Source organism: Capra hircus, chromosome 17, assembly GCF_001704415.2.
Source record: "Capra hircus breed San Clemente chromosome 17, ASM170441v1, whole genome shotgun sequence".
Lineage (NCBI taxonomy): Eukaryota > Metazoa > Chordata > Mammalia > Artiodactyla > Bovidae > Capra > Capra hircus.
The window spans coordinates 68,292,203-68,364,291 of NC_030824.1; the positions used below are offsets into that span (position 1 = coordinate 68,292,203).

At 37.0% G+C, this 72,089-nt stretch overlaps 1 protein-coding gene across 1 annotated transcript; it reads left to right on the forward strand.

Moving 5' to 3' along the window:
- RBM46 (RNA binding motif protein 46) lies at window positions 6,688–49,785 on the forward strand. The gene is made up of 4 exons (XM_018061628.1): window positions 6,688–6,843; window positions 7,740–8,207; window positions 8,696–9,478; window positions 48,854–49,785. The coding sequence occupies exons 1-4, from the start codon at window positions 6,693–6,695 to the stop codon at window positions 49,051–49,053; spliced, it is 1,602 nt and encodes a 533-aa protein (XP_017917117.1). The 5' UTR covers window positions 6,688–6,692; the 3' UTR covers window positions 49,054–49,785.

The window sequence follows — 72,089 nt, forward strand, 5'->3', positions numbered from 1 at the left end:
AAGCACACAGAATAAATGATGGAAGAGAGCCAGAGTTTATAAATCTCTTAAAGAGTTTGAAGGTTTGGGTCTCGGGTCTTTTCAAGTACTAGTTTTATGACCTTAAGCAAGTTTATTTACTCTTAATTTTCCAGTGTATAAAATTTGAGGGATTTAAGGTCCACTTGCAATTCTGATATTTTCTTACTGCAAAGTCAGCAGTGATGGTATAATGGCAAAACCTAGAATAAAACAGTCTTAAATTGAGAAATGTAGTTATATCATTTAAAATGCTCTTAATTTTAAAGAAATGATAGTAGAAAAAATTGTGTTTATTCAAAGATGAAAGGCTGGTTAGCTAATCTTTAATGATTCTGATTGTCAAAGAGTAGCATCTTTTTTATAATAATCTATTAATAATAATTTATTGGATTTATATGACACTAATAAAATATATTCCCAAAGTATAGTGTAAGATACACAGCTGGATGTACAGACTTAAGACTTTTCCTTGGATAAGGCTTTTTTCCTACTTCTGCCAGTTAATAAATATATGAGGCCAGTAAATTAGAAGAATCTGAAAAACATATAAAGAGAAATGAGACATTACCAGCCATGGTGAAATGAACATGGAAGGAGAAATTGAAGAAAAGCTGAACAGCTTTTTACTTTTTCTGGAAATGGGCCTTTACATAGTAGCTGTGTTATTTAAAACAAGAGTTCTTTAGGATATCAGTTATACCTGTTCTTCAAGTGTAAATACATTTTTAAAATGAATTGTCAGTACCCAAATAATATTGAGTAGATACTCTTATTATAAAGATGACAGAATGTTTTATTCTGAATCAAAGGTGAATAAGGATGACTGTTTAAACCAGTATTGAATTCTGTTACTATCACTAGTCAGACTTGGGAAGATTTAAGTTGTTTTTTGATTATATTTGGAAAGATAGCTGTTAATGAAACTTGAAAACATGTGAAGGTTGTGTCCTGGAAGAGGAGAGTGAGTGAGGTCATTTCGTGGATGGGGCACGAGTTGATAAAAGGTGAGAGAGGAGGGTTGGAGGAACTGGTGAGTTGAACCTAAGAAGATGAAGTTCAGTATGAGCCTAAAATCTGGTTACTTGTTACAGGCTAAGGCAGATGTAAGTTTGTTTTTTTGACAGTTTGCTTAATTTGAGCTGTCAGTGTCATGTAGCTGTGTCAGACACTAATGTCTTTCTTTGCACTGATGGCCTTTTCAGTTGCAAAGGAAAGAGGTTAGTGAGGAAGTTGAAACTATCATAGAAGAGGCAGTTAATACACTCATTTTCCAAATGGCTCTATAGAAAGCTAATTACCAAGGAAAGCTAGAATATAATATTGAGATGTTTGGGAAACACAGGGTTAAAGTGGAAAGATTTGTTTTCATTAAAATTTTTGTGGCCTTTGTTCATTGTGATGCTCCTAAGAGGGAAGTATAGTGATTCCCAGGTGTATTTAGGCATAAAACACGTTTTTGAGGCCTGCTAATAGTTCCTGGAATAATCATTTTAGGAATATCATTTTAGAAAATGTTGGATTAAAGAAACAGAATCCTCCTGTGATGTAGAAGATGTGGGTTCGATCCCTGGGTCGGGAAGATCCCCTGGAGAAGGGAATGGGAGCCCACTTCAGCATTCTTATCTGGAGAAGCCCATGGACAGAGTAGCCTGGCGGGCTACAGTCCATGGGGTCGCAAAGAGTAGCTCATTACTGAAGCAGGTTAGCACACATGCACAATGATATTTAGCCTGGAGAAGGAGAGAATTGTTTTTCAAAAGCAGTTATATGAGAGGGGCATGTTCAGTTTGGCCAGAAGGATAAAGTCAGAACCTGTAGGTGAAAGTTACAAGGAAAAATACAATGATTCGTTAAAAAGACCTTTATTAAAGAATTAGCCGAAGTTGTAAGGATTCAAAAATAAGATGGGTGACTGCTTTGCAGCAAAGTTGGTTGAATTAAATGATTTTAAGATCTCTAATTAAAGTTTGAAGTTATTTTATTAGGAGTTTTCCAAAACGTCCATTGATGGATTCCCCCCGCCCAAGTTTATACAGTATTTTTAAAAAATCATGCTGTAGTTTTAATTGATTGTTATTTTAAACATTTTTTAAAAACTTATTGTGAAAAAAAATCTGGATTCAGGTTATATGATCTCAGGTAAATTACGTTACTTTCTGGACATCTCAGATTTTCAAATAAGTAAAATGAGAGTAATATAAAGTAGGGGTTTAGGAATCCCATATTTAGGCAGATCGGTCTCTAATTTGCACGTCTACCATACCAAACACTATCAATTTATAGGCACTATGACTTTTACCTCTCTTATTCTCAGCTTATTTATTTTTAAAATGGAAAATAATATCTTAGAGGGGAAGTACTAAATGAGATACTGTGTGTAATGTGCTTGTCATCATGCAGAGTATAAATGTGCTAAATAAATGAATGCAGAAATTAGTAAAGGTAAAAGTGTAAAGTGATTTGTCAAAGATCTGTGGACTGAGAGCTAGAACCCTCGCCCCTTACGTTTAGTTAAACCACAATGTATCTTCCTTCCTGTCTCTTTCTTTGAGTAGCAAGCTAGTGACTGTGCCAGGGAATGTACTCTGTGGTAGGGATTTGGGAATAAAAGACCAGACTCTGCTTAAGATCTGTCAGGGGTTGGGGGATGAGGGGACAGCAGGGACTTACAGTCCCGCACTCTGAGGTGGTAGCAGTACAGAAGGATATAGCATCTAATTTAGCATGGAGAAGGGAGGGTAAACAATGGTTTGTTTTGTTTGTTGGTTTTTTTTGGGGGGGGATATTAAGTGTGGGAAAGGCAAAGAGAGCAAGAGAGGACTGGGGAGCAGCCTGTGCAGAGGCTGGTGTGTGAGAACATGGTGCGTTTGCAAAAGTGCAACTACATGAGCTTTGTTGTTGACAGACAAGAAGCAAAGTTTGAGAGAGAGAGGCTGGGGCAGGTTAGGAAAGGACCTTTATGATGCTTTTAAAAGAGAGTTTAGGTTTTATCTTTAAAGAACAGTGGAAAATCCCTGAAATGACCTTTTGCATTTGCTCTTGATATTCACAGAAAAGCGACAGGTTAAGCTCCTTTAACTCTTAGTTCCTACTTACAAATGATAACTACTGTTAAAGTTCCCTGTAAATTTTTCCAAATCATGTGTCTTTAATTTTTGTATTCACAAGCATCTGTGAGTGTATACATATATATCTTTAAACAAAACACGTGGTTGATACATAGTCAATGTGTTGTTTTCCAACTTATTCTCATGTGCTATTTCTTAAATATTTTTCCACATCAGCACACACAAATCTATGACATTCTTTAATAGCTGCATAACATTCCATTATGTAGTTACACCATAATTTTAAAATCAGTCCTTTTTTGGTAGACTAGAAATTTTTTAAACTTTTTATTTTGAATACAGTGTTTCAGTGAACATGCTTGTGTTTAAATCTTTATATACTTGTACAACTATATCTGTGGGTTAATTTCTTAGTAATTACTGAGTATATATACATTTTAGAATTTAATAAGATTACCCAATTTTCCTTTGAAAAATCATTCTAATTTAATGCCCAGAGTGTATGAAATCATGTTAAGGATGTTTTTTTTAAAATTTTCTGTTAGCATCTTCATCCAGCAAATAATTACTAAGTACCTACTGTGTGCTGAGCACTGTGTTGTTAATAGGAAAAGTGTTCAAGGCAGATAGGAGACTCTGCTTTTATGCATCTCAGAGTTTAAGCCCCAGAATGTCTGCAGGTATTTTGTTTGGTTTCTACAGTTTTTGTTATTTTTATAATTTAATTAATTTCCAAGGTTTTCTTTTCTTTTTTCTTTTTTAAACCCTGCAACATTTTGTTTTCAAGAAACCATGAACCTCTTGTAGAGATCAGTTCAGTTCAGTCACGCAGTCGTGTCTGACTCTGTGACCCCATGAATCGCAGCACGCCAGGCTCAGAATCTCCAGTGGCTCCACATTTACTCAGAATCAACGCTGAGGACCTTTAGCACTGGACTTAGAAGATTTGTGTGGTGTGGCAGCTTGTTACCTTGCTGACTTCGTCTCCTACTATTCTCTTCTTGGCTTTACCATACTGGTCCCCTTGCTCACCTCAGATGTGCCATGCACGCTTCTGTTCTTGGGCTTCTGTCCTCATTTTCCCATTTGTGGTGTTCTTCCCAAATAACTGCAATGACCAGGTTCCTCAGTTCTTTGCTCAAATGTTACCTTCTCAGGAACCTCTGAGTATTAGTTATCTGATTAAAATTGTACACTGTCTTTGGCACCTCTTCTCAATCATGTACCCTATTCATTTTCCTCCTCCTGTTATCTTTTAACATATTATTTACATATTACTTATATTATCATTTGTTTCTCTTCTTGGAGTATAAGCTGTGCAAGGGAGCAATTTTGATTTTTACCTTACTGATGTATCCCAGACTTAATGAATAGTGTCTGGCACACAGTTTGTCCTTAATAAACATTCATTGAGTAAATGAATACATGAAATCATGTTTGCAGTCCCTGGTCAGCAGTTTTGTTTTTTTTTTTTAAATTGTTTTATTGTTTATTATACAATAGTATTATTTTCCTAAAAGTTAACATTAAGTATATATATTATTGTATTAATTAGATAATAAATTTATAGTGCTTATATGCAAACTACTATTTTAAGCCCTTTATGCTTAATCCTGTCAGCAACTTCATGAAATAGATAGAAACTGTTATTTTCTAGTTTTAGAGACAAACTGAGGCCAAACTTGCCCAAAGCCATAGCTGATAAGGGGAGGAACCAGAGATCACATTTAAGTAGTCATTTAGGTACCTGAGTTTGCTCTTAATTATGATACCATGCTGCTTTTTCTACTGTAAGAAAATTAGGGTTTTATTATGTTGTGCTGCAGATCATTTCCCCCCTTTTGTAATTTTCTGCCTTCAAAACAGTTACTACTTATGTAGTAAAAATGAAGTGCAAGTCACTTAGTCGTGTCCAGCTCTGCAACCTCATGGACGCTTCAGGCCAGAATATGGGAGTGGGTAGCCTTTCCCTTCTGCAGGAGATTTTCCCAACCCAGGGTTCAAACCCAGGTCTCCCACGTTGCAAGCAGATTCTTTACCATTGGAACCAGCAGGGTAGTAAAAGTAATTTAGTACTATTTTTCTTTCAGACTTTTTTGTTCATTTCTTAGAAGAGCCTTCTTGATTCTAAGATAAAGTAAATTCACTCATTTCCCCTTTAGTTTTGATCTGTTTCAAAGTAGTCAGGTACATATTTTTATATCATCTTGACAGCACTGAGATTTTGTCTGAAAGGGACAAAATTTCTGAAACAATGGTTAGGAACCTAGCATAGTCAGCTTTCTGTATCCATGGTTCCACAACTGCAAATTCAACCAACGATTGATCAAAAATATTTGAAAAATAGTTCCAGAAAGTTCCTCAGACTTGAATTTGCCACACATACTGGCATATATAGCATTTGCATTGTATTTATAGCTCTTCAGATTATGTTTATATTGTATTGTAAGTAATCTATAGAGATGGTTTAAGTATATGGGAAGATTGGCATAGGTTAGCAGCAGCAGCAGCATAGGTTATAGGCAAATAGCTATGCCTGTGTGAGGTTTGAGCATATGTGGGTTTTGGTGTCCTTGGGAGTTCTAGAATCATCCCCTATGGATCCTGAGTGATGAAAAATGACTGTGCTGATTCAAGTAAGATATAACTGAGAACAGGCTGTGGGGATATACAGGAAAAGATTGATTTCAAGAAATATTTAGAAGGAATCTATGCAGGTTTTTGTGGCTGATTAGCTGAGTCAAAGGAAGGCCTCAGGATTAAGTCCCCGAGTTTCTGGCTGTGACAGTTTGGAGAAGGAGTAATAAGTAATCCTTGTGGTGCCATTATCGGTTGGCCAGATTAATTGATGGAGATAAGGTAAAATAGGAAGGAACAGATTTGGAGGATAAAATGACATTCCGTTTTAAATCTGTTGACTTCAAGATGCCAGTTAAAAATCTCATTCTTAGTGCTTGCTAGGCAAACTCAGTAGGCAGTTTGATAACGACCGGTAGCTTAATAGAGAGCCTTGGACTGCTACATTTAGCTGTGTGGGTGCATGAGCTGCTTTCCTTCTATGTTCTTTTCAGAAGTGTATCATTGATGCAGCTGGATAGCTTGGGAGGAACTGTAAAGAGACTCTGTGGATGTGGTATATACGATAATGGATGTTTGTAGCGATATTTCTCATCACTCAGAAGAAAACTCAGATATTTTAAAACTAAGAAGGACTTTCTCAGGTCACCTAATTTTAGCTAGATCATTTTAGAATTTCTGGATGCTTCGTCACTGTTTCTGCTGGCTGTTTTCTCCTCTGACTCCTTTCACTTGCTCCTGTTTCCCCACATTTGTTTTTGTTGTTTCTTTGTCTTTTTCACTTTTGCATCCCTTTCTTTGTAGCTCATGCCTTATAAAGGTACTGCTTAACTGATTAGAGACATTAAAGGAGGTTTCCAGCTTCCCTGTAGGGAAGAACTTCGGGGCCAAGGCTTCAGTGATCTCTGAATATAGCAGCCACAACTGTTCTTGGTTTTTTGCGTCTCAGAGAAATGCTTCATAGGTTCCTCCTGGAGCTCCATGTCATAAACACTTCTCTTAAACTTTGCTTTAGGAGCTGCAGCCATGAGTGAAGAAACTGTAGATGGGACAAACGGGTGCAACAAAGTGCGGACTGGTACTCAGAATGAAGCGGCGCTGCTTGCTTTGATGGAAAAGACCGGATACAACATGGTTCAAGAGAATGGGCAAAGAAAGTTTGGTGGTCCACCTCCAGGTGTGGATTTTTTTTATGTTCAAAAGATTGGATGTTTAATGCAGTCATTTACATTAGATATATATCTCCACAAGTGTCCCAGACAAATAGCTCTTTCCTTGAAACCGCTTTAAGACTTCAGCAGTCATTTTTACTGTTGTGAAGGAGAGGAGGTAGATTATGTTTGTTATGTGTGTCTTTCCCTGAAAAGACACACTTTCTACTGTTGGTTTAAGTAGCAGTTAAGAAATAAATCAGGATTAGGGGAAAGTGGGCTCTAGCTATGAAAGGGGAGGGCATTTGGGGAGGAATCAGAAAGAGTAACAAGTGGAGGAGTGGTGTTTATGCTAGATGCAAGCAGATTATTAGATATAATGTTTTGCCTTTCTACCAATAGCCAGTACAGTTTCCTTGCTCAAAACCCTCCGGTTCACTTTGTGTGAGACTTAAACGAGAATCGTGGCCTCTCACGGCAGCGATGGCTGCTTTGCCTGTCATTTACTCCTCCCTCAAGTATGCGCTTCCCATACAGACCTTCTTGCTGTGTGCTCTTCTAATTATAACTAATACAAAAAGCACTTGCTTTTCTCTTTTCTGATAGGTTCTCAAGGCTCACTCCTTCATTTGATTCAGGTCTCTGCTTAAACCTCATGTGCTTAGAAAAGATGTGCCTGATTACCAAAAATATCAACCCTCTGTGGCCTTATTCTGCTTCATAGCACTCACTACTCGCTGTCTTCTTTTTCTGTTGAATATAAGCTTCATGAAGGAAGGAGGCTTCTAGCTTGTTCATTGTTGTATCCCCAATATGTATAATAGTGCATGGCATATAGAAGGCTCACAGTAAATCTGTGGAATGAATTATTGAATAGTAAACATAAATACCTTATTAGAATTTGTCTATTTTTGTCTTTCAGGTTGGGAAGGTCCACCTCCGCCTCGAGGCTGTGAAGTTTTTGTAGGAAAAATACCTCGTGATATGTATGAAGATGAGTTAGTTCCTGTATTTGAAAGAGCTGGGAAAATATATGAATTTCGACTTATGATGGAATTTAGTGGTGAAAATCGAGGTTATGCTTTTGTGATGTATACCACAAAAGAAGAAGCCCAGTTAGCCATTAGAATTCTTAATAATTATGAAATTAGACCAGGAAAATTTATTGGTGTGTGTGTAAGCTTGGATAATTGCAGATTATTTATTGGAGCTATTCCGAAAGAAAAGAAGAAAGAAGAAATCTTGGATGAAATGAAGAAAGTCACAGAAGGAGTTGTAGATGTCATTGTGTACCCAAGTGCAACTGATAAGACCAAGAACCGTGGTTTTGCATTTGTGGAATATGAATCTCACAGAGCTGCTGCTATGGCTAGGAGAAAACTAATTCCAGGTAAATTCATCCTTTTTCAAAGGTTATTTTTCTATGTTAACCTTACTATACATTTGAAAAAATAGCAGTACCTCATAGATCAATTTATAAAAATATGTAGTGCCCTTGAAGAGGAATAGAAATTAAGAAAGTAAAACAAATGATTCTAAAAGAATATGATCCTATATAATGAGTCATTTGTTAACACTTAACTGATTTACTGAATGTATACAGTTTTGTTTAGCTCTTAGTTGTTGTTTGATAAAAAGGACAGTACCTAATCCTTCTAATAAAGGTCTTGAATTGTATTTGTTCTTTTGACTCTCAAAATTAATTTCATTGTAAGTCTGTCTCAGTTCACCTTAGTAAAAACTTGTGTGAATAGGAAACTAATACTTTACCAAATGCATTATATGTATTTGAGTTTCTGTTCCTTTGGAGAAACAGTTTTACTTATTTTTGATTTAGATTTATTTTAGTTGTCTTCAAATTAATTTATTTTTTTACAGGAACCTTCCAACTCTGGGGCCATACCATTCAGGTGGATTGGGCTGACCCAGAGAAAGAGGTTGATGAGGAAACCATGCAGAGAGTTAAAGTTCTCTATGTACGAAATTTAATGATCTCAACTACTGAGGAAACAATTAAAGCAGAATTCAATAAATTCAAACCTGGTACAGTTGAGCGAGTAAAGAAACTTAGAGATTATGCTTTTGTTCACTTTTTCAACCGAGAAGATGCAGTGGCTGCCATGTCGGTGATGAATGGAAAATGCATTGATGGAGCAAGCATTGAGGTAACGCTGGCAAAACCCGTAAATAAAGAAAGCACCTGGAGACAGCATCTTAATGGTCAGATTAGCCCCAGTTCTGAGAGCCTGATTGTGTTTGCTAACAAAGAAGAGAGTCACCCCAAAATTCTAGGCAAGCCGCCAACTCTTCCAGCTCGTCTCAATGGCCAGCATAGCCCAAGCCCCCCTGAAATTGAAAGATGCACTTACCCGTTTTTTCCTGGAACAAAGCTTACTCCAATTAGTATGTATTCTTTAAAATCCAATCATTTCAATTCTGCAGTAATGCATTTGGATTATTACTGCAACAAAAATAATTGGGCACCACCAGAATATTATTTATATTCAACAACAAGTCAAGATGGGAAAGTACTCTTGGTATATAAAATTGTTATTCCTGCTATTGCAAATGGATCCCAGAGTTACTTCATGCCAGACAAACTCTGTACTACGTTAGAAGATGCAAAGGAACTGGCAGCCCAGTTTACATTACTTCATTTGGGTAAGTTTATAAGTACTTTAAACAACATAGTGTAATATGAAATTAGAAAGTCTTATTATAGATTATTTATGAATTTATTTTGTTTGAACTCAACATTAGTGGTGAGTATTTAACATAAATTTTACCTCAGTTTTGTGAACTCATGCTAAATTTTATTGAGACTTTTGTTTGATCTTCCTATATTTAGTTTTTTACTTATTATTTATTGGGGGAAACATTTGGTTTTGATTTACTGAGAGTTCACTATCTTAATTTATCAATTTACTGTTTTTGTAGTGACTAATCCTCATTTGAAATAATTTCTGTGTAAGTGGCAGTATTTATTACTTAAACCAGTTTATAAGAATGTTTTACATCCTTGGTGAAGTCTGCATGATAATCTTTTTTTGAGAGCAGGCTTAGGCTTAAAATCAGAAGCATTTCAGATGGGTCACGTGTAGACACACCTTATGCTCGCCAATCTGGAAATCTGTCGTTATTACTCATGAAAAACAAGAAGCATCATTAAGAGATGTTTATGACCATTCTCTTTAATTTCATGCTTTTAAAAAAGTTTCTCTAAAGCATTTGAGGGATAATTAAGACACACTTTGGGCCATATGCTAACTAAATATTTGGCCTGTGAAGAAAGAGATGTAATATCACTCTGGGGTCTTCCTTCTGCTATTTTTTTTTCTGATCTGTGTTAGTCTCTCCTGACTGTCCTCCCCTTGCACTAGTCTGTTTCATTTTTTAATGCAGCTGTAGGTTTCAGTTGGTTATTACTTTGTGTTTGAAATAATATTTATTAGAAGAATACTGGCTTATTGAAAGTTACAGTAGAATGGAAAGGTCTCCTACTAAGGATTAAATTGTCCTTGATTATAATTGTCAGTCATAGCTTAAAATTTATTTGTTATATAGTTGTATATTACTGAAGATTGCATCTGTTATATGTTCTTAAATTTGTTAAGGAGAGGAAATCAAAAAGGAAAATCATTGTTAAAGGGAGAGTAATTTTTGCACCTCATTGTAGACTTGCTTATGTATCATGGCCACTCCCATGGTATTACAAATATTTTTAGGAGATTCTGATTTGGAAGTGGAGTCAGAATTTTAGGGCTGAAGGGAGGTTCCCTACAAGAAACTTGTCAGCAGTGTTCTCAATTATTAGTTTGGAATTTGGAAATTTTACAATCATCTAAGTTAATTAAGTCTTAGATGTGATTTCAGTTAATGTACAAAACATTGGGTTGGCCAGAAAGTTTGAGTTTTTCTGTACGATGATATGTGTATGCGTGCTGAAATCACTGCAGTCATGTCAGCTCTTTGCAACCCCGTGGGCTGTAGCCCACCAGGCTCCTCTGTGCATGGGATTCTCCAGGCGAGAGTGCTGGAGTGGGCTGCCGTGGCCTCCTCCGGGGGAGCTTCCCCGCCCAGGGGTATGTTTCCTGCACTGGCAGACGGGTTCTTTACCACTAGTGCCCCCGGGAAGCCTGTATGATGATAGAGAAAACTGAAACGGACGTTTTGGCCAACTCAATAGAATCCTCCAGTTTTTCTTTTAATAAAGACAGTCTGAGTTAAAGATAAAATTAGGTGGATAGCAAATGATTAACAGTGTTCTTAGAGAAAATGGATCCAGTTATTCTTTCAAAGTGGAATGTTTGGCATTCAGTTGCTGAGCAAGATCCTTGTGTTTGAAACATATTTTATTTCTATATCCATTTTCTTTACAAATTTAGATTTGCAAGATTCTTAAAACTTTTTTTAGTTTGTCAGATTTTCTGTTTAGACATAGTTTACCCATCTACTTGTAAATTCCATTATTAAGATGTTTTTCACTTGAGTCCTAGGGCCATAGTTAACTCCTATTCATCTGTAGTTCCCAAAGACAACCCCTGTTCAATTATAGTATTTCCAACTTGATTATGTTCACTAGGGATGCAGTTAATGTCAAGGAATGAAGTGCTTAGGGGACCCAGACAGTTCGCTTTAGTCTTCTAGTACAGATTTTATCAGTGTATATCAAAACTGCTTATAATAATAAATTGAACAGTTTCTGTTTTATTTTTCAGTTTCAATCCATCATCAGAGACAAAAGCCAATATCCAAATGCAAGCCAAATTTTGAGTTTCATACGCAAGGCCAGAGGCCTTGTCCATAGATAGTAGCACACAAACTGTGATTGACTAGAAATCAGAATGAAGGCTAAGTTAAGAGGCAGCTAAGCAGGAAGAGAGAATTCAAGGAAATGAAAAATCAGAAATCAGAAGTCTAGAAATCTTTAATAAGAAAACAAACATCAGACCTTCAGAGGTCTTTAAAGTAGGCAGCCGGAAAGTGACATATTGCCACAAGGCAGGTTAGGAATAGGTTGAATACTGTTGGCAGTGCTTTGGCGTGCTTGTTCTTCTGTTAGCATTGGATCCTTTGGGCTTTGATGAGCTGTGCCTTTTTATGTGCGGTTTCCTTTAAATAAAGGTTGCAGAGTTTCACTGGGTGGCTCAGGGTTGAGATCAGTTGGTAACAGTGTTGTTTTTAGAGGGGAAGAGATGGTGTGTTACTGATGTCCTGCATGTTTCAAGCATTAGATTGTTCCAAGCAAGTTCCAACCAAGAGGTTGCTACTGGTTCCTGGAATTCCTCAAATGTGAGTGAAAGTGAAAGTCGCTCAGTCCTATCCGACTCTGTGACTCCATGGGGTATACATATGCAGTCCATGGAATTCTCTAGGCCAGACTCCTGGAGTGGGTAGCCTTTCCCTTCTACAGGGAATCTTCCAAACCCAGAGGCTGAACCCAGGTCTCCCTCCTTGCAGGCAGATTCTTTACTATCTGAGCCACAAGGGAATCCCAAGAATATTGGAGTGGGTAGCCTATCCCTTCTCCAGTGGATCTTCCCAACTCAGGAACCGAACCAAGGTCTCTGGCATTGCAGGTGAATTCTTTACCAACTGAGCTATCAGGGAAGCCCCCTCAAATATAGTTCATTAAGTATGAAATCATATTTTGGCTCTATTTTCTTGAAGAATTTGAATCTAATTTCATAGTGAATTTAACTGCTATTAATATTTTAAGATTTTTTTTAGGTGTACACCTATTTTCTTTAGGTGTAGCATTTTATTTGCTTTGACACTTTTCTCTTTCAGTTTTGATGCTATTTTGATGCTATTAAATCTTTCCTTAATGATCTTTGGCTGTTCTATGCTATATAAACAGTCATTTGCCTTTTTGTCTCAGCTCTTTAAGAGTGTGCTTTCACTGTCCATGTTTGTTTTAGCTTCACTGTGCCTGTTTTTCAAGTCTGAAAAAAAGAGAAAAAAATAGATTTCACTTAGTTAAATGACGATTATTGGTGTTGAGGAACATGGAAGTTTTTTCAAGGGAGAGCAGGCATCTATAGAAGTACCAAATCAGAGTATTTCTGGAGACCATTTAGTGCTCTTACTAGAGTCCAAAATATTCTTGTTGCATAGTAATGTAAAATGAATTTTTAAAATATTCTGGGTTTTTTTCTTTGTTTCCATTTATTGTAAGCTTTATTTTTAAGCAAAATGCTTTATGAAAAGCTGGAAGCTGGGGTTCTTGCCAAAATTGAACCCTTATTATTTTTTACTTCAAAGATAGAGACTGTCTTCATCTTCAAGATGTCAGAGAGTAACCTCCCTGGGAACTCAGTACCCAACCAACAAGATAAGAAATTATGTATCACTTGGTTATTCAACATTAGGAAGCTGTAATAAATGGGATACTCAGTGGGTTTAAGGGCTTCCCTGGTGGCTCAGCAGTAAGGAGTATGCCTGCAGTACAGGAGATGCGGGTTCAGTCCCTAGGTTGGGAAGATCCCCTGGAGAAGAAAATGGCAACCCACTCCAGTATTTTTGCCTGGAAAATTCCAGGGACAGAAGAGCCTGGCAGGCCACAGCCCATGGGGTTGCAAAGAATTGTATGTGAATTAGCAACTAGACCACCACACCACCATCAGTAGGTTTAATGGGTAGAATACAGACTTGGGGGCTAGGAGATAGGTTTTATACTAAATAGTTGATGTTTGGAACCATCTCGGGTCATTCTGTATCACATCTTTTTACATAGGCCTTTTCTATCTCATAATTTTTATCTATTTAATAACTAACCAGAGTATCAGTATGAATAATCCTGCTTTTCCTCAAACTTTGCCTCTGTCTTGAATCTGGGCCTTCCACTATTGCCATAGCTTTCCTCTGGAGTAGTCTTCACTATTGAGGAGACAGAAATTGAGGAGATAAAAGTCCTAGTTTTGTAAGAAGAAAAGTCCTGGAGAATACTTAGTGGAAGGAGGGAGGTAGCCTCAGTGTGATGATAATTGATTCTGTTAAATAATTTACTGAAAAATAACTGTAGGCAAGACATTTCTCATTTCTGTGTTTGTTCATTCCTGATGCAAATGGTAGTTTTTTACTTGAATGATACCTAAAACTCTCTAAAAAAAAAAAAAAAAACAGGAGTGAAATACTTGTCACAAACCAGCTTGTTTGTGACATTGATTTAATTTCGTCTGAAATTTTGTGCTGTTGCTATGACTGATAAAATTTTATTAAAGAACAAGCTTTTTTGAATGCCTCTTTTGTGTGAATTGTACTTTACTAAGCAATCTGGACCTAAAGGTAAATAAAATACTGTTCTGGCTCTTAAGGAGTCAGATCTGCTGAAGAAGGCAGAGGTGTGAATTCTACGCATAGTTACTTTGGGAACACAGAAATGTGCTTTGGTGATTTCAGTCAGATTTTTAGGATTAGGAATAGAAAATATGTGGACTTTAGTTAATCTAAATTTCATCAGTTCTGTTTTTTAAAACTTTGTGGATATTTTCTTTCTTTTTAGTACAGCTATGTTGGCTGTGCTTGCTTTTGCTTTTTCCAAGTAATGTTTTTCTTCGATGAATCCATTTTGATTTGTGTGGATCATTTTATGTGTGAATATTCATCTTTTTTATATATTCTGTACTTTTCTCAGCATTCATTTTGTGGCTGACCTGCATGTTGCTTCTCATATTTGACTTTGTAATGGCATACATCATCAGAATCTTTATTTTTTTTCTGGTCATTGAGTGCTAACATATTAAATATATATTTTCTAAGCATGTGGCCATTATGTTTGCTATCCCTTTAATATCATTAAAAGATTAGGGGATTAGGTTTTTATTTCTGTTGTCACTTGTAACTTGGTTGAAAGTTATGAAATAGAAGACACAGTAAGATGAAGAAATACTATTCTGAGAAGTTTTCATCTGAAAAATAATTGGTGCTATTTTTTATGAGCTATCATTTCCAGATTGATGGGCAGAAATTCAAAAATAAAATTTTAACTTTAAAAATTTGCCAATAAATTGCTTTGAAACAAAGAGAAACTTCCCTAGTTTTTTAAATTTAAGAAATTTTAGGAGAAATGGACGGAGGAGCCTGGTGGGCTGCAGTCCATGGGGTCGCTGAGAGTTGGACACGACTGAGCAACTTCACTTTCACTTTTCACTTTCATGCATAGGAGAAGGAGGTGGCAACCCACTCCAGTGTTCTTGCCTGGAGAATCTCAGGGACGGGGGAGCCTGGTGGGCTGCTGTCTGTGGGGTCATGCAGAGTTGGACATGACTGAAGCGACTTAGCAGCAGCAGCAGCAAGCTAAATATAATATAATGGTTATAGTGAAATTTTAAAGTTATATAACTAGAAAAATTAATACTTTTAGAAAGTTAATATTTTCTTTCCAGTTTTAATTATGGATCTAACTTTTATACTATTTCAAACTTATATTTTAAAGAACAAAAGTAATTTTCTGAATTTGCTTTAAAATTCACCTAGTTAAGTGGGATGATCACCAACATTTCATACATTAATTTGTTTTCCATATGACCAAGTGGTGAGATGAAAATTCCATTAACTCAACTATGTGTCTTTGGACCTCAGAGAGGGCCCTGTGTTCGTGAAAATGTGTTTTTACTCCTCTTGAAATCTAGTTTTTTTTTTCCCAGAAGATCATCATTTGATATTACTCATAATTTTTATCTTACTAACACTTGTTTTAACGGACCATAATTTTTATGAAGTTGCTGCTCTGAGAGAAGCTTAATAATGAGCAGTCAAGTAAAAGAAGCTATAGTCTCAGCGGCCAACACAATGTGACCGTGAAATGATCCACCTTTGTGGACCTCAGTGCCTTCATCTCTAAAATATCAGGGTTTTACTTGGTGACTTCTAAGGAGGTCACCTCCCCCAAATTTATGGTTTTGTTTAAAATATGATAAAAACTCTGTAAAGAACCAAAAAACAATATTTGAGTTTTTCTTATGCATACCGAGATAGAATTCAAGTAGTTTAAAATCAAGAGCTGCTTTTGTCAAGATTAACCCTTTTCACAGTTTAATGCTCCTTTTTTTCATATAATTCAAAACGTACGTTTGTCTGCTTCACAGCAAAACAACTAGATTAAGAAAATGAGTTACCTATTTCATTTTCACGACGACAAGTAATTATTTTTCCTTTCCATGCATTTGTCAGTTGATTAGAATCAAAACCAAGATTTTGTAAAGCAACCTGGTTACTTAGCGATTTGGAAATTAGTTTTTGTACCAGAGAATCTAGGAAGTTAATGATGCACATTAAAACGTATGACCAATATTATTCCATAGTTATATTATTAGCTGACAAATGTGATTGTGTGACTTCATTTATTTTACACATTTATTTGGTCATGCCTGATCTTCTGTCCTACAGTTTCTTAGTATCTTTGGTTAATACATTTCTAAAATTATTTTTCTAATATACTAGTTTTAATAGTAGCTACTGCTTTTTAATTTATAAACTTAATGTATGATATTTAATATTTAAAAAAACCCATGGTTTGTAAATTTTCCTCTAGTGTTAAAGGCCACAGTAAATTTTGCATATGTGCATTCTTAGATGTCAGCAGTAACTCAAAATTTTACCACATGATATCCCCTAAATATATTTTTCAGTGTGGCTTTAAAAGGAATTTCAGTGTTGTATTGATCTTTTTCTCTCCTCTAAGCTTCTAAACTCTCTGAAATAAGTAAGCTCTATACATATTTTGGAGGGTTTAGAATAGTGAAACTCTGCGTAGAAGCTGCACTATTGTGCCTTTATTTCTGCTTCCTACTTAATATTTGCTGCTACTGCTAAGTCGCTTGAGTCATGTCCGACTCTGTGCAACCCCATGGACTGCAGCCTACCAGGCTCCTCCATCCATGGGATTTTCCAGGCAAGAGTACTGGAGTGGGTTGCCATTGCCTTCTCCTTAATATTTAGTAGACAGTAATTACTGATGCTATAAAATGAATGGAGTGAATAGGGATGGAAGCTGTTTTGGAAAAATGGTTTTATTGTGATGAATTTATTCAAGTGATCATTTGTGATTTCAGCCACTTTAAAATTATTCAGTGTCAGTTGCTTCCAGGCCTTTTGGTGAGAATTAAATGTAGTACCTGATCTTACTAGTTAATTTCAGATATATTATCTATATTAGAGCATTCACGGAGAAGGCAATGGCACCCCACTCCAGTACTCTTGCTGGGAAAATCCCATGGATGGAGGAGCCTGGTAGGCTGCAGTCCATGGGGTCGCAAAGAGTCAGACACGACTGAGCAGCTTCACTTCACTTTTCACTTTCATGCATTGGAGAAAGAAATGACAACCCATTCCAGTGTTTTTGCCTGGAGAATCACAGGGACTAGGAAGCCTGGTGGGCTGCCGTCTATGGGGTCACACAGAGTCGGACACGACTGAAGTGACTTAGCAGCAGAGCAATTCATCCTCTGTCATAGAGTGATACACATTCTATCCAAGACCTGATAGTGCATTACCTCTGGAGTGTACTTGCCTCTGGAGAGTCAAAAAAATAAAAAAATAAAAACCTAGTTTCCCAGGTGGTTAGAATCTCTTAATTGCCAAAATGTTAATAACAACTTGGATTTTCTTGCCCTTAAGTTTGAAATATTTGGTTAAAGGTCATTAGTTATATATGGGCCTTTCCTTACAGCAAGTGACATGTGAGTTATAAAAATTAGTTACAATAATTCATATTTTAAGAGAATCTTTTATTTGGCTGTGTATCTTTCTGCATTGCCTTTAGTAAATACATTCTTACATACCACTGATAATGATTTCTACTATAAATGTATTTATAACTTCCAGTTAAAAAGCGTATCAGAGTGCAATCATTAGAAAACATCAGTCTGCTCAATTATATTGCCTGATAATTTGATAAGTGTACTCTAAACTTCTTCATTTCGTACATATTTAAACAGTACAGCCTGATTTTTATACACAGAGTAATCAAGAGTAAATAAACTTGAATAAATAAAAATTTTAAACTTGAATATACAACTCATTTCCTTTATACAGTAGTTATCTGTTGACCTTTACTTCATTTTTTCTTTCATGTTTTTGATTTTCTTTCTTTATATTTTCTAAGAATGTTATTTCTAGAGACGCTTTACTTTTTTTTACTTTTTTTTTTTTTGGTAATCCTCTTATAGGTGAATTATTGTAAGACTGCAAGCCCATGAAATTAATTTTTCTCTTATCTTCATTTCAGCATACATATTCCAGTCTGCTTGTTTACTGGCCAGATTAGGGAGGAAGCAAATTTGCAGCCGATGTGCCATAGTGTGTATGGCTTATTCCTTCTGCGGCTGTGTTAATTTTTGATCCAAAGGTGACCAAGTATGTAGTTACAGATTTAGTAAAGTACAGATTCACCCACTATCCAAAGTAGAGTCTTTCTGTTAAACCTTTTGTAAGCCAAACAGAATAAAGCAAAGAGGCTTAGGACACAGTCTTGCTAACAGATGCACAAAGCAAATCAAGGTAAAGCGCAGATGCTCACCAACGCAGTTCAGAGCTCTTGACAGCTTGATGCTGAGACACCGTCATTCTGGGGGAGGAGCTTGCCTGTGCTGGTCTGGATGTGTAGGCTGCATGCTGTCTTTACAGTGGAATTGCTACAGAATGAATGCTGAACACTGGTTTTGCTTTCTGCCTTTTCTCATAGAGGAAAAGTCCTCTTTGAATTTCTTTTGGTCAGTAAAAACAGATACCAGTGTGCAATGTAAAGTGAGCTTTCAAAAAGTGGGGGGTACCTATATTGGATAACTTGGGGTATAGAATTTAAAACATTCCAAGTGAGCCATTATGATTCTTTGGAAAACAGGTTTAAATTGTATTCTGCACTATAAAGTTATAATTTTTACCAAAAGCAAAATAATTCAGAGTAATGTTTATTAATTTAAATGTCTTATTTGTGTGTTTTATTGTCTACACTTGTTTCTTTGAGAGATCACAAATCAAGTTTCCTTGAGTGATTCATAGGTGTGAAATTTAGATATACCAACTATAGAAATAATGAGGATATCAGAGCATTGGAAAGTTACTTTTTTTCTCTTAACTAGAGAGAAAGGGGAGATATTGAGCAAAAATAGGATTACTTTTTCTGTGAAAGCACTCTTAGCTTCTGAAGGGTATTTACAAATATGAGATATCTGAGATTTGTTTTCCTTCTTTATTTCTTTTAAGTTTTTCCTATGATTTACTGACTTTAAGGTTTTTACGTGCTTGTATTGGAATGTATCTAGGGTAACTGTGACTCTAGGATACCTGCTCTTTTTACAGGTAACTTTCTTACTTACGCACCAGTGTGTTTTTAAACCTTACTTTTCCTAATTTTTAAAAATCTTTGTACCTCATTTATTTTTGCTTATTGTGGTTTATGCTACAAGCAGGGAGTGGCATATTAGTGAACATGACTTGAGGGGGATTAACGGCCTTTTTCATCAGTCCTCTTAGGCCTTAGCAAGTATATTGATGTCAGCCAGTCTGATTTAAATTGGTAAATAAAGCAAATTTCATTGCCTTGAGATTTTGTCTGAATTTTTAGGCAACAATGATTTTTATTTTCAGTTATTTTAGTCTGATGTTGTATTTTGAAAATTTTTATATGACAAGAAAAATTTCTATAGCCAACTAGCAAATATTTATGTTTAGATTTGAGTTATCAATAATTTGAAACCAAGTAAATTGAAGTGTTGTTGCATTGTTTAATTATATTTATTCTAGGGTTCTTTAAATATATAGTTCATTAATTCAGGGAATTTATATAAATTCTAGAGCCCTGTTATAAAAATCTGACTTAGGAAAAGGATGGAAAGATGTTTAACTTCCCCTCAGCTCAGTTTCTGTTTGGAAGAGAGCGTGTTGTCTCATACTGATGGAGCAGCCTAATCCAAGTAGAATATTAATCTTACCTTTATCTTTTCTGTTTATTTTCTACTGGTGTGGGGCTATCCACCATAGTCCTTATCTCTCCCTGAAAGATATGAGGTGGTTTATTAAAAATAGGTAAAGTATGAAAGGATTCAAATCTTAAAAATTGAAGGAATTATTGAGTCAGTGGGGAATTATGAGTAGGAAAATAAAGCCAAGCAAAACTAAACAATATGTTGTTTAGGAATGAAGGAGTATATGGCAGAACTATAAAGGAAAGCAAGAGAACGGTTAACACTTAAACATCAGGATCATAATTACTTTAAGGATTGAGAGATTGAAAGTGATGCAAGAGACTTCCAAGGTATTGATGATTTCCTGTTTCTAAACCTGTGTGATGAATGCATGTTTTTATTTTAAAAATTCTGTCGACTGAACAAGGACCTACTGTAAAGCACAGGGAACTTTGCTTAATGTTCTATAGCAATAAAACACTTTTCATGCATAGAGTTTTCTAGGCCAGATTACTGGAGTGGGTTCACCATCCCTTATTCCAGGGCGTCTTCCCAACCTACGGATTAAACTGGCGTCTCTCGTGCCCCCTCCACTGCACCGCCTTGCTGATATGGTGTCCGTGCAGCAGATTCTTATCGGACACTGTGTTCTCTCTCAAGTCCTGAGGATGACTGGCGAACCACACGCAGCGGCTGCCTTCGTAGAAGTCACATTCTATTGAGGGAGGCAGTTAGTCAGTTTCTTTTCTGATAAACATTCTAAAGAAGTATGCGGTGTTACGAGGAAATATGATTGGATGACCTGAGATGAGAGGGTCAGGAAATAGTACATTGCATTTTAGAATTACAGCAAAAGGAAACTCAGTTCTTTAAATCTAGGCTAACGTACAGGCAACATTGACTATAAGGACGTGGCACTCAGAGCTGAATTTCCTCAGTTCACATCCCAGCTTCATGACTTACTTGGAAAAGTTACTTGATCCTCTCTGTACTTGAGTTTCCTCATCTGAATGTTAAGAATATTTATCTCATAGAGTAATTATATGTATTAAATGAGTTAAAATTGTAAAGGGCCCACAGCAGTGCCTTTTATGTTAAAAAATCTTTATTCAGAAAACAAATCCAGGACAACAGATTTTCCAACCATGTATAATAATGAATTTTATTTGTAATAATAGTAGTTAAGATTCTTGGAGTGTTTACTGTATATTAGGTACTGTGTTAAATGCCTTTACATGATTCTGCATTATTTTGTAAACTCTCTGAGGTGCTGTAGATACTATTTTTATGTCTTTTTATATAGTATTATTTTTATTTTATTTTTATGTAGATAATATTATTTGTATAATAAATATTTATTATATTTTATGTCACCTTTTTTTAATAAGTGAAGAAACCAAGGCTTTAGTAGACTGAGTAATTTGTTCAGGATCCCCCAGTTGTCTAAGAAGTTGTGCTCTCAACTGCTTTTTTTTGTTGTTCCGTCACTCAGTTGTGTCCGACTCTTTGCAACCCCATGGACTGCAGCTTGCCAGGCTTCCCTGTCCTTCACTGTCTCCTGGAGCTTGCTCAAACTCACGTCCACTGAGTCAGTGATGCCATCCAACCGTCTCATCCTCTGTTGCCCACTTCTGCTCCTGCCCTCAATCTTACTCAGCATCAGGGTCTTTTCCAGTCAGTTGGCTCTTAGCATCACATGGCCAAAGTATTGAAGCTTCAGCTTCAGCATCAATCCTTCTAATGAATATTCAGGGTTGATCTTTAGGATGGACTGGTTTGAGTCTTTTCCAGCACCAGAGTTCAAAAGCATCAACTCTTCAGCACTCAGCCTTCTTTATGGTCCAGCTCTGACATTTCTACAGGACTGTTGCAAAAGCCGTAGCTTTGACTATACGGACCTTTGTCAGCAAAGTGATGGCTCTGCTATTTAATATGCTGACTGGGTTTGTCTTAACTACTGTTCTTTATTAACTACATGTTCCCAGTGAAAAACTGACCTTTGTGTAATGTTAAACATTTGATGACAGATCTGAATTTGGGGAAAATTATTGGCAAGTTATTCTTCTGAAACTTAAAATATAGTGTAATGGGCTTTTGTTTCATACTTTGCCTGCTTTTCAGAGACAGGTTTATCTTCCTAGTCCAACAAGCCCGTATTCCCATTCACTCCATGTATTAATAGTGTGCACCTAGTATACCTGTTTGAATCCTAAATACATCATTTAAGTTACAGAGGAGTTGTGAGCATACATTGTTTACAAATGAGCTTTGGGATTTTTCAGTTTCCTCTGGGGTGAGCATTGCCAGCTGGTCACATGTGTGACATGCCGGCAGAAGAGACTTGTTTTTTCCCTCCCTCAGACACTAGACAGAGTTTCAGACAGGCACGGTCTGTTGAGGTCTGTCCGTGGGATCTTGTTGCTTGGTGTTCTCGTTTTGCTTTTGGACTGTGCTCAGACGTCGCAGCAGTATGTAACTCACCCATGCAACCTACGGCTGCAGCTACATCTGCTGTTGCTTTTACCGTTATGTTTATGAAATTGGCCTGTGTTGTTATATGCACTGTCATCTGTGTAAGGATTCCATCAAAATCATACAGTTTGCTATTTCTGTTGTTAGAAATTTGAGTGCTTCATATTTGAGCTGTTTGAATAATGATGCTGTGAATATTCTTTTACATGGTGGGTTTTTCTGGTGTACATTTGAATGCATTTCTGTTGAATACATAGGCATAAATGTGGTAAGTAAGTAAGTGAAGTTGCTCAGTCATGTCCGACTCTTGGCGACCCCGTGGACTGTAGCCTACCTGGTTCCTCCTTCCATGGGATCTCCAGGCAAGAATACTGGAGTGGGTTACCATTTCCTTCTCCAGGGGATCTTCCCAACCCAGGGATCGAACCTGGGTCTCCCACATTGGAGGGAGACACTTTAACTTCTGAGCCACCAGGGAAGATTTATAACTGTGGTAGGTAATATTTTTAAAACTTGAGTGCCTATGTGCTAAGTCACTTCAGTCATATCCTATTCTGTGTGGCGCTATAGACTGTAGCCTGCCAGGCTCCACTGTCCATGAAATTCTCTAGGCAAGAATGCTGGAGTAGGTTGCCATGCCCTCCTCCAGGGGATCTTCTGGACCCAGGGATTGAACCTGAGTCTCTTAGGTCGCCTGCCTTGGCAGGCAGGTTCCTTACCACTAGTGCCACCTGGGGAGCCTTTAAAACTTGAGCAGATAAGGCCATACAGTTTTCCAAAGTGATTATATAAATTTATACTTTACTAGCAGTACATGGGTTTGAGTTGTTCCATATCCCTGCCACTGCTTTGACCATTATTTCTAGTCTCTTGATATTGAATACTCTGGCTAGATATATATTGCTGTCTCATTAAGATCATAACTTCTATATCACTGTTGAGTGATGGATAGTGAGCATCTTTTAATAAGATTATAGGGCATTAAGATATCCTTTTGATGAAATGTCTCATTTTAAATCTTTTGTCCCTTTTTTATATTGGGTGGTTTGTTTTTTTCTTTTTTAAAGTACAAGCCCTTTGCTGGATATATACTTGACAAATACCTTCTTCCACTAGTGGCTTACCTTTCTACTCTCTACATGATATACTTTGAAAAAGACAGAAGTTCTTAATTTTAGTGTGGTTTACTTTATCAGTCCTTAAAAGTTGGTACTGTTTGTGCCCTGCTTAAGAAATCTGTGCTTACCTCAAGGTGATAAAATATTCTCTTGTATTATCTTTTAGAAACTTTTATCTTTCAAGTTTAGTGAGATTGTGAAGTATGTATTGTATGTATATGTATGTATACGTTTACATATATATTGGTGTAAGTCTTACTCTAGATTCTATATTCCCTTGCGTTGATTGATTTTATTATAGTATCTTAATTATGAAAATCTTGATATTTAGTAGAGAACTATCTTCCCACACTTTTTTCTTTTCTTCACAATTACCTTGACTCATGTTAGCATTTATGGTTCCATATAAATTTTAGAATCAATTGTAAATTTTCACCAAAAATCCTACTAGGGATTTGATTAGAATTGAATCTGTAGCTCCATTTGTGATGAAATGACACTTTTATAATATTAGGCTTTCTGATCCATGAAACTTACACATCTATCCATTTATTTAGATTTTCTTTAATTTCTGTAAACACTCAATAGTTTATAAATGTTTGTGTAAATGTCTCCTACATCTTTTATTAGGTTTATTCCTGAGTCTTAATGTTTTTCACTGCCATTGTAAATGCTGCCTTTTATTTCTATTTCTAATTGTTCCTGTTTATATAAATACAATTTACTTATTATGTATTGAATAATGCTATTTATTTGAGTATAATGGTTTGGCTCTATATCATTTAAAATTTTCCTACTTACACAGTGATATCAGCCACACAAAAAAATGGGATTTTTTTCTTCTTTTGTCCTTTGACTTTTCTTTTTTCCTCTTGCCTTATTGTACTGGCTAGAACTACTTATCCAGCCTTGACTGCAAATAATGATAAAAGGCATTCTTAAATCCTTTCAGTATTTCTCAATTAAGTATTATGTTTACTGTGGTTCTTACAGAAGCCCTTTATCCTGGCCTTTCTATAGTTTGCTCAGAGGTTGTATCACAAATGGGCAATGAAGTTTTTCTGCATCTATATGGATAATTATATCATTTTATCTATTATTCTTTTAATGTTAACTGCATTGATTGATATTTGAACATGACACCAGTCTTGCATTTCTGAAATAAACCCAGTTGGATCATGATATTCATTATCCTTTTTATGTATGCTAAATTTCATTTTTATATTTTCTTTAGGATTTTTAGATCTGTGTTCATTAATGAGATTGGCCCATACTTTTCCTCATAAAAACATTTACTAAATTTTTTCTCTTTTAATGTTCTACGGAAGAGTTTGGTTGGTGTTATATGTATATATTTGGATATGTGGAATATCATTTAAGAAGTCATCTTAGAGTTCTCAGCCTTTCTTTTATTACACTGGGTACATTTCAGGGCTACAAACTGCCCTTTAAGTGTGGTTATAGCTGTGTCACATATGTCTTGATGTTGTTGATTTTTATCATTATTTATTTGAAAATACTTCATTTTGATTTCACATGAGTATAAATTTTAAACATACGAAGATTTCTATAGTTATATTTTCGTTTTTTATTTTACTATGATCAAAAAGTATATTATGGATCATTTCAGTACTTTGTCTTTTGTTTTTTAACGATTAAATTTAAAAATTCATGCCTGATTAAAAAGAATATTTCCAGTTGTTAATTGCAGTGTATTTAGTTTGCTAGGGTTGCTGTGGCAAAGTACAACAATCTGTTTGACTTGAGCAACAGAAATTTATTTTTCCGTAGTTTGGAGTCTAGAAATAAGCTCTCTCTAAAGCTGGCAGGGGAAAATTCCCTTGCGCCTCTCGGCAGCACGCACTTGGGAGACTCTCCTTGTGCCTCTCAGCGGCACGCACTTGCAGCAGCCCTTCACTTCTTTGGCTTCTGGATGTGCTGCACCAACCTCTGCCTCTGCTGAGTAAGGTTATCTTTTCTCCCTGTATCTTTCTGTGTCTTCATGAGGTAGTTTCTTCTCTGTGTGTGTCTATCAGGATATCCAGCATACTAGATTGAGTCCCTGCTATGCGCTTCCCCCGATGGCTCAGCAGGTAAAGAATCTGCCTGCAATGAAGGAGACACAGGAAATGCATGTTCGATCCCTGGGTCGGGAAGATCCCCCGGAGGAGGAAAATGGCAATGCACTCCAGTATTCTTGCCTGAAAAGTTCCATGGACAGAGGAACCTGGCAGACTACCGTCCATGGGGTCACAAAGAGTCGGGCGCTGTTGACCAACTGAGCACATACTACTCCAGTATGACCTCATATTAACTAATTACATTTGTTTGTGATTAGCCTGTTTCCAATTGAGGTCACATTATGAGGTGCTAGGGATTAGGACTTCAACATACCATTTTGGGGCACACGATTCAACTCATAAGTTAGACCAGGTTTACTAATCAGATGTAGAATCCTTTATCTTTCATGTTTTTCTGGTGTGTATTCTATTACTTTGAGAGGGTTGTGAAAATTACCCATTGTGACTACAAACTTGGCTTTTCCTCCTTTTGATTCTGTCAGTTTTTGCTTCATATAATTTTAGGTTGTATATTATTAGGTACATAGAAATCTAGAATTGCTATGTTTTTCTGGCGAAGTGTACATTTTATTATTATACTGTGTCATTCTCTATTATGCATTGTTGTTGTTTTGTTCAGTGGCTACGTTGTGTCTGACTCTGCAACCCCATAGACTGCAGCACACCAGACTCCCCTGTCCTTCTCTGTCTCCCAGAGTTTGCTCAAACTCCAGTCCATTGGGTTGGTGATGCCATCCAACCATCTCATCCTCTTTTGCCCCCTTCTCCTCCTGCCCCTGTCTTTCCCAGCATCAGGGTATTTTCCAGTGAGTCGGCTCTTCTCATCAGGTATTGGAGCTTCCACCTTCAGCATCAATCCTTTCAATGAGTAGTCAGGGTTGATTTCCTTCAGGATTGACTGGTTTGATCTCCTTGCTGTCCAGAGGGACTCTCAGGAGTCTTCTCTGGCACCGCAATAAAGAAGCATCAATTTCAGCCGTCTTGATGGTCTCTCACATCTATACATGACTACTGGAAAAACCATAGCTTTAACTATATGCACCAAAAGTGATGTCTCTGCTTTTTAATACACTGTTAGGTTTGTCATAGCTTTTCTTCCAAGGGGCAAACGTCTTTTAATTTTGTGGCTGCAGTCATTATCTGCAGTGATTTTGAAGCCCAAGAAAATAAAATCTGCTGCTGTTTCTACTTTTTCCCCATCTATTTGCCATGGAGTGATGAGCCTGGATGCCATGATCTTAGTTTTTTGAAGTTGACTTTTAAGCCAGCTTTTTTACTCTCCTCTTTCACCCTCATCAGGAGGCTCTTTAGTTCCTCTTCATTTTGTGTCATCAGAGTGGTATCTGCATATCTGAGGTTTTTGATATTTCTCTTGGTAATCCTGACTCCTATCATTCTTTCCTGCCTTAAAGAATACTTTTGATATTAACATAGGTTTCCAGGCTTTCTTTTGATTAAGGTTTCACACATGTATTTTCTTCTATTTTTAAACTTTTACTTTCCCTGTATCTTAGTTTTAAGATGACCCCAATGTAGAGTTAGTGTTGTTTTTGTTGCTGACATTTGGTTTTGCTGAAAGTCTGTGTTTTAAGTGTTTGATCAGCTTGCATTTAATATACTTACACGAATGTTAAGAATTAAGTTTCTTGCCTTGCCCTTTGCCTTCTATTCCTTGTTCTGAGTCCTTGTGTACTCTTCCCCTTGTCTCCTTTCTTGCCTTCTTGTAATGGATTATTTAGTTGCTTTTTTTCTGTCTTCCTCTTTTAGCTATATTAGTCATACATAGAGTTTTTATTATTCTAGTTTTAACCTTGTAGCCTCCAGTATGTATCCTTTTTGGGGGGTTGCACCACCTGGCATGCAGGATCTTCATTCCCTGACCAGGGATTGAACTCACAAGCCCTGTGGTGGAAGTCCAGAGTCTTAACCATTGAACCACCAGGGCAGCCCCCAACATGTATTCTTAAGTTACTGAAATCTAATACTAATTAGTGTGTTTATTCCATTTAAGACAATGCAAGGGCCTTAATACACTCTAACTTATTAAATGTTCTCTTCCAATTTTTTGTAGTGTCTTGATATTTCCGTATGTCTTAAGACTATGTTTTAACCCCCACATACCTAATTATAGTAGTTTTTAGTTAACATAAACAGTTTTTAGTACTGTTTATGTATCATTTCCTTTGCTCTTTATTTTCTGATATTACCAAGCATTAACTATGATTAATTCTTTATTCTGCTCAAAGAACATTCGTGTTTTCTTTGGTATGAATATGCCAGTGACAGCTTACCTCAGTTTGTTTGCCTGACTAAGTCTTTAATTCATCTGCCTTTTGAAAGGGTATTTTTACTATACCAACTGTTACTTTCCATTAATTCCTTAAGGTTAATAATTCCATTCAGGCTATGTCTTTAATTCATTTGCCTTTTGAAAGGGTATTTTTACTATACCAACTGTTACTTTCCATTAATTCCTTGAGGTTAATAATTCCATTCAGGCTTCTGTTGTTTCTGTTCAGAGGTCAGCTGAAATTTGCTTACTACTTCTTTATTTATTTTAATTGGAGGCCAATTACTTTAAAATATTGTGGTGGTTTTTGCCATACATTGACAAGAATCAGCCACGGGTATACATGTGTCCCCCATCCTGAACCCCTCCTCCCACCTCCCTCCCCATCTCATCCCATCCCTCTGGGTCATCCCAGTGCACCAGCTTTGAGTGCCCTGTTTCATGCATTGAACCTGGACTGGTGATGTATTTCACATATGGTAATATATATGTTTCAATGCTATTCTCTCAAATCATCCCACCCTCACCTTCTCCCACAGAGTCCAGAAGTCTGTTCTCTATATCTGTGTCTCTTTTGCTGTCTCTCATATAGGGTTATCATTACCATGCGTTACTGTATTGGTATTTTTCTTTCTGACTTACTTCACTCTGTATAATAGGGTCCAGTTTCATCCACCTCATTAAAACTGATTCAAATGCATTCTTTTTAATGGCTGAGTAATACTCCATTGTGTATATGTACCACAGCTTTCTTATCCATTGATCTGCTGATGGACATCTAGGTTGCTTCCATGTCCTGGTTATTATAAACAGTGCTGTGATGAACATTGGGGTACACGTGTCTCTTTCAGTTCTGGTTTCCTCGGTGTGTATGCCCAGCAGTGGGATTGCTGGGTCATATGGCAGATCTATTTCCAGTTTTTTAAGGAATCTCCACACTGTTCTCCATAGTGGCTGTACTAGTTTGCATTCCCAGGAACAGTGTAAGAGGGTTCCCTTTTCTCCACACCCTCCCCAGCATTTATTGTGTGTAGACTTTTGGATCGCAGCCATTCTGACTGTCGTGGGATAGTCCCTCATTGTGGTTTTGATTTGCATTTCTCTGATAATGAGTGATGTTGCACATCTTTTCGTGTGTTAGCCAGCCATCTGTATGTCTTCTTTGGAGAAATGTCTGTTTAGTTCTTTGGCCCATTTTTTTATTAGGTCCTTTATTTTTCTGGTATTGAGCTGCATGAGCTCTTTGTATATTTTTGAGATTAATTCTTTGTCAGTTGCTTCATTTGTTATTATTTTCTAAAGGCTGTCTTTTCACCTCGCTTAGAGTTTCCTTCGTTGTGCAAAAGCTTTTAAGTTCACTTAGGTCCCATTTGTTTATTTTTGCTTTTATTTCCATTACTCTAGGAGGTGGGTCATAGAGGATCTTGCTCTGATTTATGTTAGAGAGTGTTATGCCTATGTTTTCCACTAGGAGTTTTATAGTTTCTGGTCTTACATTTAGGCCTTTAATCCATTTTGAGTTTGTTTTTGTGTATGGTGTTAGAAAGTGTTCCAGTTTCATTCTTTTACACATAGTTGACAAGTTTTCCCAGCACCACTTGTTAAAGAGATTGTTTTTCCTCCATCGTATATTTTCGCCTCCTTTGTCAAAGATAAGGTGTCTATAGGTGCGTGGATTTCTCTCTGGGCTTTCTATTTTGTTCCAATGATCTATATATCTGTCTTTGGGCCAGTACCATACTGTCTTGATGACTGTAGCTTTGTAGTATAGTCTGAAGTCAGGAAGGTTGATTCCTCCAGTTCCATTCTTCTCTCTCAAGATTGCTTTGGCTATGCAAGGTTTTTTGTATTCCCATACAAATTGTGAAATTATTTGTTCTAGTTGTGTGAAAAGTGCCGTTGTAGCTTCATAGAGATTGCATTGAATCTATAGATTGCTTTGGGTAGTATACTCATTTTCACTATATTGATTTTTCTGATCCATGAACATGGTATATTTCTCCATCTATTTGTGTCATCTTTGATTTCTTTCATCAATGTTTTATAGTTTTCTATATATACATTCTTTTGTTTCTTTAGGTAGATGTATTCCTAAGTATTTTCTTCTTTTTGTCACAATGGTGAATGGGATTATTTCCTTAATTTCTCTGTTTTCTCATTGTTAATGTACAGGAATGCAAGGGATTTCTGTGTATTAATTTTATATTCTGCAACTTTACCATATTCATTGATTAGCTCTAGTAATTTTTCAGTGGTGTCTCTAGGGTTTTCCATGTGGAGGATCATGTCATCTGCAAACAGTGAGAGTTTTACTTCTTTTGCAATATGGATTCCTTTTCTTTTTCTTCTCTGATTGCTGTGGCTAAAACTTCCAAAACTTATGTTGAATAGTAGTGGTGACTACTTGTCTTGTTCCTAACTTTAGGGGAAATGCTTTCAATTTTTCACCATTGAGGATAATGTTTGCTGTGTGATAAACATATAGCTTTTGTTATGTTGAGGTATGTTCTTTCTACGCCTGCTTTCTGGAGAGGTTTTGATTTTTTTTTTTATCATAGATGGATGTTGAATTTTGTCAAAGACTTTCTTTGAATCTATTGAAATAAGCATATGGTTTTTAACCTTCAATTTGTTTATGTGTATCCCATTGAGCAACTTGTGAATATTGAAGAATCCTTGCATCCCTGGGATAAAGCCCACTTGGTCATGATGTATGATGTTTTTAATATGTTGTTGGATTATGTTTGCTAGCATTTTGGTGAGGATTTTTGCATTTGTGTTCATCAGTAATATTGGCCTGTAGTTTTCTTTTTTGGTGGTGTCTTTGTCTGGTTTTGGCATTAGTGTGATGGTGGCCTTATAGAATGAGTTTGGGAGTTTACCTTCCTCTGCAGTTTTCTGGAAGAGTTTGAGTACGATAGGTGTTAGCTCGTCTCTAAATTTTTGGTAGAACTCACAGTGAAGCCATCTGGTCCTGGGCTTTTGTTTGTTGGAAGATTTTTGATTACAGTTTCTATTTCCATGCTTGTGATGGGTCTGTTAAGATTTTTAGCTTCTTCCTAGTTCAGTTTTTACCTTATACTTTTCTAAGAATTTGTCCATTTCTTCCACGTCATCTATTTTATTGGCATAGTTACTGATAGTAGTCTCTAATGATCCTTTGTATGTCTGTGTTATCTGTTGTGATTTCTCCATTTTCATTTGTAATTTGGTTGATTTGAGTCTCCCTTTTTTTCTTGCTAAGTCTGGCTAATGGTTTGTCAATTTTATTTATCCTTTCAAAGAACCAGCTTTTAGTTTTGTTGAATTTTGTTATAGCCTCCTTTGTTTCTTTTTCATTTATTTCTGCCCTAATTTTTGTGATTTCTTTCCTTCTACTAACCCTGAGGTTCTTCATTTAATTTTTTTCTAGTTGCTTTAGGAGTAGAGTTAGGTGGTTTATTTGACTTTTCTCTTGTTTCTTGAGGTAAGCCTGTATTGCTATGAACCTTCCCCTTAGCACTGCTTTTACTGAGTACCATAGGTTTGGGTTGTTGTGTTTTCGTTTTTCTTTGTTTCTGTGGATATTTTCATTTCCTTTTTGATTTCTTCTATGATTTGTTGGTTACTCAGAAGTGTGTTGGAGAATACAGTGGCAACCCACTCCAGTACTCTCACCTGGAAAATCCCATGGAAGGAGCAGCCTGGTAGGCTGCAGTCCTTGGGGTTTCTAAGAGTCAGACATGACTGAGTGACTTCGCCTTCACTTTTCCTTTCATGCATTGGAGAAGGAAATGGCAACCCACTCCATTGTTCTTGCCTGGAGAATCCTGGGGACAGGGAAGCCTGGTGGGCTGCTGTCTGTGGGGTTGCACAGAGTCGGACATGACTGAAGCAACTTAGCAGCAGCAGAAGCATGTTATTTAGCCTCCATATGTTTGTGCTTTCAATAGTTTTTTCCCTGTAATTGATATCTAATCTTAGATGCTTGAAATATTTTCAGTGTTTTTGAATTTACTAAGGCTAGATTTATGGCCCAGGATGTGATCAGTCCAGAGAATGTTCTGTGTGTACTTGAGGAAAAGGTGAAATTCATTGTTTTAGGGTGAAATGACCTATAGATATCAATTAGGTCTAACTGGTCCATTGTATCATTTAAAGTTTGTGTTTCCGTGCTAATTTTCTGTTTGGTTGATCTATCCATAGGTGTGAGTGGGGTATTAAAGTCTCCCACTATTATTGTGTTACTGTTAATTTCCCCTTTCATACTTGTTAGCATTTGCCTTATGTATTGAGGTGCTCCTATGTTGGGTGCATATATATTTTTAATTGTTATATTATCTTCTTGGATTGATCCTTTGATCATTATGTAGTATGTCCTTCTGTCTCTCTTCATGGCCTTTATTTAAAAATCTATCTTATCTGATATGAGTATTGCTATTCCTGCTTTCTTTTGGTCTCTATTTGCGTGGAATATCTTTTTCCAGCCCTTCACTTTCAGTCTGTATGTGTCCCTTGGTTTGAGGTGGGTCTCTTACAGGCAGCATATATAGGGGTCTAGTTTTTATATCCATTCAGCCAGTCTTTGTCTTTGGTTGAGGCATTCAACCCATTTACATTTAAGGTAATTATTGATAAGTATTATCCCATTGCCATTTACTTTGTTGCTTTGGGTTTGAGTTTATAAACCTTTTCTGTGTTTCCTGTCTAGAGAATATCCTTTAGCATTTGTTGAAGAGCTGGTTTGGTGGTGCTGAATTCTCTCAGCTTTTGCTTGTCTATAAAGCCTGTGATTTCTCCTTCATATTTGAGTGAGATCCTTGCTGACTACAGTAATCTGGGCTGTAGGTTTTTCTCTTTCATCACTTTAAGTGTGCCTTGCCATTCCCTTCTGGCCTGAAGAGTTTCTATTGAAAGATCAACTGTTATCCTTATGGGAATCCCCTTGTGTGTTATTTGTTGTTTTTCCCTTGTTGCTTTTAATATTTGTTCTTTGTGTTTGATCTTTGTTAGTTTGGTTTGGCTTTGGGCAGCCTGTCTTTATTTATTTATTTTTTAAAAATAAAAAAAAAAATTTATTTTTACTTTATTTTACTTTGCAATACTGTATTGGTTTTGCCATACATTGACATGAATCCGCCACGAGTGTACATGCTGTGGTGCATATACACAATGGAGTATTACTCAGCCATTAAAAAGAATACATTTGAATCAGTTCTAATGAGATGGGCAGCCTGTCTTTTAATGCTCATGGCTGTGTTCCTGCTTTGCTGGAGAATTAGCTTGGTATGTCTTGCTGTGGAACTTGTTGGCTCTTAGATGGAGTTTGATTTCAGTGTAGGTATGGAGGCTTTAGGATGAGCTGTCTATTAGTGTTCCCTGGAATCAGGAGTTCTCTGCTATTCTCAAGGTTTGGAGTTAAGCCTCCTGCCTCTGGCTTTCAGTCTCATTCTTACAGTAGCCTCAAGACTTCTCCATCCATACAGCATTGATGATAAAACCTCTAGGTTAATGGTGAAAAGATTCTCCACAGTGAGGGACACCCAGAGAGGTTCACAGAGTTACATGGAGAAGAGAAGAGGGAGGCAGGAGATGGAGGTGACCAGGAGGAGAAGAGGGGGAATCAAAAGAGGAGAGATCAGTCTAGCCAGTAATCAATTCCCTATGTGCTCTTCACAGCCTGGATCCCTCAGAGATGTTCAGAGTTACACAGAGAAGAGAAGAAGGAGGAAGGAGACAGAGGTGGCCAGGAGGAGAAGAGGGGGAATCAAAAGAGGAGAGAGCAGGCTAGCCAGAAATCCGTTCCCTAAGTGTTCTCCATAGCCCAGAACACCCAGAGAGATTCACAGAGTTAAGTAGAGAAGAGAAGGGGGAGGGAGGAGATAGAGGTGACCTACGGGAGAAAAAGGAGAGTCAAAAGGGGAGAGTGCAGTCAAGCCAGTAATCACACCCCTGAGTGGAAATGGATCCTGAAGATTAGATTCTTAAAGGTACAAAATTGGTAACAAATACCCAAAAGCAAAGATTAAAATTCTAGAGTGGAGGTTAGACTCTCAAAAATAACAATATTAAAAATACAAAACAAAATCAATCACAAAAATTATAAATATATGTATATATATGTGAAATTTGCTTTAAAAAATGGTCTTTTTGCCAGGTAATAGTAGGTTATAAAAATGAAAATTAAAGGAGTAATAACTAAAATTTTTTAATTAAAAAGTGGTAATAGTAAAAATAGGAATTTCTCTGGAGCTGTTGTGGGCAATGTGGGGTCAGTTCAGTTTTAGATAGTTCCTTGTTCCAGCTTGTACTTGTTCTCAAGATCTATAGGCCCCCTCCAGTGCTTAGTCAATGTTAACTACAGGATTTTAGTATGCCGACCCATCATTTCCAGAGCAGTTCTCTCTTGTTTGTTTATTTTGGCTTCCTCTGCAGCTCTCTTCTAATTTCTGCCCTGACACAAGGGGGTGAACCTGGTCACTCATTCAGGCTGCGGTGCTCAGTTCTGCTGTGGGGAGGGAGAAGCGCTGCAAACAAGCACTGCTTGCATGTGTAGGCAATGCTTGCAGCGTATGGACCACGCTGGGTTTGCCCCTGCTCACAGAGGCGTGTGCTTTCCGGGTCTACTTAGGGCCTGCTTAGGCCCTGCGTTCTGTGTACTTCCCAGGTCTAAGCTGCTCAAGGTTCTTGGGAACTCCACAAGGGCACAGACTCTGTTGGGCATCCGCTCTGTGCCCGTCCGAGGTCCGAGCAGCTCAGGCAGCCAGGAGCTTGGCGAGCACTGTCTCCGGTGGGCTGTGCGTCTTACCACCTCCCCGGTCCCAGCCGCTCGGTTTCCCTGGTATGCCGTGGGAGTGCCGTCTCAGCTGTGTATCTCCTCTGGGGAGCTGACCTTAGGCTGCAACCTCCTGGCAGGTGTCAACCGTCCAGGATCCCAGGTAGACGTGGTTAGCGGCTGGGGGCCTGCTCACAGTCTGGTGAAGGATGCCGTCTCGGGCTGAGACTGGAGCAGCACCCCCCACCCGCTTCCGGCTCTGGCTCTGGCGTGCCTGCCTCTGCCCTGGCAGGGTCTGGGGTATGGGCTGTATGCACCCGGCTCACTCTCCTTCGATATTTTCTTAGTTCTTTGTTCTGTGAGTGAGCCAGGCTGTGTGTTAGAGCCTTCTGTGGGAAAGTTCTCTCTCTCTATTTTTCCTCTCTGGCGATTCCCCAGTTTGGGTTGCTGTCTCACATGAGCTTCCTCAGGTTGTCCTCAGGGCATTCAGGCCTGGCCCTTACCCCGAGGGCTGATGATGCCACCCAGGCCTCCCTGCCCAGCCTCCGCTCGCTAGTGGCGGATGCGAGCATCTGGGCTGCTCCTCTGTTGACACTTGCCGTCAGGCACCTGTTCTGTGTGTTTCCCCCCCGGCCCTGGGTTATGTTGCCCTCTGAGACTCCAAAACTCCCCACAGACCTGCCTGGGAGAGGGTTTCCTGCTGTTTGGAAACTCCTTCACTACTCCCTCTCCAGGTTGGGTCTCCGTCCCTAACTCTTTTGTCTCTCTTTTTATCTTTTATATCTTGTCCCACCTCCTTTCGAAGAGAATGGGCTACCTTTCAGGGTGCCTGGTGTCCTCTGCCAGCGTTCAGCAGTTGTTTTGTGGAAGCTGCTTAGCGTTCAGATGATTGTGTGATGAATTTGTGGGAAAGAAAGTGGTCTCCCCATCCTATTGTTTGGCCATCTTGGACTGCCTCCATTACTCCTTTATTATAACTCCTCTGGCTACTTTTAATATTTTCTGTTTTTCCTGTGATTTCCAGAAGTATTACTGTGGTAGACTGAGGTGTAATTTTCTTAGTTTTTGTCTTAATTGGAACTTTCACTCCTTCTAATCTGAATCAGTGTTTTCCACTTGTTTTAGAAAGTTCTAAGTTATTCTGTTTTCTTACATTGCTTCTGTCCCATTTTCTCTGTTTTTCTCTACGGTATTCCAGTTATGAATTGTTGGACCATTTTACTATATCCCATTTATTCACTGTGTTCTTTTTATACTTATCCATTCTTTTGTATACTTAGTCCACATATTTTTTCAGGCTTGTCTTTCTGCTTATGAATTCCTTTTTCATCTGTTGTCTAACATGATAAAGTAATTATTGGATTTCTCAGTTCTGAAATGTCATTTGATTTTTTGTTGTGATTTATATTTTTCTTCCAAAATTTTCAGTCTTGTTTTTTGTTTCCTTGAGGATGGCAGTCATAATTATTTTGATGTCTAGTTCTGAGAAGTTTATCTACATTTCCTGTAGCTCTGTTACTATTGACTTCTATTTCTTGTGATTTTAGGTCACATTATTTTATCTTTTTATATGATTGGTTCTTTTCGATTGAATGCCATTTCATATATGATAATATGAAAAACGTGATGATCTGAAAGCTAATATGCTTGCTTTAAAAAGGTGACCATAGGACTGGCAACCTCAGATTGTCTTAATCTTGGCAGATAATGGGATTTGAATTTAGTCTTCTAAACTAAATTAAAATTAGTCTGCCTCTAGTTCTGTTTTATTCAGGGTTCTAGACATGCTCCTCAATTCCAGTTTTTGTGCTCTTATCCTCAGAAATTTGTCTGTCTGTTGCCATCTTCCTTTGTCTCTCAGATCCCTCTTTAGAACTTGCCAGTCTTTGTAGGCAAAACATACCTCCAGAAGATGTGCACACCTCTTTGAGTTTCTTCCTGTCTAAGATCACAGTCCCACAGTTCTTCAGTCTTGACCATTCTCGGTGCTTTTAGATAGTTAGCTTTTCTTTTAATAAATGTCTGGGTATTTAGTTCTCACTGGGAAGGGTTGACTAAATACCTAATTTACTACATAAAAATCAGAAAATATGGTGACTTTTTCTGCTGAGTTATCTGTAGGATCAGTATTTAAAGTCTATAGTTTTATGTGGATCAAACATTTTTTACTTGTTCATACTTGAATACAGAGATCCACCAAAATGGATGGACATTCAGAGTTACACTGTATATAGCTAAGTTAGGCTTCAAGTAGATTAAGTTTAGCTGTTAATAAGTCAGATATTTTTTAAGGTTAGTATTATTTTGGCTATTTATTTCTTTTTAACACAGAGGGAAATAATATTGATTTTTTTCAAATTCACTTAGGTTCTTTGGCTATCCACTTATCAAAAATCGGGCAATCTCATTTGTTTTTTAAATATTTTTCTTATTTTATTGATAGAGTAGTCCTTCTTGGAAAAACCAACTATAAGGTCTTAATTTGTATAGAAAGATATGTTAATTCTGTTAATGTATTAAATCATAATTTTCATTCCGAAAGCAAAATATTGCTCTTTGTTCATCTTTGCAGAACTTCAGAAATAACTATCACTTCTTTTCCTCTAAATTTATTTTCATATTTACTGATCAGATAATTTAAACTGAAGTTATCAAGGATTCCATCACTTCCAAGATAGGGATAACATCAATCTAAAGACTCAATTCTTTTCTGTCTTCACTGCTTACAGACAGGGAACACAGTCTCTTCAGCCTGGACCTATGTAGAAGAATTTGGAGAAAATAAGCAGGTAAGAAAAAGCTTCTTAGGAATATTAAGTGGTATATTTAGTTTTCAGAAAGCTAGTTATAAATTATTCTTCCTTACAGTTTTAAGAAGAAATATTTAAAATTGGCCAATGAAACCTGTGTCAATTTTTAATGATTATAGCTTTGTTGATTATAGACACATTACACAAAGTTTTAAAAAGTTAAACCGGTTTCCATATTTTAGGACTTCTCAAAACTTTAAACAGGCTAGTGTGTACATTGTAAAGCACCAAGATGACAAACAATATTTTAAAGTAGATGTAGTTGAAATAAATGTATCATAAGTAGATTACCTCAGATTTCTCAAACTAACTTGACAATGCAAGTCTGATTTTTTCAGATTTATTAAACCAAATTATTATTGATACAGTTTAGAATAAAAATTATTTTTATTAGGATTCACTTAGTTTTTTCAATGTGGTACTGAGGAGGATAAATTTTAGTAGGAAATTAAGGTAGTTTAGAGTTTGAGTAAATATTATTAGTATCTAAATTCATTTTTACATATAGAGACCAAAAAAATGTTGTGGTTCACTGGGAAGTAATCCGTATGTTCTTGAGTAAGTTTTTTACCTTTCTGTACCTCAGTTTCCTCCATGTTAAAGAGAAAATTAGTAGTACTTACCTTGTAAGGCTATTGTAAGGATTAAATACTGCTCATCTTGTATAGTTATTTTTTTGTACTTAGTAAGTGCTCAGTAAATATTAACTATAACTCATACTTCAGATACTGTTCATGGGGTTCTTGTGGCAAGAATACTCGAGTTGTTTGCCATCTGTTCCCCCAATAGACCTCATTTTGAAGAGCTCTTCACTATGACCCAGTCCTCTTGGGTGACCCTACATGGCATGGCTTAAAGCTTCGTTAAGTTTACAAGCGCCTTTGCCGTGACAAGGCTGTGATCCATGAAAGACTCACACTTTTGCACTGGAATGCAAAAGTAGGAAGTGAAGCAGTACCTGGAATAGCAAGGCAAATTTAGCCTTGGCGTACAAAATGAAGGAGGGCAGAGGCTAACAGTTTTGACCAGATGGTCAATACCAAAGTCAAATTGATTATATTCTTTGCAGTTGAAAATGGAGATGCACTATACAGTCAGCAAAAACAAGACCTGGAGCTGACTGTGGCTCAGATCATGAGTTTGTTACCGCAAAATACAGACTTAAATTGAAGAAAGTAGGGAAAACCACTAAACCATTCAGGTATGACCTAAATCTTATCTATTATGATTAATACAGTAGAAGTGACGAAAAGAGTCAAGGGATTAGATCTGAAGACAGAGTGCCTGAAGAACTGTGGATGGAGGTTTAAAACATTGTACAGGAGGTGGTGACCAAAGTCATCTCAAAAAAAAAAAAGAAATGCAAGAAGGCAAAGTGTCTGAAGAGGCTTTACAAATACCTGAAGAAAGAAGAGAGGCAAAAAGGCAAGGGAGAAAGGGAAAGATATACCCAACTTTAGTTTCAGAAAATGGGAAGGATAGATAAAAAGTCCTTCTTAAGTGAGCAATGCAAAGAGACAGAGGAAAACAATAGAAAAATCTCTTTAAGAAAATTGGAGGTATTAAGGGAGCATTTTATGCAAGAATGGTCACGATAAAGGAAAGAAAAAGTAAGGACCTAACAGAAGCAGAAGAGATTCAGAATAGTTATCAAGAATATACAGACAAACTATACAAGAAAGGTCTCAATGACCCAGATAACCATAATGCCATAGTCACTCACCCAGAGCCAGACATCCTAGAGTGTGAATTCAAGTGGGCTTTATGAAGCATTACTGTGAACAAAGCTAGTGGAGATGATAGAATTCCTATGAGCTATTTCAAATCCTAAAAGGTGATGTTAAAGTACTGCACTGAATATGCCAGCAAATTTGGAAAACTTAGCAGGGGCCACAGAACTGGAAAAGGTCAATTTTCATTCCAATCCCAAAGAAGGGTAATGCCAGAGAATGTTCAGACTACCATCTGATTGCACTCATTTCACATACTAGCAAGGTAATGCTCAAAATTCTTCAGGCTAGACTTCAGTAGTATGTGAATTGAGAACTTCCAGATGTACAACTTCCAGGCAGAGGAACCAGAGATTTAATTGCCAGTATTCATTGTATCGTAGAAAAAGCAAAGGAATTCCAGAAAAGCATCTGCTTCTGCTTCATTGACTATGTCTAAAGCTTTTCACTGTATGAATCACAACAGACTAGAAAGTTCTTCAGGAGATGGGAATACCAGACCACCTCACTCACCTGTCTCCTGATAAACAAGAAACCTGTGTGCAGGTCATGAAATAACAGACCCAAATGTGGTACAACTGACTGGTTCAAAATTGGAAAAGGAGTATGGGAGTGTTGTATATTGTCACCTTGCTTATTTAACTTATATGCAGAGTACACCATGTGAAATTCCTCCACCCTGAAATCAAGACAGCCAGGAGAAATATCAGAACCTCAGATATTCGAATGATAGCACACTCATGACAGAAAGTGAAGAGAATCTAAAGAGCCTCTTGATAAGGGTGAAAGAGGAGAGTGAAAAAGCTGGCTTAACTCAACATTCAAAAAACTAAGGTCACAACATCTGATCCCGTCACTTCATGGGAAATGGTGAAAAAGTGGAAGCAGTTACAGATTTTCTTTTCTTGGGCTCCAAAATTATCTGTGGACAGTGACTGCAGCCTTGAAGTTAAAAGATGCTTGCTCCTTAGGAAGAAAGCTATGAGAAACCTAAGTGAAAGTGAAAGCTGCTCAGTCATGTCCGACTCCTTGTGACCCCATGGACTGTGCATGTCCATGGCATTCTCTAGTCCAGAATACTGGAGTCAGTAGTCTTTCCCTTATCCAGAGGATCTTCCAGACCCAGGGATTGAACCTAGGTTTCCCTCAAGTAAGTGGATTCTTTACCAGCTGAACCACAAGGGAAGCCCAAGAATACTGGGTTGGGTAGCCTATTCCTTCTCTAGCAGATCTTCCCAACCCAGGAATCTCTTGCATTTCAGGCGGATTCTTTACCAACTGAGCTATCAGGGAAGCCCCTAGACAGTGTATTAAAAAGAAGACATCACTTTGCCAACAGGGTCTGTATGGTCAGAGCTGTGGTTTTTCCAGTAGTCACCTACGGATGTGAGAGTTGGACTGTAGAGGAGGTTGAGCGCTAAGAGCTGATGCTTTTGAATTATGATACAGGAGAAGACTTGAGAGAGCCCCTTGTTCACCCAGGAGACCAAACCAGTCAATCCTGAAGAAATCAACCCTGATCATTCACCGGAAGGGCTGATGCTGGGGCCAAAGCTCTAATACTTTGGCCCCCTGATGCAAAGATCTGACTCACTGGAAAAGACCTTGATTCTGGGAAAGATAGAAGGCAGAAGGAGAAAGGGGAAAAAGCAGAAGGGTGCAGCAGAGGTTGAGATATTTAGATAGGCTCACCAACTCAGTGGACATGAATTTGAGCAGACTCTGGGAGACAGTGAAGGACAGAGGATCCCAGTGTGCTACAGTCCATGGGGTAGGACATGATTTAACAACTGAACAGAACAACATACTTCAGATACAAGCAGTATATTTAAATTTGAAACTTAAAAGTTTATTTGTATAGATCTTAATCTTAGTTAAAATTTTTAAATATGTGATGCTGTTCTCAGAACTGCCTTCCCTACAAGTTTTTTTGTTCAAATTTTAAAGTATGAGGACTAAATTTACTGATGGAAATGAAACTTGAAAAGAGTTGCTGTCTTTCTTAGAGCTGTATCTTCACCTTGGCTCAGACAGTTTTTGTAGTGAGCTACAATTCTTAAGCTATACTGAAGCCTAATTTTGTATGTGTGGTGTCGCTTCAGTCACATCTGACTCTTTGTGCCCTTATGGACTGTAGCCTGCCAGACTCCTCTGGATTTCGGATTCAGACAAGAATAGTGGTGTGTTGCCATGTTCTCCTCCAGGGCGTCTTCCTAACCCAGGGATCGAACTCGTGTCTTTTGTCTCCTGCATTGGCAAGTGAGTTCTTAACCACTGGTGCCACCTAGGAAGCCTAGTTTGCTATAACTCAAATCATAGTATTCCCTCTCATAGACTGCTCTTTTATTCCTCTTTTTCCAAATGGTATCTAAACTAGCATTAAAAGGAATTTGACATAATTAAATCTCTTAATACAAAGGTAGCATATCGAAGTTCTAGGAAGAATTTGTTTGGTCTCTTCAATTTTTTGACAGGAAAGAAGCTAGGTTTCACTTCAGTACAAATAGCTGGACACCTATTATTTTACATTTGGTCCTTTTTGAGCTCTTTTGTTTGTTACATCTTGGCCTCTGAAGACATTTGAGTTTATAATTTCTGTATTTAACATATTTTAAGATTTTTTCTGATTTCTTTTTAATGTTTTCCCATTATATAGTAGTCTTATTAAAGGTTCTTCTGTACTGATTTGCACAGTTGTTCAGTGAAATAGCTGTTTCTGTGGTCGTGTTGCAAGTAGCATCCTGAATAACTATAGTACAGTTTGTTTAGCTGTTAGATCCATCTTTCCTAAAATTTTCCTAAGATGTTTTTTGGCCCAAGGGATTCTTGTTTCAACAAGAATTGTGTGGGATGTAGTTTGGGAAACTTTTAAACTATCTCAGAGAAATGCTTGGGATTTCTTTATAACTTTTTTGAAGTATAATTAAAATACAATAAAATGCTCATATTTAAAGTGTACACTTCTGGTCAGTTTTGCTTTATAAATCTGTGAAATCAAGAAAAAGAAGATTTCTGTCACCTTTACTATAATCCACTTATTCTTCTGGGTCCTCTTTCCCAGGCAGGCACTGAAACTGATTGCTTTCACTGTAGTGATATTAGCTTGCATTTTTGAGGATTTCAAACCTTTGTTTTGGGGTTTCAATTATAATCTTTAGATAATTTAGAATGAAACAGCTGTAATTTGTTAATAATAATACAGATAATTGACAAAATGTTTATGATTTATGATATCAGAGTTTTTAGAGTAAGAATTTTAAACCCAAATCTTCAAAATTATATGGGAATTACACTGTAATGCAGAGAAGGCAATGGCAACTCACTCCAGTACTCCTGCCTGGAAAATCCCATGGGCGGAGGAGTCTGGTAGGCTGCAGTCCATAATTTAATTAATAATTTCCCCTCAAAATTGAATCTGAGAAATATAATCATCTAGTAAAATCAGAGAACTAATTAACTAGAAGCTTATAAGGAAACAGTTATAGACAGTAACTTTCTTACCCAGCCTCCTATTACTAAGATTATCATATTCAAACCCTCCTATAAATCATGTTAAAACAGAAATACTGACTTCAGTTACTCTGTGGGCCTAGTCTTAGAGAAACATGTTGGTCACCTGATAGGAAAAATTAAGTAGGAAATAAAAATACTTCAAAAAAATTTACTTGAAGTAGGGAAAGTAAATGAGGTAAAAATACCAGTAAATTTGATACTCCTAATGTAGTCCAGTCAAAAATATTACATAAAAATGTAATTAGTGATCTTAAATATCTCATAGGTTATAGTTGCTTAATAATTACCAATTCTGTAAATGCTTTCCTCTGCTTTACAGTTAGCTCTTGGTCTTCTGTACTAGGATAGAAATACAGCATAATGAATGATAAATGTTAATTGTTTTCTAACATACATGATTCTAATGTCTATGTTTGAACCCAGCCTTTTAAAAATATTCTAGATATATATAATATTGTTAGAAAAAACTATTTTAAAGGTGAAATTCAGTGGTTCAGTAAAAGAAAGTTACTGAGTTACTATAGTTATGGCTATTAGAATATTAGAAATTGAAATAAAAAACAGTAAAATGAAATTTTTTCAAAATTTTGACAGATCTCATAGAAATCTAAGGAAATGCTTAAAATACATGTTAAAGGTGGAAATGTTTTTCACAGGTCAAAACATCGGGTGCTTCACATTGCTGTTGGGAGTGTTAACATGGTATATAGTTTCCTGGAAAATCATTGGCAATACCTCAGAAAGTTAAACATAGAGTTTACCATATGACCCAGAAATTCCATTCCTAGTTATTCGTTCTAGAGAATTGAAGACATATGTTCACACAAAATTTTGTGCACGTACTCTTTAACAGCATTATTCCCAACAACCAAAAGGTGAATGTCCATTGATAAACAAATGGATAAACAATTTGGATAAACAAAATGCATTATCTCTATACGATGACTATAAAAAAGTTCTGATACATACTACATGGATGAACCTTTAAATCATGCTAAGTCAGTTAAGAAAGACCACCTTAATTATGTAATTTCATTTATATGAAAAATCTATAATAGGCAAATCTGAAGAAACAGAAAAGTGAGTGGTTGCTGGGGCTGGAGGAGATGGAATGGGGAGTGACTGCTAATAGGTACATACAGAGTTTCTGTTGAGGGTCTTGAAAATGCTCTGGGTAGTGGTGTTTGGTTGCATAACTTTGTGCATATACTAAAAATCACTGAATCGTACACTTTATAAAGGTACATCAGAAAGAAGAGGTGGATATCAAGGTAGAATTCACAGAGCTAACAAGGGGAATAGAAAAAACCAATTACGAGGAATTTACTTTCTAACGGAAAATGAATTTAAAGAGTGTCTGGTTAGAAACTAAAAGAGAAAGATTAATATGAGAGGATACTTTCTTGGAACTCACTTTAAAGTCTCTATTAAGGCTTTCTCCTTTGTATGAAACAAAAGCAGCTAGCGATTCTATGATGTTCCCTCAAGATGTGTAAGAGAGAAACAGAAAAGCAAGACACAAATAGAATAAATCAGTATACCTGTTTCTTAGTTTCCACTGAGAAACATATTGGTGGCGTTTGTCTCTCATGCTGGACAGAGAAGGCTCGGAGGCCTCAGTGTGTTCACTGCGGAGGCAGGAGTGGCAAGCAGGTGGGACATGTACTGCCAGGCTCTGCACTCACTCCCTGGCACCACGTGGCACCGTGGCTGTGACTCACGATCCTGCTCACTCCAGACATAGCTTCAGAATCTTCTGGAATTACAGGCCCACTTAAGGTTAAGCCTATAAATCAAATTTATTCTGTAAAAATGTTTTCATTCAGCATATAAAGACGGAATTTTAGAGGATTTGATTAAAATGATATCTCGAATAAAGCATTATATTAGAGCAAGTTACTCATACATTTTTTTGTACAAAAGGGCCTTTTCCTTAAATGTTGCATAAAAGTTTAGCATTTAAAGCAAGGGAATGCAGAGTTGTGTGTTGAAGTGGAAAATGAGGGTGTGGGTAGGTGCAAGCAGAAGCCGGGTAGCTTAGTGTTAGTCACTCAGTCCTGTCTGACTCTTTGTGACCCCATGACTATAGTCCACTAGATTCCTCTGGTCAGTGAAATTTCCATGCAGGAATACTGGAGTCGGTTGCCATTCCTTGGGGGTCTTCTCAACCTGGGGATCAAACCTGGGTCCTCCTACATTGCGGGCAGATTCTTTACCAACTGAGCCACCTGGGAAGCTTCAGCACTCTCTTTTCTCTCACCCTGCCCACAACACCCTTTTGGAAATAGTGGAAAGGTGGAAATAGTACTTTCCTAGGAGTTAGAAGGCCTAATTTTTAACTTGTTTTCTCTGTTTAACTGTGTGGAATATGGAAAAGTCACTCAAATCAACCATCTTTTGTCAGTAATATTCTTCAGTGAAAGAGGTGGTTTAAAGTAGAGACTTCTGAGGACTCAAGCTGTTGCTATTTAATAATTTAGAGAATTTAATTAGTAAAAAAATTTATTGATACCAATAGTAAGAAGAAAACCCAATAAGAATGATCAGTAAGTGACCATTTCAGTAAAATATCTAGTTCAAGCCTTTGGGTTCATTTTTACTGCAAGTCACTGGGGTCAGAACCAAGACCTAACCAGGACCCTCATAAATCATAACAAAGAATCTTTTCAGATGCTACATGCAGTGAAATATGCCTGTAGCCAGCCTTTGCATCTGAGATCTTTGCAACTTGACTTCTGCAATTTAAACATCTTGGTTGTGTTCCACCAGTCTCTTGCATGCCGTAACAAGTAGGCATGTAGCCCCCATTTAGCAGGCTGTGAGGTTTTCTGAAACCCAGATTATCTGGAGCCCTCTAAATTTTATGATGAAATTTTGTGAAAGTAAAAATGTTAGTCTCACAGTTGTGTGTGACTCTTTGCGACCCTGTGGACTATAACCCACCAGGCGCCTCTGTCCATGGGGATTCTCCAGGCAAGAAGACTGGAGTGGGTTGCCATTTTCTTCTCCAGGGGATCCTCCCAACCCAGGGATCAAACCTGGGTCTCCTACAGTGCAGGCAGATTCTTTACCGTCTGAGCCACCAGGGAATCCTTATTAAACATAAGGGAAATACAAATTAAAACCAAAATGAGATATCATTTCATATCACTGGAATAGCGGTGATTAAAAGCTCTGGCAATAACAAATGTTAGGTGTGGAGCAGCTGGAGCTCTCATATTTTATTGATGTTGAGTGTACTGCTGTAAATGCACTGTTTAGCAGTATCTGTCTCTACCCTATCAGCTAGCAATTCTACTGTTAGTTATTTACCCCAAAGAAATGAAAATACATATTCACAAAAGAACTTGTATAAGAATGTATATAACAGCTTAATCATAATAGTCAAAGTTAGAAACAACTCAAATTTTTATCAACAGGTAAATGAATAAAGAAGTTGTGGTGTATTCATACAGTGGACTACTCACTCAACAATAAGAATGAACAGACTACTGATAGAACATGAATGAATCTAGACATAGAAAGTACCTTAAGAGTTCATTTTATATAAAGTCTGAGAACAGGCAAAACTAAACTAATACTGCTAGCAATCAGAAAGTGGTTGCCTCAAATAGAAGGGCTCTGAAATGGGTAATGGAATCTTCTAGATTGAAGGATATGTTTTTTATCTTGCTTTAGGTGTTGTTTACATAGGTTTTTATAGTTAGCAATACTCACTGTAGTGAACACATAAGATGTGTGCATTTTATCGTATGTAAATTGTGAAAGTGAAAGTCAGTCCTGTCCGACTCTTTGGGACTATACATTCCATGGAATTCTCCAGGCCAGAATACTGGAGTAGATAGCCTTTCCCTTCTCCAGGGGATCTTCCCATCCCGGGATCGAACCCAGGTCTCCCGCATTGCAGGTGGATTCTTTACCAGCTGAGCTGTTAGAGAAGCCCCATGTAAATTGTACCTCAATTTAAATGTAAAATGTAAATTTTACCTCAATTTAAAAAGTGTTAAGATAGTTGAATAATTATCAGTGTAAAACAAATTCTGAAATTGGCTCTGTGTCATTCCCTTAAGAAGAAGGGGGCAGGGGAGTCCATATCCCAGTCTGAGGCAGAAACAGTGGGATTGAAGAACTAAGGATGTTCATTGGGAAGAAAAAGCAGAGGTGGGCAAGTAAATATGTTAGGAATTTTAATTCATTTGTTAAATGGTTGTTTCATAGAAATCAGTGATGTTTCTGAGTTCTGTTGTCTGTGATACATAAATTATATGTTAGAGGAAATAAAATTCATCTAGATTTATCTCACAGGTATTATCTCAACTTTGGTATGTATTATATTTTCTAGATACCCAGATGTTTTTCTGAATATATTTAGAGTTTTAGATTGCAAAAGAATTTTTTTTGAAATGCCTGTAAACATCTGAAGCTCTTTATTTCCCAATCTTTGTCGTATTAGGGAGAATTTTTTTTCTTTGTTTATCCTCTATGAATAAAGCCATCAAAGTGCCCTTTTAATTTTATATTTTAGTCTCCTTCAGAGTGTGAGACTACAGTGGTCATTAGTGTGTTTTTAAATTGAAGGTTTACAGTAGGGGTGTATAAAAAATGCAGTTTTTCAGACCTAACGAACACTCTGTAAGCAGCCAGTTGTCTGTATCTTCTTTGTGAAATCTCCTGAAAATCTCTTCTTTAGCCACATTCCATGAACAGGCTGCATCAGATCTTGAATGGATATAAACCCAAAGTGAGAGTGATTTCTCTGAGAACTGCATTTCCCCATATACAAAGTATAACTATTTAAAGACCTGTTCTTTTAAATCATGTTGTCTATGATCACATTGTTAAAATTTGAAAGTTTGAACTATATGAATAAGGAATTGATTGTATTTGTGTGATAATCTTTAGAATGAGAGGAGAGAATCAGAACTTTTTAAAAACACAGTTATTAGAATTATCAGAAGTATTAAGGTTTCTATTTATACTCAATATTGTAATGCTTCAGGCAAAGAGGATCCTTTAAAAGAAGAAGAAAAATTTCTATAATACCTGGATTAATGTTACTTTATTCTGTAATACCTAGATACTAGGAAAACAAATGGTATCAAATGGATAATTCCTTATCCAGTTTCACAATATTGAAAATATTTTTAACTGGATGTCTTGGTATTTGTCTTCTTGTAGCAAACTGCTTTCATTGATCTTATGGTACCATTAAAAGTTCATAAAAATTATTCTAATTAGAGTTTTACAGTGCTAGAAATTAAACTTACATTTAACTGATTTTTATTTTTTCCATCTTTTTTCTTAACTAGGTTCTTTCTGATGTTTCTTGAGCTTATTCCCCTGCAGTTGATCTCATTCCTGTTGGCCTACTATTAAATTCCATGACAATACTAGGTTAATGTTCATTTTTAAGCCTCATTTATAGTACCAGGAAAATATGGAAAACATTTGACCTATATATTAGATGATCTAATTTCTTCCATTCCTAGAAGTACCATACCTTTTATAAATAATCATTTTATAGTCATTTTCACACTCTTTGACTTACTCTACACTAAAGAACATAGTTGAGTTTTTGGAAAGTACAGGATTTAACAGATTTGGTCTTTAATGGTCACACACATCTCTAAACATTATAGTTAATGAAGCAGGAAATTGCATCTACATAAGATGAATGTTTATTTTGGAACAGTGATATTTCAAATACTGGTTTTCAAAAAATAATTTGGATTAATTTTTGGATTTCTCAATATTGTAAGTTGATAATGGTTTCTTGATGTTTATTTTATGAAGATGATTCATTTTACTCTTTTATGGTACTGGTAGGATTCTGATATTAAGTTGGTTTGTTGAGTTGTATAATCGTTTATATTAATATTTAAGTAATGAAATATTAGACAGATTTTGCAATCCAGGGGTAAATGTTTCACCTAACACAATTTTTAAAAAGAAGCAAATAATGAATTCAGTGTTTTATATCTTTTCTTCATGGATGACCTACCCCTTAGTGTTAATATCAGATTTAAAAGGAGCTTCATTGTGAATAGAGTAAGAGAAATCAGAGGTTCTCTTTTTTGGTAATCATAAAGACACAAAACAATAGATATCCAAGAATGCATTCTGGTAAGATGCCTGAAGCATTGTGTCAGTGAAAGTTAACATAACTGACTGATGAAACTGTCAGGATCTGCAATGCAGTGAATGCTGAAATAGTCTTTACCAGCAATGTAAGATGATCAGGATTTTGAAAGTTTTAGAAAATTATGTTAAACTGTGATTATAGTTATAATGCATTGTCTCTTTGAGTTAAATTTGTAACCATAAAGATGTGCAGCATAATTGTTATGTATTTATTTACAGACTACAATTTCCGTCGCAGCTCAATAAATAGTCTTTCCCCTGTTAGTGCTACCCTCTCTTCTGGGACTCCCAGCGTGCTTCCTTATACTTCAAGGCCTTACTCTTATCCAAGCTATTCCTTGTCACCAACGATACCTCTTGCTAATGGCAGCCATGTTGGACAGCGATTATATATCTCCAATCAGGCCTCATTCTTCTGAAGAAAATACTGTAAACAGGAATATGAAGTTTCTTTGTAAAGCATGCACATTAAAATAGTTTTATTTTAGAATCGGGTTTGTACATTTGGTTTTAAAATGAAAATTATATATTCAACATAGTAAATATCAGTCATAGTAAACATCAGAATAGCCTACAGTTGTAAAACTTATAAAAATGCTACAGTTAAAAAGTTACTCAGTGATTTCTCTTGATAAAGGTATAACAAACTACAGTTCATTTTAAATTTGGGGGATTTTAAATAACTTCTGATTCTTGAGTGGTCAATAGAACCCAGAAGTTTACATTAAATTTTTTCATTGTAACTTTACTAAATAGAGTTTCACAAGTGTTAAAGCACTAGATTTGATTACCAAGGATCACTTATCTGTATCAGAGATTAGAACAATTATATAACCAGAAGCATCTAACTATTATGTAAAAAGAAATGAAGGGCAAAAAGATTAAGATGCAAATTTTATGCAGTACTAAAGAAAAAGTCTACCATTGTGGTCCTTGAAAATAACTATAAATATTTTAGTTAATAATTACTTGTTGTAGAAATAAATTATAATTTTGCTGTTAATGTATTCAAGGTTTTTGTAGTTATACTTCTGTGTTTTTGATATTCGATGTATAGTTGAGTAAGAAGTGTTACGGTGTTTTAATGTTGAAATCATGTGTTGTTTAATTTTTGTACTTGAATTCAAATTCTTTGACATTAAATATACAGTGTTTCTAATATGCCTGTGTCTCACTTGTTTATTAGTATGTGCAAAAAGTTTAGTTCTCACAATTGTCTGGCCCTTCTAAAACCAATTTCCCCTACTTGGTATGCATAGGCTCAGTGTCTTCATTGGAATCAAAGCAAAGGATAATGCAGGAAGAAAATTAATAGTTTTGTGAAGCATACTAATAAAGTCCTTTTCAGGGACCAGTAGAAATATTTTATTGATTTACCCAGTGATATTTTTCCCTCTTTCTGATGAATAATTAATGAACTCAGGTCATTTGGGCTGTTTAATAGTTCAGCAGCATACATCTGTGATCAGTTTCTAATGATGGTTTCCATAAGAGAAAAAAATCTTTGCACTGGTTAGATACCAGATACTAGCTTTGATAATCATCTCATTGTATGGAATATAGTGTTTTGACAAGTAGAATATTAAATAGCTGCATATATTTCTTCTACTGAAGTTATTTTAGCAGAAGTTATCGGAGATAGTAAATTAGTCTTGTTTTCATCCTCTAAAGAAGGTTCATTCCATCGGACCATACTTAATACTTTCTCTAGGTTGTTGCCTTGGATTTTCAAATTTAAATGAGCATAGACATTATCCTTAACTAGTGTTGATTTTTGTCTGACGTCTGATTTTACAGTTTTTGACTTCTATGATTCACAGCTTCATGTCACTCCTTCAGCAAACATACAGTGAGTATTTTGTCAACTGCTTATGGAAATACCCTTGAGATGCAGAGGTGACTCAGGTTCAAACCAGAAGATAAATGGACAAATTAATTCAGTTTTTCATAGAAACATTTGGAATGGCCCAAATATAATTACAAGTTCCCACATAATAAAATGTGTGTGTTCACTTATATTTGAATTTTTTTCAATAAATATGTTCTGCTATAGTACATCATCTGTGGTTGGTTGAATCTGCCAGTATGGAACCATGGATACTGGAATGTGGATACTCCTAATGCACTGTGTTCTTGGAGGATCAACTGTACATCACAATTCAGAGAGTTTACCAATCACACAGTGCATTTGGAGATCCGTAGTTATATGGTGGGAAACATACAAACTTTGGCCTTTGATTACCATTTCTGCCATAGCTGCCATACCTGTATGGCAGGTATATACAAGCCTCAGGTTTGATTACCTGTTCTGCCACCACCAAGTAATAACTCTGAGTTTCTACATGATTTTTAATCCCTCAAAGCTATAATTTCAAATCTGTATAATCATGGTAACTTTACAACGTTAAAGGTAAAACGCTTCCAAATAGAAAGCACTCAAGTGGTAGCCTGTATTGTTTAGGTGTAATTATATAATATATAGTAGTCATTTAATGTACTGGTTTCTCCTTCTTTCTGTTCCCTTTAACCAGAAATATATAAATCAGTGCATTCATATCAAGCACTGTCTCTGTGATGTAATGTTTGAGCTTGTAATGGTTGATGTAATGGTTGATTTTGTTGATACTGCATGTGAAATTTCACTTGTGAACATAGCTACTAATTACTTGCTGCTTTAATTCTTATAGCAAAGGCTCTATAATAAGCTATTAACCATAAGCCATTATTAATTGGTAATTTTATTAGCTGTGTCATGCAGCTCACTGGACAGGGAAACACTTCTAAAGACGGCCGTTGATCAAATTCTTTGTGCAACTTTGTGCAAGGAGCTATGGCTGAAATATGAAGTACTAAGTACCTATGATCCTTGGCTTGCGTAAAAACCCTGGTAAAGCAGAAAGATCACAGAAATTACACAGAGAGTTAAACCTTACCTCTCTTCTCTGGTTTTCCTTTTACAATATTAGAGTGTGGATGTTTTCCCTAACTATGACTCACAATCTAAAGGCCATCATAGAAGAAGGTGTAAGTCCAGTCTAAAAAGGAAAGCCTGTGTGGCAAGAAAATGCTATCAGTTATGTCAGAAGACAAAAGATAAAGCTTGAAAAATAACTGTGAATTGATTCACAAAGTGCTAATCTCTAATATTTATAAATATCAGTGAAAAGAACTTCCACTCAAGAGGAAAATGGGCAAAATGTATGAAGGCAGAAGACCTGGCCCTTAAACATATGGAAAAGTGCTTTATCTCAAAAAAATGCAATCTGAAAAGTTAGACTTGCAGGAATTCAGAAGGTTGATAAACCTTTTGAAGCATTGAATAAAATGAGCATTCTCATACATTGCAGGTGAGATTATAAATTAGTGTAATTCATGTAGAGAGCAGTTATTCAGCTATCATCCAAAATTACAAATACTTAAATCTTCGATCCAGAAGTCCTACTTCTGGAATATACTTGCATATGTGTGTGAAATAGTATGTGTAAAACTATTCATTGAAACAGTTTGTAACTGTAATACTCATCACTAGTGAAAGTTGCTTAGTCCTGTCCAACTCTTTGGGACCTCATGGACTATACAGTCCATGGATTTAAGGCCAGAATACTGGAGTGGGTAGCCTTTCCCTTCTCTAGGGGATATTCCCAACCCATGGATTGAACCCAGGTCTCCCACATTGCAGGGGGATCTTTACCAGCTGAGCCACCAGAGAAGCCCAAGAATACTTGAGTGGGTAGCCTATCACTTCTCTAGCAGATCTTCCTGACCCAGGAACCGAACTGGGGTCTCCTACACTGCAGGCGGATTCTTTGCCAACTGAGTTATCAAGGAAGCCCTCATTAGGGGGCTGATTAAATAATACATTTATTGGTGCATAGTAAGAGTTGGACTGTAAGGAGGGCTGAATGCAGAAGAATTGATGCTTTTGAACTGTGGTGTTGGAGAAGACTTGGGAGTCCCTTGGATTGCTAGGAGATCCAACCAGTCCATCCTAAGGGAAATCGGTCCTGGGTGTTCATTGGAAGGATTGATGTTAAAGCTGAAACTCCAGTATTTTGGCCACCTGATGCGAAGAGCTGACTCATTTTAAAAGACACTGATGTTGGGAAAGATTGAAGGCAGGAGGAGAGGGGATAACAGAGGATGACATGGTTAGATGGCATCACCAACTCAATGGACAGGAGTTTGGGTAAACTCCAGGAGTTGGTGATGGACAGGGAGGCCTGGTGTGGTGCGGTACATGGGGTAGCAAAGAGCTGGATGCGACTGAACTGAACTGAAAAGGTTGTATAAAATAATATTCTTTATTCCTAATATAGAAAGCGATGGGAAAAGAGTACTGTTTAGAAATAATGTGTATAAGATACTATGATGTATTTTGGGTAAAGAGGGAGAAAACATTTGTATGTGTTTATATTAGACTGTGGAAGGATTACAAAACACATGATTATGAGGAAAGCATATGAGATCACACTTCTAGTTCCCTTCACTCCAGATAAAGTGCAATGATACATTGGTCTATCTGTCTCTTCTATATTTTATCTAAATTTCTTTTAAGTAAAAAGATATCTTCTCAGAAACAAAATGAAGATCTTTAATGAACCATAATCCAAACAAACACATTAGGAAAAACTACACTGGTGTATTCACTGTGTGATCAGAAGTTCCTGGGTTTTGAATAGGGGTCTCAGGCAAAATAAACCCATGTGGTAAAAGCAGCAATGTAATCAGCTATGCACTTCACCAATTTTGACTCAATGGGTCCAATGTACGTGAAATGTGTCTAATCTCTGATAGGAAAAACAGTGAAAAAAGACCTCCAAGGTTTGACACAAAGTTGCATTTTCTTAGGCAAATAATTCTCTTCCTGAAAAACAGCTCTTGGTTTGTGATTAGGTTTAATAGAGATTCAGTTCAGTTCAGTCGCTCACGACTCTTTGAGACCCCATGAACCGCAGCACGCCAGGCCTCCCTGTCCATCACCAACTCCTGGAGTCCACCCAAACCCATGTCCATTGAGTCGGTGATGCCATCCAACCATCTCATCCTCTGTCGTCCCCTTCTCCTGCCCTCAATCTTTCCCAGCATCATGGTCTTTTAAAATGAGTCAGCTCTTCACAACAGGTGGCCAAAGTATTGGAGTTTCAGCTTCAGCATCAGTCCTTCCAATGAACACCCAGGACTGATCTCCTTTAGGATGGACTGGTTAGATCTCCTTGCAGTCCAAGGGACTCTCAAGAGTCTTCTCCTACACCACACTTCAAAAGCATCATTCTCCGGCACTCAGCTTTCTTTGTAGTCCAAATCTCACATCCATATATGACCACCAGGAAAACGATGGCCTTGACTATAGATGGACCTTTGTTGGCAAAGTAATGTCTATGCTTTTTATTATGCTGTCTAGGTTGATCATAACTTTCCTTCCAAGGAGTAAGCGTCTTTTAATTTCATGCCTGCAATCACCATCTTCAGTGATTTTGAAGCCCAGAAAAATAAAGTTGGCCACTGTTTCCACTGTTTCCTCGTCTATTTGCCATGAAGTGATGGGACTGGATGCCATGATCATAGTTTTCTGGATGTTGAGCTTTAAGCCAACTCTTTCACTCTCCTCTTTTACTTTCTTCAAGAGGCTCTTTAGTTCTTCTTCACTTTGTGCCGTAAGGGTGGTGTCATCTGCATATCTGAGGTTATTGATATGTCATTTTTCCTGGCAATCTTGATTCCAGCTTGTGCTTCCTCCAGCCCAGTGTTTTTCATGATGTACTCTGCATAGAAGTTAAATAAGCAGGGTGACAATATACAGCCTTGACGTACTCCTTTTCCTATTTGGAATCAGTCTGTTGTTCCATGTCCAGTTCAAACTGTTGCTTCCTGACCTGTATACAGGTTTCTCAAGAGGCAGGTCAGGTGGTCTGGTATTCCCATCTCTTTCAGAATTTTTCAGTTTATTGTGATCACACAGTCAAAGGCTTTAATAGAGATTGACCCTCATGAATTAGGTGTTACTTTATCACCAGGTATGAGCCCAGGAGCCCCACTATCAGGTTGAAATGGCATATCATAGTTTAAAGGACTCTCTTTGCTATACTCCCATTCTTTGCTCAGCCTCCTGTATTATGGGGTTGACTAAAGTCAGTTGACTAAGGGGAAAAAAATTTTGAAATCTATTTTCCTAAGGATAATGGAATACACCAAAACCCAGATCTCTCTTGCATGTTTTCTGGAAACTATATTGAATAATCTTAAGCAAAGCCATGGATGATCCACACCTTTAGCACAACTAGAGAACAACAATTTGCAAACTACCTGAAGTAAAAATAAATATGGATGACAAATTACAGAAGAGTTTTTATTATTGAACTGTATTTGACATACAACACTATTATTTTCAGGTATATAACAATGATTCAGTATTCATATTTATAAATAAATCTTAACACCCATCACCACACATTAAGTAGACATTTTTTTTCTGATTACAATGATAACTTTTAAGCTCTAGTTTTTAGTGATTTTGAAATTACAATATGACTATAACACCATGCTTGACATTATATCCCATTATTAATTTCTTTTAAAGCTGGAAGTTTGTATTTTTTTACCTCCTTTATCTATTTTGCCAACTCCCAGACCCTTGAATCTGAACTGTGTACCTGTGAGTTCAGATTTTTTGTTTTTTGCTCTTAGGTCCACACATGAGATCATACAGTATTTGTCTCTCTCTCTAACTTACTCCACTTTGGCATAATGTCTTCAAATTCCATCCATGGTGTCACAGATGGCAAAGTTTCCTTCTTTATGGCTGAATAATTTTCCATCATATACACATATGCATTTTCTTACCGATTCATCCATCATTGGATACTTAGTGTATTTTCCTGTCCTGGCTTTTGAACTAATGCTACAGTGAACATGGGGTGCAGATATCTTTTTCAGATGGTCATTTTTTTTCTTTCAGATAAATATCCAGAAGAAGAATTGCTGCATCATGTGGTAGTTATTATATTTTTAACTTTATGAAAAACATACTATTTTGCATAGTGGCTGCATCAATCTACACGCCCACCAACAATGCACAAATGTGTCCTTTTCTCCACATCCTTACCAACACTTGTTTCTTGTCTTTTTGATGATAACCACTTTAACAGGAATGAGGTGATACTTCATCGTGGCTTTGATTTGTACTTCCCTGATGATTTGTTATATTGAACTTATGTATGTGTTCTTTAGAAAAAAATGAGTATTTTGCCCATTTATAATTGGAATTTTTTGCAATTGAGTTAGGTGAGTTCTTTATATATTTTAGATACTAACCCCTTATCATATATTAATACATGATTTGCAAACATTTTCTCCCATTTGGTAGGTTGCTTTTTCATTTTGTTAATGATTTCCTTTGCTGTGCAGAAACTTTTTAGTTTGATGTAACCCTGCTGTTTGTGCTTTTTTTGCCTTTGGTTTTGGTGTCAAATATAAAAAATTCATCACCAAGATTGATATCAAGGAGCTTATGACCTATAATTCCTTTTAGGGTTTTAGAGTGTCAGGCCTTACATTAATGTCTTTAATTCATTTTGATTTAATTTTTGTGTATGGTGTAAGTTGGGTCCAGTTTCATTCTTTTGCATGTTGCTATCCAGTTTTCCCAACAACACTTATTGAAGACTCTGTACTTTTCTCGTTGCATATTCTAGGCTCCTTTGTTGTAAATTGATTGTCCATATATGTGTGCATTTATTTCCCAGTTCGTTCTTCTGCTCCGTTTTTCTATATGTCTGTTTTATAAGAGTGCCATGCTGTTTTGATCATTACAGTTTTGTAATATAGCTTGAAGCCTGAAGCCTCTAGCTTTGTTCTTCCACTAGTTATTTTTTGAGTTTTTGTTGCAAAATTTGTGGAGGACAAAGGATGTATTAAAGGGTCTAGAAAATGTTTAAAAGGGATTTGGAAGTACAGAGCTTAAGGGTGAGCTAACAGTCCACTTCAATTGAAAATACTGAAAAAAAATCCTGGTATATACAAGCAGTGTCTTCTGGGAGAAGAAAGTCAAAAGGAACTGGGGCATGTCCTTTGGATTCTGAATGGTTAAAGGGGAAAAAGAATTGAAGAGGTGAAATTCAGGATCCTATAAGACAAATAACCATAAAAGAAAAGGGAGCACACAACTATCACCCTCAAAACTGTCATCCGTTAAAGAAATTGTTCTTTATTACACTGAGAGCAGAGAGCATCCTTAAACCTGGAAGCATATAAGCCATTCAAAATTGCCAAGTCTGTCTGTAAAGTAAATAGATCAAAGCAGTTTCAGTTCAGTTCAGTCGCTCAGTCATGTCCGACTCTCTGTGACCTCATGAACCGCAGCACGCCAGGCCTCCCTGTTCATCACCATCTCCCGGAGTTCACTCAGACTCAATGTCCATCGAGTCCGTGATGCCATCTAGCCATCTCATCCTCAGTCATCCCCTTCTCCTCCTGCCCCCAATCCCTCCCAGCATCAGAGTTTTTTCCAATGAGTCAACTCTTCTCATGAGGTGGCCAAAGTACTGGAGTTTCAGCTTTAGCATCATTCCTTCCAAAGAAATCCCAGGGTTGACCTCCTTCAGAATGGACTGGTTGGATCTTGCAGTCCAAGGGACTCTGAAGAGTCTTCTCCAACACCACAGTTCAAAAGCATCAATTCTTCAGCGCTTAGCGTTCTTCACAGTCCAGCTCTCACGTCCATACATGACCACAGGAAAAACCATAGCCTTGACTAGATGGACCTTAGTCGGCAAAGTAATGTCTCTGCTTTTGAATATGCTATCTAGGTTGGTCATAACTTTTCTTCCAAGGAGTAAGCGTCTTTTAATTTCATGGCTGCAGTCACCATCTCCAGTGATTCTGGAGCCCAAAAAAATAAAGTCTGACACCATTTCCACTGTATCCCCATCTATTTCCCATGAAGTGATGGGACCGGATGCCATGATCTTCGTTTTCTGAATGTTGAGCTTTAAGCCAACTTTTTCACTCTCCTCTTTCACTTTCATCAAGAGGCTTTTTAGTTCCTCTTCACTTTCTGCCATAAGGGTGGTGTCATCTGCATATCTGAGGTTATTGATATTTCTCCTGGCAATCTTGATTCTAGCTTGTGCTTTAGCCAATCCAGCATTTCTCACGATGCACTCCGCATATAAGTTAAATAAGCAAGGTGACAATATACAGCCTTGACAAACTCCTTTCCCAATTTGGAACCAGTCCGTTGTTCTATGTCCAGTTCTAACTGTTGCTTCTTGGGCTACATACAGATTTCTCAGGAGATAGGTAAGGTGATTTGTTATTTCCATGTCTAAGACTTTTCCGCAGTTGGTTGTGACCCACACAGTCAAAGGCTTCAGCATAGTCAGTGAAAGAATAGTAGATGTTTTTCATTTGTTTTTTTCTATGATCCAGTAGATGTTGGCAATTTGATCTCTGGTTCCTCTGCCTTTTCTATATCTAGCTTGAAGATCTAGAAGTTATTGATTCACATACTGTTGAAGCCTGGCTTGGAGAATTTTGAGCATTACTTTCTTAGTGTTCAGATGAGTACAGTTGTATGGTAGTTTATGCATTCTTTGGCATTGCCTTTCTTTGGGATTGGAACGAAAACTGACATTTTCCAGCACTGTGGTCACTGCTGAGTTTTTCATATTTGCTGGCATATTGAGTGCAGCACTTTTACAGCATCATCTTTTAGGATTTGAAATAGCTCAACTGGAACTCCATCACCTCCACTAGCTTCGTTCATAGTGATGCTTCCTAAGGCCCACTTGATTTCACACTCCAGGATGTCTGGCTTTAGGTGAGCAATCACATCTTTGTGGTTATCTGGGTCATTAGTATCTTTTTTATATTGTTCTTCTGTGTTTTTTTGCCACCTCTTCTTAATATCTTATGCTTGTATTAGGTCCATACCATTTCTGTTCTTTATTGTGCCCATTTTTGCATGAAATATTCCCTTGGTATCTCTCATTTTCTTGAAGAGATCTCTACCTTTTCCCATTCCATTGTTTTTCTCTATTTCATTGCAGTGATCACTGAGGAAGACATTATCTCTCCTTGCTATTCTTTGGAACTCTGCATTCAGATGGATATATCTTTCTTTGTCTCCTTTGCCTTTTGCTTCTCTTCTTTTCCCAGCACTTTGTATTATCTCCTCAGACAACCATTTTGCCTTTTTGTCTTTCTTCTTCTTAGGGGTGGTTTTGATCACCCCTTCTGTACAATGTTATGAACCAAAGAAATGCCTCAGGCCAAGAAACTAACTGGGTTGGTTAGTTAATACATCCCCACCCATTTACCATAGGGTATCTTAAGGCCACTGGAGCCCACAGCCACTACTGGACATGGTCCTACCAATTTGAGAGCCCAGGATGTAGCTCCATCCATCAGGCAACAGACAACAGATGCACAGAAACCGAAATCCCACAGCGACTGTACTCAGTGTGCTGCAGCAGGTTAGACCCTGCCCGGGGGTCAACTGGGTCCTGGCCATGCACAATAGCAAGCCAACCCAAGCTTCAGGATACCCTGGACCCTGGACCCGACTGTGTCAGGAATATCCCTGTAACCAACTAGTGATCCAAAACCAGCTCTAGGATTCCTGTGCTCTGGAGCCAGGCTCCATGATCCCATTATGCCTGCCAGTAGTCCAGCTTAGTCACAGGGTCTTCCGGGTTTTGCAGTCTGCCACCTTGTGACCTGGCCCTGCCAGCCAGCACCTGGCAGCTTCTCCACAAAGCAGGACCTGGCAGTCAACCAGACCAGGGGCCAATAAAGTCTACAAGATTGTCCACACAATCAGACCAACACAACAGAAGGACCTGCATAGCCCTCATAGGGGAAACTTCTAAAGCATGTAGTTTGGGTGAAAAGAGGGAAGTGTGCTGCTTAGATGCATAGGCCATCTCGTACAAAAGACCACTTCTCTAAGGTTGGGAAACATAACTAATCTACCAGGTACATAAAAGTACAGAAACTTAGGCAAAATGAAGCAACAGAGGAACATGTTCTGCCGGGGTCCAGCCCCGGTGGATCCAGGGTGATTTGAAGGTGGGGACGGAGTCGGCGTCTTTGGAAAAATACATATTTAATCACAGATATAGAGAAAGATTAGAAACGGATAGTGTAGTAGGAAGATTAGTGGAGAAAAAGAGGCTGAATAACTTGGATTACGTGGAATAGCATCCATGCTCCAGATGGGAATTCAGCCAGAAAAACAGGAGCAAGAAAGAAGCTACATGGGGGAATCAGTCTTTCTGGAAACTGATCCAATTTCTTTATTTTGGGGTTTGCTTATATACCTTTTGTTACACATAGGGATGAATACAGAGTCACGCGGGGGTCAGCAGTCCTGACCTTATCAAAATCAGGTGCTTCACATAAATGTATAAAAAAAAGGTACATCATCTTCTGGCCATGAGAGACCTGCTGACATTTTATGATCCTTTCTTTCTGATAACCAAAAAACTTATTTCTTCCAAGGGTGTTTTTTCTTAAACCAGGCACCACCCTCCAAATAAAGTTACATTCCTAAAGGGTGAGGGTGTAGTGAGTTACAATCAAGAAAGGAATTTATTTAACCCAAGGTTAACATGATTAATCTTAAAGGTTAATACTTATTTCTCCTATATACTTAAAGATTAATGCTTATTTCTCCTATATGTTAGTTATATTTGTTATAAGGGTAGGGAACATGGAGATTTAGCAGCAAACATCAGCCCAACAAATGAAAATCCTTTCACCAATGCTCCCCTTAAGATCTATTTAGTCTTAAGATATGATAAAGTTACATTTTTACATAGCAAGGACACAGTGATTTATAACAAAGTACAGTGATCTATTACAAAAAAGAAAATCCATTAACTCAAAAAGTCTAGTATTGCCAACATCAAACTACTATATTTCCTTTGCTATATTCCAAATACATTGATTAATATATTCCCAGGTGCCTAAGGATATGGAGGCCTGGCGGCAATCATTGACTCAACAAGAAGAAAAAGTCCTATGCTAATTAAGACTCTCAAGATACTCCAAAACTCTCTGCTGTTTATGGTTAAGAGGTAGTAAACAATCATGTGGTAGTGGCAGCAGTCTGGATAATCCTGTCACACAAGCTAGTCTGTCAGCAGAGAGGTTTGACCTGAGACATCCTTGTCCCACCCAGAGCAAGGAATTAGCAGCAGTTGTTGACACAACAAATGAAAAAACCCTTCACCAATATAATTCCTAACCAACACACTATACTAATAATTTCTAACTCCCCAAAAGAATTTGCCTTTAGTAAGTCTAAAACATCTCGTGCCTCTCAGATTGGGAGGCTGTAAACAATCACATGTGGCCGAACAAACCTATACAAGTGGGCTAGATAACCTTCAGAGGAGTCCGTAAGCTGAAACACTCTTGTCACGCCCAGGAATTTTTATTGCCTTGGAGCTGCATCTCCGAGAGAAACGGTTATGGGGGAGAGCCCCCCCGTAAAGTCAGAGGTGTTAGGTGAGAGCATAAAACAGATTCTGGTTTTGGGGTTAGATGCTTGGGAACAGGGGGTTTCCTGAGGCTTGATCACGCTTTTGCGTATGCCAAGCCTCCTTCCTCATGACCTTTGCCATGGGCGGAGTTCCTCACCCTGGCTCCCGGCAATGTTCCAGATGAAGGAACAAGATAAAACATCAGAAGAAGAACTAAGTGAAGATAGGCAGTCTGTCTGAGTAGAGTTCAGGGTAGTGATCATGAAGATGGTCAAAAGGACTTGTGAAAGAATGGATGCACAGAGCAGGAAGTTAGTAGTTTATAACAAAGAATTAGGAACTATAAAGAATAACCAAATAAGAAGAATACAATTAATGAAATGAAAAATATACAAGATGGTATCAACAGTAGAGTATAAATCTTTATAGAGGAATGGAACAGCAAACTGGAAGACTGGGCAGTGGAGATTACTGACGCTGAGTGGAAAAAGAATGAAAAGAAGTGAAAACAGCTTAAGAGACCTCTGGGACATCAAGTTCACTAATATTTGTATTTTAGAGGGCCGAGGAGAAGAGAGAGGGAAAGGGCCTGAGAAAACATTTGAAGACAAAATAGGTGAAAACTTTCCTTACCTGGGAAGGAAATAGTCATCCAAGTCCAGAAAGTATAGAGTCCCGTACTGAAATAACCCAAAGAATACACCAGGGCACATTGTAATCAAAATGGCCAAAGTTAAATAGAGAATATTAAAAGCAGCAAGGGGAAAGCAACAAATAACAATCAAGGGACATCCCATAAGGCTGTCAGCTAACTTTTCAACATAAGTTCTACAGGCCAAAATATACTTAAAGTGATGAAAGAGAAAAACCTACCAAAAGCCTGAGTAGAAAATACTCTGCTCAACAGGGCTCTCATTCAAATTGCAGAAATCAAAATATTTACAGACAACCAACAGCTAAAAGAAGTCAGCACCACCAAATCAGCTTTATAAGAAATATTAACGGATCTTCTCTAAGAAAAAAGAAAAGGCCACAACTGGAAACATGAAAATTATACAGGTAAGGCAAGAAGTCATCTATACACAAAGCTGGTAGGAAGGCTAAAAGATGAAAGTATGAAATGATCTAAAGCACAATAAGAAGTTAAAAGATGCACAAAACAACTTTGTGTAAAATATGACATCAACAATAATCGTGAGGGGAAGAGTAAAAATTCAGGGTTGTTACAATACATTTGAAATTAAGAGATTAACAATCACATGCATTGTGATTGGTTCATAAAAGCTTCATGGTAACCACAAAGCAAAAATCTCTTATAGATAAGCACACACTAAAAAGAAAAAGAAATACAAATAAAATACCAAAGATAGTCATTAAATCACAAGAGAAAAGAGTACAAATGCAGAGGAAAAATAGACCTAATCAAACAATCTCCAGACAATGAACCAAATGGCATTAAATACATTGTTGTTATTTTGTGGCTAAGCAATATTCAACTACTTTAGGACCCCATGGACTGTAGCCTGCTAGGCTCCTCTGTCCATGGGATTTCCCAGGCAAGAATACTGGAATGGGTTGTCATTTTCTTCTCCAGGGGAACTTTCCAACCCAGGGATCAAACCCACATCTCCTGGATTGGCAGGCCAATTCTCAATTCTGCATTGAGCCACCAGGGAAGGCCATTAAGTACATAAATTACCTTATGTAATTACCTTAAAATTAGTGCACTAAATGCTCCAACCAAAAGACATAGAATGGCTGAATGGATAAAAACATGAGACCCATATATTTGCTGCATGAAGGAAACTTGCTTCAGATCTAAAGATACACACAGACTGAAATTGAGGTGATGGATTAAGGTATTTCATGTAAATAGAAACCAAAAGAAAGCTAGAATAACAATACTTACATCAGACAAAACAGGCTTTAAAATAGACTATTACAAGAGACAAAGAAGAACACTACATAATGATCAATGGGTCAATCCAAGAAGATACAATGATTGTAAATATCTATACACCCAATACAAGAGCACCAACATACATAAAGCAAATATTAATAGATATAAAAGGAGAAATAAAAATTAACACAGTAATAGTAGGAAACTTTAACACCCCACTTAAAGCAATGGACAGATCATCCAGAGAGAAAATTAATAAACACTGACCTTCAATGACACATTAGATCGCATGGACTTAATTGATATTTATAGAGCATTCCACCTGAAAGCAGCAGAACACACATTCTATTCAAGTGCACAGGGAACATTCTCCAGGTGAGATCAAACAGTGGGCCACAAAACAAGCCTCAGTCAATTTAGGAAATCTGAAATCATACCAAGCATCTTATCTGACCACAACATCACAGTGCTGGAAATCAACTACAAAAAAAAAAAAATGCAAAAAACAGAAACACCTGAAGGCTAAAAAATATGCTACTAAACAACCAATGGATAACTCTGGAAACAGAAAAAAACACCTAGAGAGAAATGAAAACAAAAACACAACGATCTAAAACCTATGAGATGCAGCAAAAGCAGTTCTAATAGGGAAGTTTATAGCAATACAGTCTAACCTCAGGAAACAAGAAGAACCACAAATAACCGAACTTTACACATAAAACAAGTGGAGGAAGAAGAGCAAGCAAAACACAAAGCTACTAGGAAAAAAAGAAATCAGAAAAAATTAGAGCAGAATTAAAAGAGAGACTGCAAAAAAGAAACTATCAATTAAACTAAAGGATTTTTTTTAAAAAGATAGATAAAATTAATAAACTTTTAGCCAGATTCATCAAAAAAATGGGAGAGAGGGCCCAACTCAAAAATTAAAAAGAAATTACAACCACCCCCACAAAATAGGAAAGATCATAAAGCAACTACAAATAATTACAGGCCAATAAAATGGACTCCCTATTAAAGATGGACAGGTTATTAGAAGTGTACATTCTTCCAAGACTCTACAGAGAAGAAATAGAAAATATGAAGAGACCAATTAACATTACTGAAACGGATTAATCTGTGATTTAAAAACCTCCAAACTGTTCATACTGTTCATATTTTGGGGACTCCAAAATCACTGCAGATGGTGATTCCAGCCATGAAATTAAAAGACGCTTACTCCTTGGAAGGCAAGTTATGATCAACCTAGACAGCATATTAAAAAGCAGAGACATTACTTTGTCAACAAAGGTCCGTCTAGTCAAGGCTATAGTTTTTCCAGTGGTCATGCATGGATGTGAGAGTTGGACTATAAAGAAGGCTGAGCACCGAGGAATTAATGCTTTTGAACTGTGGTGTTGGAGAAGACCCTTGAGAGCCCCTTGGACTGCAAGGAGATCCAACCAGTCCATCCTAAAGGAGATCAGTCCTGGGTGTTCATTGCAAGGACTGATGTTGAAGCTGAAACTCCAATACTTTGGCCACCTGATGTGAAGAGCTGACTCATTTGAAAAGACACTGATGCTGGGAAAGATTGAAGGCTGGAGAAGGGGATGACAGAGGTTGGGATGGTTGGATGTCATCACTGACTCAATGGACATGAGTTTGGGTGGACTCCAGGAGTTGGTGATGGACGGGGAGGCCTAGCGTGCTGTGATTTATGGAGTCACAAAGAATCGGACATGACTGAGTGACTGAACTGACTGAACTGACTGAAAAACCTCCAAGAACTAAAGTTCAGGGCTAGATATCTTCACAGATGAAATCCCTCAAATACTTATAGAAGAATTAACACATATACTTCTGAAACTATTCCCAAGAAAGGGCAGATAAAGGAATCCTTCCAAACCCATTCTGTGAAGCCACCATCACTGTGCTATCAAAACCAGCAAAGATATCACAAAGAAGAAAATTACATACAAATTGTTAAATTATTTGTTCTAGTTCTGTGAAAAATACAATTTGTAGTTTGATAGGGATTGCATTGAACTATAGATTACTTTGGATATGATACTCATTTTCATGATACTGATTCTTTGAATCCTAGAACATGTATATTTCTCCATCTGTTTGTGTCATCTTTGATGTCTTTCATCAGTGTCTTATAGTTTTCTGTATATAGGTCTTTTGTTTCTTTAGGTATATTCATTCCTAAGTATTTTATTCTTTTTGTTGCAATGGTGAATGGGATTGTTTCTTTAGTTTCTGTTTCTTTTTTTAAAAAAATTATTTAACTGGAAGATAATTGCTTTACAATATTGTGATTTTTTTTTTTTTTTTTGCCATACATCAACATGAATCGACTACAGGTATACATGTTCTGCCTCTTCCTGAACCCCCCTCCCACCACTCTGCCCACCCTATCCCTCTGGGTTGTCCCAGAGCACTGGCTTTGAGTGACTTGCTTCATGCATCAAACCTGCTCTGGTCATCTCTTTAAAATATGGTAATGTAAATGTTTCAATGCTATTCTCCTAAATGATCCCTTACCTTCTCCCACTGAGTCCAAAAGTCTGTTCTTTATGTCTGTGTCTCCTTTGCTGCCTAGCATGTAGGATTTTCAGTATTGTTTTTCTAAATTCCATATATATGTGTTAATATAGGTGTTTGTCTTTCTCTTTCTAACTTACTTCACTCTGTACAATAGGTTCCAGGTTCATCCACCTCATTAGAACTGAATCAAATGCACTCCTTTTCATAGCTGAATAACATTCCACTCTGTATATGTACCACAATTTCCTTATTCATTCTTCTGATGATGGACATCTAGGTTGCTTCCATGTCCTAGCTATTGTAAACAGTGCTGCAATGAACATTAGGGTACATGTGTCTTTCAGTTCTGGTTTCCTCTGGATATATGCCCAGCAATGGGATTGCTGGGCTGTATGGTAGTTCTATGCCCACTTTTTAAAGGAATCCACACTGTTCTCCATAGTGCCAGTATCAGTTTGCATTCCAACCAACAGTGTAAGAGGATTCCCTTTTCTCCATGCCTACTCCATCATTTATTGTTTTTAGACTTTTTGATGATGGCCATTCTAACCACATGAGAAGATACCTCATTGTGGTTTGGATTTACATTTCTCTAATAATGAGTGATGCTGAGCATCTTTTCATGTGTTTATTAGCTGTCTGTGTGTCTTCTTTGGAGAAATGTCTGTTTAGGTCTTTTGCCCACTTTTTGATTGGGTTGTTCATTTTTTCTGGTATTGAGCTGCATGAGCTGTTTGTATATCTTGGAGATTAATTCTTTGTCAGTTTTTTCATTTTCTATTATTTTCTCCCATTCTAAGGGGTGTCTTTTCACTTTTCTTATAGTTTTCTTCATTGTGCAAAAGCTTTTGAGTGTAATTAGATCCCATTTGTTTATTTTCACCTCCCATTACACTGGGAGGTGAATCATTGAGGATCTTGCTGTGATTTATTTTGGAGAGTGTTCTATCTTTTCTTCTAGAATGTTTAAATTTTCTCATCTTATATTTAGGTTTTTAATCCATTTTGAGTTTATTTGTGTGTATGGTGTTAGAAAGTGTTCTAGTTTCATTCTTTTATGTGAAGCTGACCAGTTTTCCCAGAACCAATTGTTGAAGAGACTGTCTTTTCCCATTGTATATTTTTTTGCCTCCTTTGTTAAACATAAGCTGTCCATAGGTGCATGGATTTATCTCTGGACTTTCTACTTTGCTTCATTAATCCATATGTCTGTCTTTGTGCAAGTTCCATATGGTCTTGATGACTGTAACTTTGTAGTATAGTCTGAAGTCATGAAGGTTGATTCCTCCAGTTCCATTCTTCTTTCTCAAGATTGCTTTGGCTATTTAGGGTATTTTGTATTTCCATACAAATTGTGAAATTATTTGTTCTAGTTCTGTGATAAATACCATTGGTAGTTTGATGGAGATTGCATTGACTCTCTAGATTGTTTTAGGTAGTATACTCATTTTCACTATATTGATTCTTCTAATCCAAGAATGGTATATTTCTGCATCTATTTGTGTCATCTTTGATGTCTTTCATCAGTGTTCTACAGTTTTTTGTATACAGGTCTTTTGTTTCTTTAGATGAATTTATTCCTAAGTGTTTTATTTTTTTAGTTGCAATGGTGAATCGAACTGTTTCCTTAATTTCTCTTTTTGATCTTTCACTGTTAGCATGTAGGAATGCAAGGAATTTCTGTGTATTAAGTTTGCATCCTGCAACTTTACTATATTCATTGATTAGCTCTAGTTATTTTCTGGTGGCATCTTTAGGGTTTTCTATGTAGGAGATCATGTCATCTTCAAGCAGTGAGAGTTTTATCTTCTTTCCCAGTCTGGATTGCTTTTATTTCTTTTTCTTCTCTGATTGCTGTTGCTAGGACTTCCAAAAGTATGTTGAGTAGGATTGGTGGGAATGGGCACTCTAGTCTTGTAGAGTAAATGCTTTCAATTTTTTTGCCATTGAGGATAATGTTTGCTGTGGGTTTGTCATATATGACTTTTATTATGTTGAATTATGTTTGACATAATGTGGCATACAAAAAGTATGCCTATTTTCTGGAGACTTTTTATTTTAATGAGTGTTGAATTTTGTCAAAGGCTTTCTCTGCATCTATTGAAATAATTATATGGTTTTTATCTGTCCATTTGTTAATATGATATATCACATTGATTTATCTGTGAATATTGAAGGATCCCTGCATCCTTGGAATAAAGCCTACTTGATCACGATGTACGATCTTTTTATTATGTTGTTGGATTCTATTTGCTAATGTTTTGTTGAGGATTTGATGAACATAGGTGCAAAAATCCTCAACAAAATTCCATAAATCTGAATCCAACAACACATTAAATACATCATATACCATGATCAAGTAGGATTTATCTCAGGAATGCAAGCATTTTCCAATATCTGAAAATCAATGTGATATGCTACAGTAACAAATCCAAAAAAAAGAAAAAGAAAAATATATGATCATCTCAATAGATGCTGAAAAATCTTTTGATAACATTCAACATCTATTTATGATTTTAAAAAATATTCCCCAGAAAAAGGGCATAGAGGAAACATGCCTCAGCATAATAAAGGCCAATATATTAGAAACCCACAGCTAACATCACATTCATTGGCATAAAGCTGAAAAGCTTTTCTCTAAGATAAGGAGCAAGCAAAAAATGCCCACTCTTTCTACTTTTATTCAACAAAGTATTTGTAGCCCTAGTGCTAACAATCAGACAAAAGAAGAAAGAAAAGAAGAAAGGAGGATAGAAGAAGGAATGACAGAAAAAGAATCCAAATTGGGAAGGAAGAAGTAAAGCTGTCACTCTTTTGGGTGATATGATACTATATACAGAGAATCCTAAAGATGCTACCAGAAAACTACTAGACCTTATCAATCAATTTAGTAAAGTAGTAGGATGCAAAACTAATATGCAGAAATCATTTGCATTTTTATACACCAACAACAAATTTTCAGAAATAGAGAATACAATACCTAGAAATAAACCTACCTGAGGAGGTAAAAGATTTGGACTCAGAAAAATATGAGACACTGGTAAAGGTAACTAAGAAGATGCAAACATGGAAAAATATATCATATTCTTGGACTGGAAGAATTAATAATGTTAAAATGACCATATAACCCAAGGCAACTACAGATTCAGTGGAATCTTTATGAGTCAAAATACCAATGTGATTTTTCATAGAACTAGAACCATTAATTTTAAATTTTTATTTGTGACCCCATGGACTGTAGCCTGACAGGCTCCTCCATTCATAGAATTTTCCAGACAAAGATACTGGAGTGGATTGCTGACACAGGGTCAGGAAGATCCCCTGGGGAAGGAAATGGCAATCCACTCCAGTATTTTTGCCTGGAAAATTCTATGAATGGAGGAGCCTGTCAGGCTACAGTCCATGGGGTCACAAAGAGCTGGAAATGACTAAGCAGCTAATTCACATACATAAACACAAAGGACTGAATAGTCAAATAATCTTGAGAAAGAAGAACAGAGCTGGAGAACTCACACTCCCTGATTTCAGACTATGTTACTAAGCTACAGTAATCAAAGTAGTATGGTACTGCACAAAAGCAGACAGCTACCTCAATGGAATGAAATAGAGAGGCCAAAAATAAATGGTCAACTATGACAAAAAAGAGGGAAGAATATACAATTGAGGAAAGACAGTCTTTTCAGTAAGTGGTGCTTTAAAAATTGTACCACCATGTGTCAAAAATGCAGTTAGAATATTCTGTAACATCATATACAGAAATAAAGAATGCATTAAAGACCAATGTATGATACAGGATTTCATAAAACTCCTAGAAGAAACTACAAGCAAAACACTCTTTGACATAAATCAGAGCAATATTTTTTGACCTATCCCCTAGAGCAAAGGAAATAAACAAATGGAACCTAGTTAAACTTAAAAGCATTTGCACAGCAAAGGAAACCATCAAAACATCAAAAAGACAAACGACTGAATGCAGAAAATGTTTGCAAATGATATAACTGATAAGGGGTTAATATCCAACATGTAGAAATAGCTCATACAACTCAACATCAAATAAACAAACAACCCAGTTAAAAAAGAGAAAAGATTTGAATAGAGGTTTTTCCCAAGAGGATATGCAGTTGACACACAGGCACATGAAAAGATGCTCAACATTGGTAATCATTAGGGTAACAAAAATAAAACCACAATGAGATATCATCTCACATCTGTCAAAATGGCTGTCATCAAAAAGAACATAACAAATATCAGCAATAATGTGGTGAAAAGGGAACACATGAACACTGTTGGTTGAATGAAAATTGGTGTCACCAGTTTACCATTGTTGAAAACAATATGCAGTTTTCTCAAAAAACTAAAATAGAACTGCAATTTAACCTAGCAATTTCACTCCTGGGTATATATATCCAAAAATCTCCACTAGTTAGAAAAGATATTATGCACTCAGATGTTCATAGCAATATTATTTACAATTGCCAAAATATAGTAGCAACCTAAGTGTCCATCAATGGATAAATGGATAAAAATATGTGGTACATATATACACAATGGAATATTACTTAGCCATAAAATATGAAATTTTGCAATTTGTAGCAACAGGGATAGAATTGGAGGATATTATGCTAAGTGAAATAAGTCAGATAGAAAGACTAATACTGTATGATACCACGTGGAACTTAAAAGATACAACAAACTAGTGAATATAACAAAAATCCAGCAGATTTACAGATACAGAGATCAAATTAAAGGGTACCAGGGAGGAGGAGGAAAAGGGGAGTGGCCAAACAGAGGGAGGAGATTAAGAGGTACAAACTAGTATGTATAAAGTAAATTACAAGGATATATGTACAACACAGGGAATATAGCCAGTATTTTCTTTTTTAAAAATTTTATTTATTTATTTTAAATATCAATTTATTTATTTAATTGGAGATTAATTACTTTACAATATTGTATTGGTTTTGTTATACATCAATATGAATCCACCACAAGTATACACGTGTTCCCCATCCTGAACCCCCCTCCCTCCTCCCTACCCGTACCATCCCTCTGGGTCATCCCAGTGCACCAGCCCCATGCATCCAGTATCCTGCATCAAACCTGGACTGGCGATTCGTTTCATATATGGTATTATGCATGTTTCAGTGCCATTCTCCCAAATCATCCCACCCTCTCCCTCTCCCGCAGAGTCCAAAAGACTGTTCATACATCTGTGGCTCTTTTGCTGTCTCGCATACAGGGTTATCGTTACCATCTTTCTAAATTCCATATATATGCCTTAGTATACTGTATTGGTGTTTTTCTTTCTGGCTTGCTTCACTCTGTACAATTGGCTCCAGTTTCTAATATCTATAAATGGAATATAACCTTTAAAAATTGTGAATCACTATATTACACACCTCTAACATATATAATATTGTACATCAACTACACATCAATAAAAGATGTAACTGCCAGAGCACAAATGCAAGCCTTCTAAAATATTAAAAGGGTAGAAAGAGAAGGAACGTCATCTTGCGGAGAAAAAGCAAATACAATGGAACACACACAGTAATCACGCCCTAAAATAATAAAATAGCTGTGAATTGCGTGTGTGCACGTGTGTGTGCTGTCACTTCCATCGTGTTTGACTCTTTGCAGCCCTATGAACTGTAGCCCATCAGTCTCTGTCCGTGGGATTCTCCTGGCAAGAATACTGGAGAGGGGGGCTTTGCCCTCACCCAGGGGATCTTCTGACTCGGGGATTGAACCTGCACCTCCTGCATTGCAGGCAGGTGCTTTACTGCTGAGCCGCCAGGGAAGCCCCGTTGGATCACAAAGCAGTTTTCAGCTCTGTGATCTGTATGAGACAGAGGGAAAACAAAGCAAATTATGGATGCAGAATGCCAGGGACAACAAATGTATACCAGGCAGATGGAAATAAAAGGACATATGAGCATCCATTCATTGCAGCACAATTTGTGCAAAATGTGGCAAACAACTGAAATATTCATAATGAGAAGCTGGTTGGATGCATTGGCACTTCCACACCATGGAGTACTACGAAACGGTAAAGAAAAAAATTTATAAACTGATGCAAGTCATTTGCTATTACTAATAAAGTAGTAAAGTAAATATTTCATTTCTTCAAAGAAAAAGGCAACAGTCAGAGAACTTTAGAGAGAACACAAACCAAATTATCATCCACTGACAGCTCTTTGAATTTTGAACTGTCTTGAGTTGCCCAATTCCACTTCAGTTGCTGGTCTCTGACCTTTTAAATTCCCCAATACATTCACTGAAATAGTACCTGATGATTAATGACCTTGGGAGCCTCTCAAATAATTCTGGATAATATGCTGTGTGAACTAGGGAAAATTGTTCTCTAAGCAGACAAAAGGGCACAGTTTTCCAGGGTGAAAAATAGTATTTGCAAATATGCATTGTGAGACAGCTTTACGTGAGTTGAGAATTTCCTGTATTAAATTACTTTTTACTTGAAATATCTAGAATGGTTTCTGTGTCCTGCACTGGCAGAATGGGAAGTATATCCCTTGCTGAC

What these genes read in the sequence shown, in the direction of transcription:
- RBM46 (XM_018061628.1), top strand. Translation starts at nt 6,693, where the DNA reads ATGAGTGAAGAAACTGTAGATGGGACAAACGGGTGCAACAAAGTGCGG. An exon ending in GTTTGGTGGTCCACCTCCAG is followed by an intron (nt 6,844 to 7,739) that starts GTGTGGATTTTT and finishes TTTGTCTTTCAG; the next exon opens with GTTGGGAAGGTCCACCTCCG. An exon ending in TAGGAGAAAACTAATTCCAG is followed by an intron (nt 8,208 to 8,695) that starts GTAAATTCATCC and finishes ATTTTTTTACAG; the next exon opens with GAACCTTCCAACTCTGGGGC.